This window comes from Rutidosis leptorrhynchoides, chromosome 3, assembly GCF_046630445.1.
Source record: "Rutidosis leptorrhynchoides isolate AG116_Rl617_1_P2 chromosome 3, CSIRO_AGI_Rlap_v1, whole genome shotgun sequence".
Classification (NCBI taxonomy): domain Eukaryota; kingdom Viridiplantae; phylum Streptophyta; class Magnoliopsida; order Asterales; family Asteraceae; genus Rutidosis; species Rutidosis leptorrhynchoides.
The window spans coordinates 30,297,902-30,369,990 of record NC_092335.1 but is presented as its reverse complement, the minus strand read 5'-3'; the positions used below and the strand labels follow the sequence as shown (position 1 = coordinate 30,369,990).

The 72,089-nt window shown below is 36.6% G+C and overlaps 2 protein-coding genes across 2 annotated transcripts; both read right to left on the bottom strand.

The window, feature by feature from the left end:
* Nucleotides 1–15,280: 15,280 nt before the first annotated feature.
* On the bottom strand, nucleotides 15,281–18,482 carry LOC139895910 (nuclear transcription factor Y subunit B-1-like). Its single transcript, XM_071878455.1, has 7 exons — nucleotides 18,311–18,482; nucleotides 17,917–18,146; nucleotides 17,687–17,816; nucleotides 16,506–16,511; nucleotides 16,305–16,388; nucleotides 16,110–16,174; nucleotides 15,281–15,623 (listed from the first exon to the last, which is right to left on the bottom strand). Exons 2-6 carry the CDS (start codon nucleotides 18,132–18,134, stop codon nucleotides 16,118–16,120), a joined length of 495 nt encoding a protein of 164 aa, XP_071734556.1. The 5' UTR covers nucleotides 18,135–18,146; nucleotides 18,311–18,482; the 3' UTR covers nucleotides 15,281–15,623; nucleotides 16,110–16,117.
* A 1,812-nt stretch (nucleotides 18,483–20,294) lies between these two features.
* On the bottom strand, nucleotides 20,295–59,969 carry LOC139899830 (uncharacterized). Its single transcript, XM_071882660.1, has 5 exons — nucleotides 59,949–59,969; nucleotides 59,779–59,867; nucleotides 21,934–22,012; nucleotides 21,138–21,353; nucleotides 20,295–20,498 (listed from the first exon to the last, which is right to left on the bottom strand). The coding sequence occupies exons 1-5, from the start codon at nucleotides 59,967–59,969 to the stop codon at nucleotides 20,295–20,297; spliced, it is 609 nt and encodes a 202-aa protein (XP_071738761.1).
* Nucleotides 59,970–72,089: the final 12,120 nt, after the last annotated feature.

The window sequence follows — 72,089 nt, the reverse complement described above, 5'->3', positions numbered from 1 at the left end:
AATTCAAATCTCGTTGATTAAAGATATGTTTCAAACTCTTATGATCAGAATAAATCGTACACTTGACACCATACAAGTAATGGCGCCAAATTTTCAACGCATGCACTACCGCCGCCAACTCAAGATCATGAGTCGGATACCTCGTTTCATGTTCCTTTAATTGTCGAGAGGCATAAGCGATGACTTTACCTCTTTGCATTAGAACACACCCGAGACCATTTAAGGAAGCATCACAATAAACCACCATGTCTTCAACACCTTCCGGTAACACTAACACCGGAGCTTGACACAACTTCCCTTTTAACAATTGAAAAGCAATTTCTTGCTCGTTCTCCCAAACAAACCTCGCATTCTTCCTTGTCAATTTCGTCAACGAAGAAGCGATCTTAGAAAAATCTTGGATAAACCGACGATAATAACCGGCCAATCCGAGAAAACTTCGGATTTCCGTAGGCGTAGTCGGTCGTCCCCAACTCTTCACCGTCTCGATCTTCCCCGGATCTACTTGAATACCGTTTTCGTTCACAATATGACCAAGGAATTGAACTTCCCTTAGCCAAAATTCACATTTGGAGAACTTTGCATACAACTTCTCCTTTCGTAGCGTCTTCAATACTTCACGCAAATGATGTTCATGTTCGTTCATACTTTTCGAGTAGACTAGTATGTCGTCAATGAACACTATTACCGACTTGTCCAACATAGGTTGGCACACTCGGTTCATAAGATCCATGAATGCCGCCGGTGCATTCGTAAGACCGAAAGGCATCACAACAAACTCAAAATACCCATAACGAGTTCGAAAGGCCGTTTTCTCAATGTCTTCCTCACGGACCCGCATTTGGTGATAGCCGGACCGTAGGTCGATCTTAGAGAAATACGTTGCACCCTGAAGTTGATCAAATAAATCGTCAATCCTAGGTAATGGATAACGATTCTTGATCGTCACTTTATTCAACTCACGGTAATCAATGCACATACGCATACTACCATCTTTCTTCTTCATAAATAACACCGGAGCTCCCCATGGCGAAGCACTCGGTCGAATAAAACCCTTCTCAAGCAACTCTTGGGTTTGATTTAACAACTCTTGCATCTCCGTTGGTGCTAAACGATAAAGAGTTTTAGCAATGGGAGTAGCTCCCGGAACCAACTCAATACGAAACTCAACTTGTCTTTCCGCCGGAACACCCGGTAATTCGTCCGGAAAAACGTCTTCGAATTCACTAACAACCGGAATTTCACGAATAGGTGGTGGCTCATTGCGAGTATCAACAACATGAGCAAGGAAAGCCATGCCACCGGTAACAACAAAACGACGTGCCCGTGCAAAAGTGCATATCGGCACCGGTCTTCTTCGCTTATCACCATGAATAATTAACTCTCCCCCACTTAGGGTCTTCACACGAATAAACTTATCATGGCATGCAATATCAGCTCTATAACGATCGAGCCAATCCATACCAACGACAATATCAAAGTCGCCTAAGGTCATTGGAATAAGATCAATTTTAAAGGTTTCGGCACCAAAAACAACATCACAATTTTCACACACATCAACCACTAGCACCGTCTTGCCGTCCGCTATTTCGACTTCTATCTGACGACTTAACTTAGCTAACGGTCTATTAAGTTTAGGCACAAATTTAGGAGACACAAATGATAAATTTGCACCGCTATCGAAAAGAATCCTCGCCGGATTAGAATTAACCATGAAAGTACCTAAGACAACTTCGTTCGATTGTTTGGCTTCATCATTAGTCATCAAGTAGTTGCGACCCCTAGCCGTACCCGCCGCCTTCTCTAACCGCTTCACATTGTCGTTTCGCAAGTCGGGACACTCCGGCTTCTTATGCCCTTCTTTGCCGCAATTAAAACAAGTGACTTTGTTTCCGGAAGATGGTTTCGGACACTCACGAGCCATATGACCCGGTTGCCCACAATTGTAGCACGTATAAGAACACGAGCCATATGACCCGGTTGACCACAATTGTAGCACGTATAAGAAAACCCACCGGTAGTGCCCTTCTTTGCACTATTGACACTTTCGGCCCCCCTCTTGCTCTTGCACTTCTTGCTTGAGGCGTTAGAGTAACTAAAACCTTCAAACTTTCTTTTGGAAAACATGAAATCACTCTTTCTTGGAACATCCGGCTCAAAACCCCGAGCCAATTCAAACAATTCATCAAAAGTCTTAGCCATACCCCGACTTATCTTCCCCTTGTACTCATCATTCAAAGTACGGTAGAAATCCTTCATGAGCTTATGATAATCACCAACATATTCCGGGCAAAAACGAGTCTTTGCCAAGAATGTAGACTTGAGGGTAACCAAATCCATGGAACCTTTTTGCAAATGGTGCAACTCATCCTGGATTCTATCGAGGTCGGAAGAAGTTCGGTATTCTTTGAAAAACTCTTTCTTGAAGTCTTCCCAAGTCAAACCCATACATTGTTCTTCACCATACAAGTTGATTTTATCGTCCCACCACAACTTAGCTTCTTAGCGTAACATGCTAGAACCATACCTCGTCTTCTTTTCGGGAGGACATTCCGCGGTACGGAATGCTCCCTCAATATCGGAGATCCAACATGTACTTTTCAAGGGATCTCGCACCCCATTAAACATCGGGGGTTGAGCATCCTTGAAGTTCTTGTAGTGGAAGTCCCGCCTTCCTTCACCCCCTTCACCACGAGGATAGATATTCCTAGCATCAAGGGCCTCTTCGATAGTGGCCTTCATTCGTTCATTTATCAAATCGGTCACTTGCCCATCGACCGAATCTTGGAAGACTTTTCGGACGTCCGTAAGAAAATCCGCTTTTAACTTTTTAAAGACGGCTTCAACCTTGGCCGAAAAATCGGCGTCCTCGCTTGTACTTCCGTTATCATGATCGGGACCGTTTCTCGTCTTCATTCTATAAAACGAAATAGGTTAAACCACAAAAATGAAAGGACAATTACATGTGTATATACATATATGCCACACTATTCCATCTCGCTCAACAATCGTCGTACATTGCTTGTTTAACCCGATTTGCACTCGTAGTAATGGTAGCTAGTCATTACTACGCGAGCACGTCACGCTAACTCGCTAGTACAACGTCCATCTCGCTTGATGATTGCTAAACACAACACAAACAAATAGCGCATGATTAGTTCACATAAACCTATGCACTAACCAATCCCGATCCGACCGAAAGTCCTGCAAGTCCCGCAAAACGCACACACAAAAATTCTAAGTCTAGGCGCCTATCTCAAGTCACCTAAATCCCTTAGACCATGCTCTGATACCACTTGTAACAACCCAACCCGATAACCGACCATAAACAGTCCCAAAAAAAAATTTAAAAGCTGCTGGACAGGGGAGTGCGCGGCGCGCATCCCCTGTAGTGCGCGGCGCGCACAGAGCATTCCAGCTTCTGTCCGAACTGTTTTTTTACACACAAAAAGATGGACCACTTCCCGACATTTTTAGATTGAACGCTTTTCACAACAAACTTATATATGTAAAACTAACACGAATCAAACATAAAAATGATGTTTTACAAGCGGGGCCCACAAGACCCAAAATACATGTTTAATACAAGTTTAGAGTTTCGACCACCAAAAAGTTTAAGTTCCAAACTACACAATGAGCATGGCGTTTGGGATTAAACTACCTAACTACCGGTCAAACTCCAAGAGCTACTAAAGCCAAAAGCGTCCCCTAGCATCAAGCGGGATCTCTAGTCCAATACGATGCCCTTACCCTTGTCCAAAACCGAACCTATAAAATGGTAAACAACGAGAGGGTAAGCAAAGCTTAGTGAATGCAATAATTATACGAATACATATATAATTATACCTACTTGCATACACTTACACAAACCGCAAATATGCTAGCAACACAATTAGCTTATCGTCACATTAACAAGCTATAATCTCCAATACCACAAGCTAGCAACAACCGCATAATAATATAACTCGAAATGATATAATATGCTTACAACACAAGTAACCATGGTCGACCAATAGTACAAGGGAACGGCGCTCGCGAAAACGCCATCGGTGTTCATAACATCCATTAGGGCACTTAACACCTCGCACCACTAACCCCTAGGGTGGCACCTTAACACCTCGGCACATCACCCCGAGTGGCATCTTAACACCTCGATGCAACACTCATTATTTTACGGAGTGGTGTCTTAACACCTCGACACTACACTCCTAGGTGGCATCTTAACACCTCGATGCTACACCCGAGTGGCATCTTAACACCTCAATGCTACACCCTTCACGTGAAACGTGGTGTCTTAACACCTCGACACTACACCTTTCACGCTACAACAAATAGATACATTATATACATACGCATATAATTATTCCACTCACCTTAACAATTAGATGACGATTTCAACCTCCACAAGCTTCAAAGCAAAGTACCTAATATAATAAGTACTTGATCAACACACAAGCTAAGTGGACTCAATACTAACACTTACACATGAGCATTTAATGACTTAATGTATTAAATCGCCCATTTATACCAAAACCGCCTAATTAAAGTCAAGACCACCACTAATCACTTAAAAGCTAGTGATTAAGGTCCAACAACACCAACTAATACATAATTAGGGTAATTCATACCCATCTTTCCAAACTAGGTCAATTTATTACCCAAATAACCATTTTAAGACAACACACCCATTTCGGGTCATCCACTAACTAACCAACACCCATTTACTAAATAACTAGGTGTGTTAGCAATTAACTCACCAATTAGGGTTCATAAACATCATTTAATACTTTGAAACCCTAGACTAGTCACCAATTAGTATTCAAGACTCAATTTTACCCAAGAACACCCAAAATCACCAATAATGGGTTTTGTGTTCATCATTTACTCAAACCCTAACCCTTACACTAAATCAAAGTAAGGAAAATAAAATTAGAACATACCACAACTACCACAACGAAGCTAGAGATAAGATGAACGACTTTAATGCTTGAACTTTAACCCAAAACAAGCTCCTTCCTCTTGGATTTAAGCTTTCTCTCTCAAAAATCACAATCTCTCTCTAGAATTAAAGTTAAAGTGATAAGGTTGTTGATAATGGAGTAATGGTGCTCCACAAACTGACCTATCTGTCTTTAACCCGTCCATAAGTGAATTTACCAAAATGCCCATCAAAATATCTGATTTAAAAAGCTGGAACCCGGCTACAGTAAGGGTGCGCGGCGCGCTCCCTTTAGTGTGCGCGGCGCGCACTAGGCTCAGCTCACTCAGTGACTTCTGTTTAACTGCACAATATCACCCACACTCTATGTAACATATTTACACTGCTGTACAAACTGATTAGGGTCTTACATACATATATATATATATATGTATATATATATATGTATATTTGTATATATATATATATATATATATATATATATATATATATATATATATATATGTGATTTCAAATTATTTAGTAAACGATAGTAACTTTCGATTATTGATTCGATTGATATTTAGATAAGTTAACTAAAACGTTTAAGATGAACCAGTAAAACACTAATTTGCTACAGTATTTTTGAGTTGCAACAGTACCCGAAAAGCTACAGTGTTTTTGAAAATCACTATTTGCTACAGTAAAAAAAACTTTACTACAGCAACTTTGCTACAGTAAAACACTATTTCAAAATGAAAATGTATATATGTATATACTACGATACGATGATTTATAGAAGCAAATAACCAGCACACTTAATTTATTAAAGCTACACTTCGAGTGACATAGTTTATCAATGATTAAGTTTAATTTTTGATAAATGTACACGTCGCGTAATGAAAAGTACTAGTTTTCTAAGCATACGAAAATGCATTCGAGAAACCGGAACCGGGACATAAGTCAAGTGAAAACGTACGAGTCAACGGACCAAAAATTACAAATCAACTATGCACGTGAACTTAATATAATATATAATTAATTATATAAATTAAATATATTATATTTATATTATAAAAACATGTCGACAAACAAAACGTTAAAACAATGTGAGCTGTAAATCTTCCCCATGCGATCACATGGGAAAGGTGCTAGAAGGCCATGCGATCGCATGGCAGTCTGGTACTGGAAATGTCCTATAAATTCAATCGATTTCAGTTTGTGAGAAGCATACATCCTTCTATCTATCTCTCTGTAAACATATATAATTATATATATTATAATTAAAATTATTATATGATTATTATTATAAAGATTATTATTAATCTTAGTATTATTATTAAGTTGTATTATTATTATTATTAGTATATTACATAAAATACTACGACGAGGTCTTGATTGAGTTATTTCAAAACGGGTTTTATGAGCGGGATAGAGCTAAGAAAATTATGGGTTATAGCTATGAAGGTTATAGGTATGGTTCGTGGGTTTTGCTCGTGAATCAAACTAGTGTTTATCATTCCCGTTGCGTCTACGTGCTTTCCTGCAATATTGAATCACAATATTGATATGTGAGCATTCATATCTTATCTTTTATATATTAATTGTGTATCATTGTCTAGTGCTCGAGTATATATATTTATGCATGCTTGTATGCTAAATTTCTTCGTTAAACAGTTTATGATGAATCACGAATTAAATATATATATTACTGATAAAAGGTATATGATATGCATGTTTTTAGAAAGCTGGCGAAAAATTAATAACTTTTCATTTAGAAATCGCGTAATTTCGATGAACGAATTAAAAGATATGGTCAACTGAATTATGATTGACGTTAATTGGAATTGCTTTTGAATATGCAATTAATATTTAAACAACCTGTTTACGAGATTGATAAATTGGGTTTTTGAATACTACTAGCCGAGTAAATGGATTCTTAAATAAGGCATGTCTCGTTTTGATTGACAATTGTCAAAATTGATTGTTTTATCATATTTTAAAGCCTTATAAAAATCATAGTTTAATTTTACAAGAATTGGAAAAATATGTGAAATGTTAAAATGTTTCGATTGTCATGATCATTCAACTATAGTATTGAGTCAGATTGACTTTTTGAAATGACTTTTGATAACTTTTGTATGTCGATCTCGAGCATTAGGATTGTGATACACTATGACCTGACCTAGCTTGATAGACATTTATTGACCAACATATGTTCTCTAGGTTGAGATCTACGGTTATTTGGTATTCCGAGTTTCGGTCACATTCCGGTGAACGACTTTATGTGCTGCTAAGGTGAGTTTTATTTGCTCCCTTTTTAATTGCTTTTGCATTCTATATTTTTGGGCTGAGAATACATGCACTTTATTTTAAACGCAATGGATACAAGTACATACTAAATTCTACACCGAGTTTGAACCAAAAATCCCTTAGCTTTGGTAACTAGTAACTGCCGATTATAAGAACTGGTGGGCGCGAATAGTTGTATATGGATCCATAGGGCTTGATATCCCCGTCCGAGCAAGAGCACTAGCCTTTTAACGGACGTATGCTAGTTGAGAAGCGTACACGTTGGTTTGCGTGTATTATTAAGATGATTATACAAAGGGTATAAATTATATATTCGTTAAGTTTAGTTACCAGGGTGCTCAATCTTGTAGAATATTTTGATAAACGTTTCTGGATGAAACAACTGAAATCTTGTGATCCACCTTTACGTACAGATTATGCAAAACATTAAAACTATGAACTCACCAACCTTTCTGTTGACACTTGTTAGCATGTTTATTCTCAGGTTCCCTAGAAGTCTTCCGCTGTTTGCTTATATGTTAGTCAAGCTATGTGCATGGAGTCTTACATGGCATATTTTTCAAGGAAACGTTGCATTCACCAAATCATCACCATGTATCTTATTTTGACTACATTGTCAACGGAAGTACTATTGTAAACTATTATTTACGGTGATTGTCTATATGTAGAAATCATCAGATGTCGAAAACCTTTGATTTAAATATTCATTTATGGTGTGCCTTTTCAAAAGAATGCAATGTTTACAAAACGTATCATATAGAGGTCAAATACCTCGCAATGAAATCGATGAATGACATGTTCGTCCATATGGATTTGGAGCGATCGTCACATATAGTTAGTTAATCACTTCTATTCCAAGCTTGTGCTTACCGAGGATACGAATAAGATATCGGATAAAAGACATTATGGAATGAATTGAAGCTCTATGACATCATAGAAGAATGTTGATTTTGTGACCCGTATGAAAAAGGTATTACATAATTTACACAAAAGGCGGCATATATATTATAGTTAAACTGTATAATAATATTTTTTAGAAGCATGTTGTATTGTCTTTCTTAATAGGCATCTACTATATGATGATTGTAGTTTCGTTGTATTGTCTTTGTTATTATCATGTACTTTATGATGATAGTTTCAAGTTCTTGCATATATGTATGGCATATTTGAAATCATTTACTGCAAGTGTTGGTAATGAAAACCTTGTGAATCTGTGCATCTGTAGTTTATTTCAAGTTAGCATCTGTTTAGCACTAGATTTGATGCTTTCTGCGAATTGCCGGCGAGGGGAAGTTGTACATATATGCGAAGTGTAAACCATGAATGAGGTACTGTTTAAAAGAGTATGGTAACTACAAGTTGCATATTTGTGGAAAAGCCTTAGTTCTTGAGACGTCCAATAAATATCAAATTTAATTGGGTATGCTTGGTCAAGTCGTTAGTTGTTAGTTAATTGTTCTTCGTATCTTGCTATACTGATTGCTAACAGTTGACAAACTGTCTATTACTTTTCAAAACATTCACTTTTTGCCTATTAAATGTCGGTGAGGGCTTCAACGTTCCTATCTTGATGTAAGTTAAATTATTTTGATTTGGTTTGGTTTTTCATATACACCTTATATGATAAAATAGTGACATGATTAAGAACTATCGCTTAAATTTGTGTGTCATGCTTTCTTTAATGACAAAAACTGCATATGTATATTCAAAGTTTCAGGCTATGTTGCGTTTTGGACTCGAAATTGGGGTTTCAACCCCAAAGGTATGTAGTTGTTCTTACTCAAATATATGTGCAGCCATTAATTACCCATGTTTTTTAATTTGTCATTAATTGAAAAATCTAACAATTCTTTAGCAAATACTAGGGTGACAAATAGTTCCTTTGTATACAAATTATTATCATTGTAATATGAAAGGTACTATTGGTGTTACTTTTGTTCAATGAACATGGGCTCATTTTCTTTGATTTGAGCATCAATATGAAGAAAATTTTACAAAACAAGTCCAATTTAAGTTGCACATTTTTATGTTGATGCTAAATTTGCCAAAACTACTGCCTAAGGACAACCATGCCATGATTTTTATGGTAGTTGAAGGTAAAGATAAGTGTTAATTTGCATTTTTGCAATTCTTTAGAGGTATATGGATTATAGATACCCTTTATACTCATAAATCTGCATGTAGGTTTTTGGATTTACTACTAGTGACATCAGTGGATAGTGTAAATTTGTTTTAGTGACACCATTGAAATAGGCATCTAGTAGAATTTTTTTTGAGGTTTCAACCAGTGACTACCAATTCTAGATCCACCACTTGGTGGTGTAATGGTTGAGGGTCCATCCTTCCATAGTGGAGGTCATGAGTTCGATTCTAGACAGCTACAGTTATTCCCTCTTGGCCACGGAGGTTCGCCTGCAATGACTCAGGGTTGCTCGTAAAGTGGGTAGTCGCTCTAGGATTAGACAATTCGTAAAAATAGGTTAGATGCCCAGGTTAATATGCTTCCGACGTGTAACTATAAAAACCTAACGCCTTCGAAAGGTGTAGCTTTTGTAAGAGTACATTAATGACTCATCAAAATGTCTTAATAGAATTTGGATGGAACTATTAATGGGAATAGGACAATTTTTAGGACTGTGATGTTGATAACTCGACACGAGTCACACGAGCCACATCATTTGGTTATACATGTTATAGATGATTTTATACGTAGGTTACGAACGTAAGTTTAAAAATGACTTTCGTGAAACTTGATATTGGATATAAATATACTTATCGTAAATCCGATACGTCATTATAGTTCTAACAGATATTGTTCGATCACTTCAGGATACGTCGTGATACACGAGTGAGTTATGCAATGGGCTCATACATCAAGTCATCAAAACAACGTCCACTAGTTGAGGTCCCGCTATAAGGTGCATTTATGTTTTTTGAACACATTAGGTGCCATTATTATGTGCCACTATAAGAATTAGAATAATTTTAAATGCAGGTAATTTAGTTTATTTTCGACTTAATAAACTTCATCCTATTTATTTATTTACTAGTTAAAGACTCGCGCATTCGCATGTTTTATTTAAAAAAACAATATAATATAACAACAATAAAAAAAATTTGTTTGTAGATTCAAATGTTGCATATAAAATAAGGTGAAAGGATGTTAACATAAAAACAAAATGTTGTTGAGATTATGTATAAGTAACGATAATATAAATAAATACTCTAAAGAAAAATAAACATTATTTAAGGCTGACTCCACCTTCTTCTGCGCTCTTACGTAGCATCATTCGTTTATGGCAAGCATTAGGGCTAGCTCTAAGATATATAAAAGCATCTGGAATAAGTCCCGGTAAAGATGAGACAACCGGGTCAACCCATGAGTCATATATGCTGATTTCCATCATGTTCATCCACTTTGGTGTATGGACAGCTCTCACAAAAACCTTTAACAAGATAAAATGCAAGAAAAAAAATCAGTCAATACCATCCTATCACTAAAAATATATCTGGCAATCAAGGCCCATACACCAAAAATTGGATCCATTGGGTTAACCATTTAGGTCCATTGGGTCTTGAGGAAAAAAAAAAAGAATGGGTACAGTATGGACCCATCTTTAGTCTGTTAATCTATTAGAAGGTGCATCTAGACCCGTTGAAACCCATTTTCAACCCATTTCAATATGAAAAAAAAAAAAAAAAAAAACGTCAATAAAAAATTAGAAAAATAAAGAAGTAAAAATAAGAATTAAACATATTTTTTTATTTGTGTTTAGAAAAGTATATAAAAAAATAATAGAAACAATACAAAAAAATATTTAAAAGAAATATAATTTTTTAAAAATTATTTTTTTAAGAAAACATTTTATAAGAGAACATGTATCTCGACCCGACCCAACCCGTCTGGAACTGACGCGTTCAACCCATAACCAGTTTTACCCAAACCCATTTGGGTCTCAACCCAACCCGACCCGTTTGCCAAACTTACTAAAAACACGTGAGCATTTTCATTTGGAATAAATGAAAAGATTGTGATACTCACACAATAATAGAACAAAAGAAGAAGCAAATAGAGTAATACATACCATCCTATCACTAAAAACACTTCTCTCCATTAATTTGAGAGGTTTAATTCCACCAGATGACTTTTTCTCCTGCATAACTCTTGTCACGAATACGTAGTCTTGAAAAGTGTAAGCATACCTTTCCTCGTCCCTGAACTCTACATCAACTTTGACTCCCGGTCCTTTTTCTTTTTTTGTGCATTCCGAGTCCCTAAACTATGAAAAGAGTACATCCCTCGTCCCTCCGTCTACTTTCTGTCAAAACATGCCGTTACCCCTTATCATGTGCATGTCATGTGAATGTATTTTTGTCATTGTTTTTTCTTCTTATATCATAAAAACCCCAAAATCTTCACAGCTCACTCTTTATTCCTCGTCCCCAAATTTATTAGGGTTCGTGAACTTAACTTTTTCATTAGACTGCATGTGAAGCTCGTATTCGATGGATTACACAATTCGACCTAAAGATCCTGATTACGATCTTAGATTTATTTATGGTGAGTGTCTGTGTATCTTAATTGCATTTTTTGTTCTGTAATTTCACACTCGATATCCTTATAAACCCTAATTTTGTCTATTTTATTTTGTCTTTTATTTTTAACAAGATGTGATGATTTACTATTTACACTAAAGATTCATCATGGTGGAGAGTTTACTGATGCTCCAGGAAGGGAATATGTGAATGGGAAAGTAAGTTACATTGATTTTATTGACATGGATATGTTTTCAATACATGAGCTTGACCATCTCATTCAGGACCTGGGATATGATGGTTTTAAGGTGATAGTATATCACTTTCTTAGGCCTGATAGTGACCTTGATTTTGGTTTAGAACCATTAGGTTCAGATGATGATGTTAGAAATATGCTTAAATATGTCAAAGAAAGTAGGACCTGCACATCTGTATCTTTCTAAAATTCAACCTGCACAATGGGCAAGAAGTCATTTTACAGGTAAAATTGGTCTTTACTTCATTTAGATTTAAAGTTTGGTACCATTTACAGTTGCATTTTAAGAATGTTTTATATATTCTGTTCCATAGGCCGTGCACATTCAGACATATTGTTAAACAATCATTGTGAAGTGCTAAATAGATGGCTATGTGAGGCTAGAGATAAGCCAATCATTACTGCTTTGGAGTATATCAGAACATATATGATGAAAAGAATTGCTAATGTTAGAACAACAATCTCAAAGTCTAAAGGGCCACTTACACCAGCTGCCACTAAGATGTTTGACAACATTAAGAAAGAAGTAATGAAATGTGATGTTATTTGGAATGGGGATGATAAGTATCAGGTGAATGGTCATCATAATGACCAATGTGTGGTTGACATGACTTTGAGAACTTGCAGCTGTAGAAAATGGGAGCTTACAGGCATGCCTTGTAAGCATGCAGTAGCTGTAATGTTGAACATGTCTGTTTATAGTCAAGATGTTGTTTTAGAGTCAAATGTTCATCATGTTTATTGGTTATCTACTTGGGAAAAAACTTATTCTCATACCATTAACCCCGTGAAAGGCAAATCTGAGTGGGTCAAGTCTCCAGTGCCAACAACTTTGGTATGTCCAAAAAAAAATTCCAACTGCAGGTCGTCCTAAGAAGAACAGGAGGAAATCCCTTGAAGAAAAAGATGACATGGTTAATAAAGGAAAGTTGTCAAAGAAGGGTACAAGTATTAAATGTTCAAGGTGTGGAATATATGGTCATAATGTAAGGGGTTGCCCTAATGGAGGTGAAGGGTTGAAAAGAAAGCAAGCAAGTGGTAAAGGTGCCAACAAGCAATCAAGTGGTAAAGGTAGCAAGAAGAAAGCAAAAACTGGAAATGGTGGTCCTTGAATGTGTTTGTGTTTATTGTCTTTTGGTTTGTGTTAATTGTCTTTAGAACAATGTTATTTGGTATTTGGTGTTAGTATAATGAACAATCTAGTGTACTGTCTTTTGGTTATTTGGTACTTGTGTAATGAACAATGAATTGCTTTATTTAGTACTTGTCTTTTGATAATTTGGTACTTGTTATGTGGTACTTGTCATTAGCTAAATTAGATGTTATTTCTCTTGCTAATTGATGTTATTTTGCAAACACAATAAGAAAGAATCAAAACATTGATGTTTATTGATGTTAAAACACAACATTGGCACATACATTACTTCAGCATACATTACCAACATTTTACAATCACAAACAACACCATTGACAACTTAAAATACAATAAAGTACAATATAATTCCAACCCAATGAAGAAAAATAATCCACTTTAGTCTTCTTGTTTTTTGCTTTTCCAATTGAAGCAAATCTTGTTATGGCTCATCCCTGATAGCGTCAACCCTCGTAGGTGGATCAATCCAACAAAAGAAACCACAATCTGAAAACTGCAAATATAACAGATTACAAAGCATTTAATCAAACCTCATTTCTGGATTCGACATCAGAAATAAAATTAAAATAAAATTAGTCAGAAAGAAGAACCTGATTTCGACATCTGAAGAAACGCCTATCTGGATTCTTTCGTGTTGTTGACGTTCGTTGAGCTGCAAGTATACCACAATTACAATAAACCATCGTTATTTGATGTGTTTGTTGACGACTTGCGTGCTCGATTTTTAGAAAGATGGAACCCTAATAAATTTGGGGACGAGGAATAAAGAGTGAGCTGTGAAGATTTGGGGGTTTTTATGATATAAGAAGAAAAAACAATGACAAAAATACCCTCACATGACATGCACGTGATAAGGGGTAACGGCATGTTTTGACAGAAAATAGACGGGGGGACGCAAGATGTACTCTTTTCATAGTTTAGGGACTCGGAATGCACAAAAAAAAGAAAAAAGACCGGGAGTCAAAGTCGATGTAGAGTTCAGGGACGAGGAATGAAATTTTGTCAAATATTAAATGGGAATCTTAATCTTGGTTTTATAGTACTCTTTATGGTCTTTATTGTGGGATTATAAAAACTAATCTTAGCTTTATAGAAATGGGTGTTCGAAGTGGAATCTTTATAATTAATTCACACAATACGTCATACAACATTAATCGGATGTGAGTCTATATTAATAATATATGAATATTACTTTGACTCTAATTGAAAAGTAGAACTAGATAAAACAAATTGAAAAGTAGAACTAGATAAAACAAAGAGAAATGCCATGTTCATATAAATTAAATTTACAAATAAAAATTTACTAAATAATGTGGATCATAAGAGGAACCAATCAAAGACATTACCTATTCAACATACTTCATACTTTTATTTGAAACTGTGTGTCTGTATATGACATCTTAGATTCATCGTAATTGTATCATACATCAATTCGGTCTCAATTCGGTCTCAATTCGAACGTTTACAAATATTATTTTATAAAGCTGCCGTGCAACGCACGGGCTCTTAAATCTAGTTTCATACTCTATATTACGTACATAAGTAATTTAAAAAGATAAAAACTTACTATACAAATGTTATAAACTTTTGATATAAGGTGTCTTTTAAATCTTATGCAACGTTAAAATGACAATCAAAAAGGTTAGTCATTGGTGTCAGCTCCAAATCAGTTTTAAGATTATAGATAATACATATAAACAAGATAATAAAATATCTAATCGACATCCTTGTGTTTTTTTTTATTAGCAAGGAAACCACGGAACGAGCACATTGGCTCTCCCATAGATAGTAAACCACGGGTAATTAAGCCCCTCGAGCGCGAGACCTGGTACCAGTTGAATTGCGCATACGCGCACCCTCTTGTCACACTTCCTTTCTGAACGATTTGGCATAGCCAGGAATCGAACCCCGTGGAATGTCTTCATTGAGCAACGGTAAGCCTGAGTGGTTAACATCCTTATGTTATGAAGAGCAGCAGATTATGTTAGGAAAATGTTCATTTCCGATATAAAGAAAAACATAACTTGTAAAGAAGTAATATACAGACTTGAACATACTTACTTAAACATAATAGATATTGTAATAGATAATAGATACTCGTATATATAATTAAAGTTAATACATCAATCAATTACTCCGTAACATATTAGACAACCATCATTTGGACAATGACATCATTAATGAGGGCAACTTAAAATTTCAAACAACATAAACATACCAGTGAATAAATAGCAACCACTACATAACTTATTCCCGCCCCATGAAAAAAACACGGGAGATAAACATCATCATGTTATCATGTTGTAGTATATATAAGCCTAATATAGAAACCTATATAAACAACACAAGAGATGATTACATTGAACATGTTTACTGACCACTTAACAGCAAATGAATGAATCAGTAAACAAGAAACTCAAACTTCACACGTGGCCATGTCCCCTCGCCTGCAAAATATAATACACAACGATTATAGTCCAGCCATATGCCATTCTTTACGTGTATCATTACTTTTTTCAGGCAGGACACAACTACATGATCTAGAGAAAACATATAAGCCATTTGTGATTTGAAAAACATAAGCTTGGTAAACACTAAACAGTAATGCAATATGTCTATACTACGGAGTATCTATTATCCTTCAATGATGATAAGGGCCAACATGCATTTTGTATTGACTAAATAATCATAAAATATATCACATTAAAAGATCAAAAAAATGGTAATGTTATACTTGATGTAAATGTTTGCAGGAAATTATATGTATATATTGATATAATGAGCTAACCACCTCATATTATAAAGAGTATTAGGCCTAGACAATAAAAAAAAATGAACTTACATAAGATACTTACATCATCCTAGTTTCCAAATGCAATGAGACATTTAGTTGGAATAAAATAAGTTGATTTGGGAATAAAAAAATATCTTACCTGGAAGATCAGACATGCGAATTCAAGAAATTCATGCCTTGTGTATAAGATCCTTGATGAGTGTACTGCAAATTGATACACCGAAGCGAAATCAAAGCGAGAAGCACCAAACAGTATACAACATGTAAACTGAATTACAAATTGAACAGGGTAAAACTTGAACTTAAATATAAAAAACACAATCCTTTCACACACCTGAGCATTTGGAACAAGCTGGGGTCCAACTGTATCTTTTTTGCCAGATCCATCTCCACCCCTTGCAGATCCCTTTGTATCACCCTAAGTAAAAAATATATATCTCGGTGTTAGCTATTTTTATCACTTCATAAACAGCTCCATAAATCATAATTAGATTAGAGTCACGTCACTTATAAACGTGTCAAGAAAAGCCCATACCTCTAACTGTGTAGATCAATATCCCACGTAAGCATCCAACAGCAATGGAAAAAAAAATAGAGAAACTTATGTTAAAAGATTAGAAAATAAACTGAAAAAGGAAATGTTAATATACCAACAGGAACCTTACAAAATAGAAGTAACATTATCAATGACACCAATATTAAACCATGTTCTTCTCTTATCTTACGAGTTTTATGTTCACAGCATGATAAACTATATTTTATGCCTCTAGACATAATAATAACATATCAATTCCGAATCAAATTGTGTTAAATACTGGTCTGAATTGATGTATAGCTGCTGAATCTAACAAAAGCTACGAGTATGTAACTCCTTTATAGAGATTGTTAAAAGCATTAAAGAATAGGATGTTGTATACTACTATGACACGACCTCATCTTAAAACATCAAAATTTGAGAAGGAAAGTAAGTTCACACGAGCATATACCTCAGATTAGCAATCAAAACACTATACGACAAGAGTAAGATCCTTCATCCCATACAACTCCATTACACTTATATATGAAATAAAAGTGTCATAATTACATTACAATTAGATAAGGTTAGTTCCACCGAAATATATACTTGCATTTTTGTCATTATACACACCACAACTTCCTTTTTACTTTTTTTGGGCGCAAAACGAGAACTATTATAACAAAGGGAATCATTCAACAAAAAGGCCCCAAACACATACAAACAAAGGAAAACTAAAACCAAACCTCCTCAAAACTAAACACACCAAAACGAGGAGATAAACCAGCATCCTAAACCTCAAAACAAGCAAATAAATAACTAATAGGAACAAGAAAAGTATCAAAAACATAAGAGAACAAAGCAAACAAGAGAGCTCTCAAACAACTAGAACACATTGACTTTTTAAATCAATATACTTTTTACCATTGTATGCAACAAATTGACTTTTAAACCGGTATAAAACGTTGTTACATAAAGTAGTAATTTAAACTTTTTGTCATACTATTGACTTGTTAAACCAATATGCTCGGTATATCTTTGTTGCATACAGTGGCAATAACTTCTAAGTATGTTAGCTATACTGGCAACAAAAATAGTACTGTAAATTACATAAAACAACTAAAAAGTTGAAATTATGTGACATTTTGCACAGATTTGTTATAAAACACACAACTTTGTAACAATAAATAAATAAATTATACCTCTCTATATCTAGACAAGTACGCCTTAAGAGGATCAATATAATCTTCAAAACCTAAAGTAGCCATCGCCCACAGCAAATCATCACCGTTAATTGTCTTCCTCTTCTCTTTCTGACACTTATCACTTGCCCTAATCTCACCAACACACACATAAATAAATAACAAATTATTATTATTTATAATTTACCATACAACAATAAAAAAAATAATAGACGTAATTTGATACGTACTCGCTAGTAACAAAACTGATGAACTCGGAAACACATTCCTGAACTGTATCTTTAGCATCTTTAGCTATCTTTCCGTTTGCAGGTAATCCTTTTTTCATAATCCGGCTTATGTTAGCAATTGGAAGAAACCTATCTTGTTCTCTGATGTTTGAGTGAGGACTTTGTTCGCCGCCGCTGTCGTGGCTCCCGCCGGCCGGACTCCCCGGTCCATCCGCCATTAATTATAAACCCTAATTTCATCAACATCAGTTATTAACAGTTTAAACACCGACGATTTAACACTAAATCAAAGCATAAATCATGTAACGAAAATATAATTAGAAACATAAACACGGTAATTTGATGTGTAACAGAAAGTTTGGTAAATATTAGGGTAATTGAAATATTGAGATACCTGAAGAAAATAAAGGGAGAGAGTGATTAAATATATATATTTGGCGCGCAAATAGATCTGATTGGAGTATCGATTTGATGCAGAAGATCGGACGCTGGAGAATTTGTGATTGATTTTTAGATTGTTTTGGGGATTTTTAATGAGAGAGAAACAAAGGTTGGATGATGATACATACATCTTTTTATTATTTTATTTTATTTCGAATTAAAATTAAAATTGGAATTGGAACATTGCTTTTTGTTGGACCACCAACGATCTTTCTATTCATATGAGCCCATGACCCAAGACTTTTAAAGAGACTTTGGCCCAATTATAGACGTGATTATATTAATATTGGTCATTGTACGACGACGACGACGACGATGACAATAATAATAAGCCTTTTTAATGGCCCATTAAGCAAACTTTGATTCCAAATTTTAAGTATACCGTAGTGATTTTAACAATCAAAATCAAATGTTGGAGTCATGCTCACATACTTATAAAGTAACACTATGATGAACGTGTAAATCCATTCGAGATCATAATTGATCGAGGATGGTTAAAGGGATTGTTCGTCACCGATATGTTTGGAAGATAAGTACGACCGTATGAGGTGCTTGTTCAGATAGATTGGATAGATATCCAAGCTAGCAGAGTAGTTGAAATTAATATGGAACACTAGTAGGCTCTGGAGCATCGATGATTATGGCATCATGTTGATGGTCCTTAACTGTCTACTTATACTTTTCTAAAGGTCAGAAGGTTATGTCATGATCAGTGTCCCTCATAGCTAGTAAAGGTGTGCAATAATGGTATGAGAGAATTATGGGTTAATTAATTATAGATTTGTAGAACCAAGGGGGTGGTGGTGTCAGGGGCTGATGTAGTTTAGTCCCCGTATGTTGCACGGGAAATCACTGAAATACGCGATGTAGTGGAAAATTGTTTGGATTTACTACTAGTGACATCAGTGGATAGTGTAAATTTTTTTTTTAGTGACACCATTGAAATAGGCATCTAGTAGAATTTTTTTTGAGGTTTCAACCAGTGACTACCAATTCTAGATCCACCACTTGGTGGTGTAATGGTTGAGGGTCCATCCTTCCATAGTGGAGGTCATGAGTTCGATTCTAGACAGCTACAGTTATTCCCTCTTGGCCACGGAGGTTCGCCTGCAATGACTCAGGGTTGCTCGTAAAGAGGGTAGTCGCTCTAGGATTAGACAATTCGTAAAAATAGGTTGGATGCCCAGGTTAATATGCTTCCGACGTGTAACTATAAAAACCTAACGCCTTCGAAAGGTGTAGCTTTTGTAAGAGTACATTAATGACTCATCAAAATGTCTTAATAGAATTTGGATGGAACTATTAATGGGAATAAGACAATTTTTAGGACTGTGATGTTGATAACTCGACACGAGTCACACGAGCCACATCATTTGGTTATACATGTTATAGATGATTTTATACGTAGGTTACGAACGTAAGTTTAAAAATGACTTTCGTGAAACTTGATATTGGATATAAATATACTTATCGTAAATCCGATACGTCATTATAGTTCTAACAGATATTGTTCGATCACTTCAGGATACGTCGTGATACACGAGTGAGTTATGCAATGGGCTCATACATCAAGTCATCAAAACAACGTCCACTAGTTGAGGTCCCGCTATAAGGTGCATTTATGTTTTTTGAACACATTAGGTGCCATTATTATGTGCCACTATAAGAATTAGAATAATTTTAAATGCAGGTAATTTAGTTTATTTTCGACTTAATAAACTTCATCCTATTTATTTATTTACTAGTTAAAGACTCGCGCATTAGCAGGTTTTATTTAAAAAATCAATATAATATAACAACAATAAAAAAAATTTGTTTGTAGATTCAAATGTTGCATATAAAATAAGGTGAAAGGATGTTAACATAAAAACAAAATGTTGTTGAGATTATGTATAAGTAACGATAATATAAATAAATACTTTAAAGAAAAATAAACATTATTTAAGGCTGACTCCACCTTCTTCTGCGCTCTTACGTAGCATCATTCGTTTATGGCAAGCATTAGGGCTAGCTCTAAGATATATAAAAGCATCTGGAATAAGTCCCGGTAAAGATGAGACAACCGGGTCAACCCATGAGTCATATATGCTGATTTCCATCATGTTCATCCACTTTGGTGTATGGACAGCTCTCACAAAAACCTTTAACAAGATAAAATGCAAGAAAAAAATCAGTACCATCCTATCACTAAAAATATATCTGGCAATCAAGGCCCATACACCAAAAATTGGATCCATTGGGTTAACCATTTAGGTCCATTGGGTCTTGAGAAAAAAAAAAGGAATGGGTACAGTATGGACCCATCTTTAGTCCGTTAATCTATTAGAAGGTGCATCTAGACCCGTTGAAACCCATTTTCAACCCATTTCAATATGAAAAAAAAAAAAAAAAAAAACGTCAATAAAAAATTAGAAAAATAAAGAAGTAAAAATAAGAATTAAACATATTTTTTTTATTTGTGTTTAGAAAAGTATACAAAAAAATAATAGAAACAATACAAAAAAATATTTAAAAGAAATATAATTTTTTAAAAATTATTTTTTTAAGAAAACATTTTATAAGAGAACATGTATCTCGACCCGACCCAACCCGTTTGGAACTGACGCGTTCAACCCATAACCAGTTTTACCCAAACCTATTTGGGTCTCAACCCAACCCAACCCGACCCGTTTGCCAAACTTACTAAAAACACGTGAGCATTTTCATTTGGAATAAATGAAAAGATTGTGATACTCACACAATAATAGAACAAAAGAAGAAGCAAATAGAGTAATACATACCATCCTATCACTAAAAACACTTCTCTCCATTAATCTGAGAGGTTTAATTCCACCAGATGACTTTTTCTCCTGCATAACTCTTGTCACGAACACGTAGTCTTGAAAAGTGTAAGCATACCTTTCCGGTTCAGCATAATCAGCATCTAATATGTTAAAGTGATGAGGTCCAATATCATGCCACTTGTCAATAGGTTCAGGAACAATCTCAAGAAGATCCTAAAGCTCATTTGTAAAGTTGATGAAAACCTCTGCATTTGACAGGTTATCCGAGAAATTAAAACCTATAAAATGAAAAGCATACTTATTTGATAGGGAGAAGGTTAAAGCGAAGAGACCCTTAAATATATAGACAAAAATAGAACATAGAAGCATAGGGAGAAGGTTACTTATCCTCTACGTAGATCGATATCCTTGAACTGGATCAGCATTGTGCCTGAAAAAAAGACTATTGTTGCTTTAACCCATCAACAAAAACGAAACTCAGCTTCAAATTACAAATATCAAAATCTAAATTTTTCTTAGAACTAATATAAAATTCCCCTGCCATTTAAAGCAATAAGAGTTACAAAACAAGAAATTAGATTACTTACACTCTTCATATTAGCCATATACTTACTCAATACATCTTGTGATTACGGGTTGGGTCAACCCAACCCAATTTTTACACAAAAAATCAGATTACTTATTCAATAGATTTCGTGAATGAAAAAACATTAATCATAAACTTTACTACATTGTGGTTATATGTTGGGTCAGCCCAGCCCATTTTGACTCATATGAAAAAATCTTAACTCACCTTGAAGAGTAGACGGTTTTTACCAGAATGGTGTGTGTGTTTTCTACGTGCAGGAAGTTGTTTACCATGATTAAAACATCTGTCAATAAACAATTGAATTGAATACGATAACTACTTCAAAAAAACTTATATATTTAATTCAATGATTTTATAAAAGGGTGATATGGCCGAAAAGGACGATTTTATTTATGCGGTGTCGTTAGGTCGCAACACGTCAGAATCAACCACCAAGAGGGTGTAGCGACCCCGACAAATCGTCAAATGACGGCGTCATCTACGTATGGTCCCATTACATGGTCGTAAGTCTTTATAACAAAGTTTGACCGAAAAGTATGTCGCATTCATTTCATAAATAAGGGTGTTTCAAAGTTTACAAAAGTAGTTTCCATAACAAGTACATAACAATGTTTAAAGTTTGTATGAAACACGTGCGACACAATTAAAAGTAGTCAAAAAGACGCTCCACGTATGCAAGTATACTAGACATCCAATGCAAGTATCAAAAAGTATGAGCGGAAGCATATATCACCTAAGTTCAGGGACCTGAGAAAAACATAGAGAATCTGTCAACGAAAACGTTGGTGAAATCATAGGTTTAAATAAGTAAGTGAGTAATAGTAAGTTGAACCACAAGATTTGCAACATCGATAAAGCCATAGTACATTCTAAAAGTTAATATTCACGAGCACTCAATTATCAAAGCTTAACATTCCGTCCGTTGAACCCCGTAATAATAGTGTTAGAACATACACTGTTTCCCGAAAATATATTTCACCCGTAGACGGTAGCGAACCGTCCGAAGTGAGGGTTTGTCAAACCCATATGGCCATATAACATAAGTTCTCGCTTACACCATCTGATGTAACTAATGATAATCGAATTGAGGATTTGTGTTCAAACTCGTATGTAGAATGTTTGTTTTCCCTGTACTTGTGTTCACGTAGTTTAAAAGAACGTTTATGTTTTCTCATCCCAAAAGTAAGTTCAAAAAGAGTAAAAGTGGGACTATGATCTCACCTTGTATGCACGAACCAAAAAGTACTTCGACAAGTAACGTGTGCAAAGAACAATGCTAGTCTTGACCTAAACAAATAGGTTGTATCAATAACGATAGTCACGAAGGGTCAAAGATGTTCAATTAGTCCTATGGCTCGTTACGACTCGATTATATTAACATGTGAATCAACTAGTCAAGTTTCATGCAAGTTACAAGTAAATAATCATATTAGAAAGGTTGCATAAGTATTTGGTTAAGTTTGACAAAAAGTCAAACTTGGTCGGGTCAAAGTCAACGGAAAAGTCAACATGTTCGGGTCGGGTCTCGGACAAATTTTCTATGCTAGTTATTCATATATAAGCATGTTAAAACAAGTTGCAAGTGAATTGGAGGTCTAGAACATCCCAAACATTTTTCGTCAAATGACAACCCAAACAGCCAGTTTTAGTACAATGGGACGGCGTCCCAAATGGCTAGACGGCGTCCCAAAATGAAGGGTGGGATGGCGTCCTGATATCCTAGACGGCGTCCAGGTTCAAAAGGTGGGACGGCGTCCCCAGTATCTGGACGGCGTCCTGATCGGTTTCCAGGCCCTGTTTGCTGTATTTCCTAAGTGCACGAACCAAAACACAAACCAACACATTTCATGACCCGCAAACACTTAGAACATGTATCATATATCATCGGAAAGGTAATTTGACGAGGAAAACACCTAGACACATTTCATCAAGCAATTCAACACTTACAACAACCAAAAACCGTATTAAGCATTCATAATCAAAGTTTCAAGTTCTAAAACGCATTTCATGATTCAGGAAACCAATTTACATGTATGATATGCGGTTTCGAAGGTAATCAAACACACATTGCAACAAAACTCTTATCTACAATATTTCATAGCATTTGGTGCATCAAAGTTCATATAAAGCTTATCAAACCCTAGTCAAGCATCACAAAAACAATAATCATGTTAATGAAGTTTCTTTAATCAACCTATACTTCAACATGAAGCTAATGATGCTAGTAACACTTTTAAAACATGCACTTTAACAATCTAACAACATTTGATCATCCAAAATCAAGGATTTAGCAAGCAATTTTTATAATGAACTAGTTACACCAAAAACAACAAATCGAGCATACAAATTACATACACGACATCACAATGAGCCATAGACACTAATTAACATACTTTTAAGTCAAGAACACGAATTTAAAGAAATCTAGTGTTTTAGAAATGTTACCCAAAAGTGATGAAGTTGGTATCAAATCGAAGAGGATGAAGAGAGGATCACGAATATGTATTTTGTTTTGTTGCTAGCTCCTTATTCCGGATTTAGATGATGAATTTGTGTTTGAATGTTGAGAGGATTTGAAAGTAGTAAAAAGAGGAAGAGGAGGTGAAATGAATGGATGAAAAGGGGTTGACTCTTTGACCTAGTCAAATGTTTCAACCTTTGGCAAGTTTGGTCCCTCAACTTTAAACCGGGTGCGGGAATTACCTAAACGAGATAATTCAACGCATATTAACGGGATGTGTTATAAACATATAACGGAACTTAAATAGTTAAACGGAAAAGTAAACGGAAAAAGGCGGGATGTTACATTACCTACACCTTAAAAGAAATTTCGTCCCGAAATTTAGGTAGGCGTAGTAGTCGTTGTTTCTTCCTCGGAATCTGACGTTTCAGGGACCGGGAATAGATGAGGGTGTTTCTTTCGCATTTGATCTTCTCTTTCCCAAGTAAACTCGGGTCCCCTTTTGGCGTTCCAACGGACCTTAACAATCGGGATCCGGCTTTGTTTTAATTCCTTCTCGACGTAGTCCACAATTTCAACCGGTTCCTCCACAAAATGGAGTTTGTCATTAATAGTAAGTTCCTCGAGAGGGACGACGATATCGGGCTCGGCGAGACACTTCTTCAAGTTAGATACATGAAAAGTAGGATGGACAGAGCTTAGTTGAGGCGGAAGGTTTAAACGATAAGCAACGGTTCCAATACGCTCTAAGATTTCGAAAGGACCAACGTACCGCGGATTTAGTTTTCCACGTTTCCCAAAACGGATGACACCTTTCCAAGGTGCGACTTTTAACATGACGCGGTCACCGACTTGAAATTCGAGGTCTTTGCGTCTTTTGTCGGTATAGCATTTTTGACGACTCCGGGCCGTCCGAAGCCTATCTCGGATTTGAAGAATCTTTTCGGTTGTTTCGTGAATGAGTTCGGGCCCGGAAATTTGCACGTCACCCACTTCGGCCCAACAAAGAGGAGAGCGACATTTTCGACCATATAACGCTTCAAAAGGTGCGGCCTTAATACTCGCGTGATAACTATTATTGTAAGAGAATTCGGCGAGAGGTAAGTGATTGTCCCAAGCTTTTCCAAAATCAACAACGCAGGCTCGTAACATATCCTCTAAGGTTTGTATTGTACGTTCACTTTGCCCATCGGTTTGGGGATGATATGCGGTGCTCATGTCCAAACGCGTTCCCAACGCTTCTTGTAACGTACGCCAAAATCTAGAAACGAAACGACCATCTCGGTCGGAGATAATCGATAACGGTACTCCGTGTCGGGCTACAATCTCTTTAATGTAAAGTCGTGCAAGTTTCTCCATTTTGTCGGTTTCTTTCATGGCGAGAAAGTGCGCGGATTTGGTGAGACGGTCAACAATGACCCAAATTGTATCATAACCGCCCGACGTTTTCGGTAGTTTGGTGATAAAATCCATCGTGATCCTTTCCCACTTCCATTGCAGGATCTCGGGTTGTTGAAGTAACCCGGACGGTCTTTGGTGTTTGGCTTTGACTTTAGCGCAAGTCAAACAATTGGCGACGTATCTAGCAACCTCCTTTTTGATGTTCGGCCACCAATATTGTTCTTTAAGGCCATGGTACATCTTATTGGCGCCGGGATGAATCGAGTATCGCGATTTGTGGGCTTCGTCCAGGATGAGGTTTCGTAGATCGCCATATCTAGGCACCCAAATTTTTTCGGCGTAATATCGAAGTCCGGTCTCCTTAACTTCGAATCGGGAGACGAGAATGTTTAAAAGTTCGCGTGCGATGTTGTTGTCCTTAAGAGCTTCATCTTGGGCTACCCGAATTTGGCTATTAAGGTTGGAGTGGATGGTGATATTCAAAGCTCGGACACGAAGAGGCACCGCTCTTTCCTTTCGACTTAAGGCGTCGGCCACTACATTTGCCTTCCCGGGGTGGTAACGAAGCTCGCAATTATAATCGTTCAAGGTCTCAATCCACCTTCGTTGTCTCATGTTTAGTTGCTTTTGATCGAAGATATGTTGGAGACTTTTGTGATCGGTAAAGATAGTACTCTTGGTACCAAGAAGATGATGTCTCCATAGCTTAAGTGCAAAGATGACAGCACCGAGTTCAAGATCATGTGTCGTGTAGTGTCGTTCGTGGACTTTGAGTTGTCGAGAGGCATAAGCAATGACTTTCTTTCGTTGCATTAATACGCATCCATAACCGTTTTTCGAGGCATCACAATATACAACAAAATCATCATTGCCTTCAGGAAGTGACAAGATAGGAGCGGTGGTTAGTTTAGTTTTCAAGATTTGGAAAGCGGTTTCTTGTTCGGATGTCCAAACGAATTTTCGTTCCTTGTGAGTTAACGCGGTTAAAGGACGAGCGATTAGGGAGAAATCCTTGATGAATTTACGATAGTATCCGGCGAGACCCAAGAATTGACGAATTTGAGTAGGAGTAGTAGGAGTCTCCCATTTACTAATGGCTTCAATTTTTGCGGGATCGACTTTAATGCCTTGATCACTTACAACATGACCGAGGAATTGAACTTCCTTCAACCAAAATTCACACTTGGAGAACTTGGCATAGAGTTGTTCTTTTCTCAAGAGTTCAAGCACGAGTCGGAGATGTTCTCTGTGTTCCTCTTCGCTTTTAGAATAGACCAAAATATCATCGATGAACACGATAACGAATTTGTCGAGGTAAGGTTTGCACACGCGGTTCATGAGATCCATGAACACCGCCGGTGCGTTAGTGAGACCGAAAGGCATGACAAGGAATTCATAACTACCATAACGAGTCCGGAAAGCGGTTTTGGAGATATCTTCCCCCTTAACCCTTAGTTGATGATAACCCGAACGGAGATCGATTTTTGAATATACACGAGAACCTTGTAGTTGATCAAAGAGATCATCGATGCGAGGAAGGGGATATCGGTTCTTAACCGTCAATTTGTTTAGTTCACGATAATCAATGCACATTCGTAGGGATCCGTCTTTCTTCTTGACGAATAAAATCGGAGCGCCCCATGGTGAAAGGCTAGGTTGAATGAAACCACGGTCAAGTAGTTCTTGGATTTGACTTTGCAATTCTTGCATTTCGGATGGAGCGAGTCTATATGGTGCACGTGCTACGGGTGCGGCTCCCGGAATAAGATCGATTTGGAATTCAACCGGTCGATGAGGTGGAAGACCCGGTAATTCATCAGGAAATACATCGGAAAGGTCACTAACAATTGGCACATCTTCGATGCTCTTTTCGTCGGCCTCGACTTTCTTAACGTGAGCAAGAATCGCGAAACAACCCTTGCGAAGTAGCTTTCGAACTTTAAGGCACGAAACGAGATTGAGTCCGGTGCAATTTTTGTCGCCATAGACAATCAATGGTTCACCATTCTCGATAGGAATTCGGATTGCGTGAAGATCGCAAAGAATGTGAGATTTATTTTTGACCATCCAATTCATACCGATTATTACATCAAAACTCCCTAGTTCCATGGGTATCAAGTCAATTTCAAATTCATTACCCAAAATGTTTAAAGTACACCCCCGGTAATATGTGTCGGCACTTAAGAGTTTTCCGTCGGCCACTTCGATGGAATAAGTAGTATCTAAGGGGTGTGGTGGAGTGCAAAGAGTAGGAGCCAAAGTCTTAGACACAAAACATTTATCGGCACCCGAATCGAATAAGCAAGTAACATAAGTGTTGTTGAGAAGAAACGTACCCGTGACTAGTTCATTGTCATCTCGGGCTCCCTCGGTGTTGATGTTAAAGGCTCGGCCTCGGTTGTTGGGGTTGGTTTTCTTTTTCGGGCATTCGTTCTTATAATGGCCCGTTTGGCCACATTCGTAACAAGTGACCGTTTTTGGAGGATTGGGCCCCTTTCGAGCAACGGGGGCGGCGCTTGTGCAATTGTTGGCCCTATGACCAACACCTTGGCAACGGTGACAAACTAGCTTGTTACATTCACCGTGATGATGCTTGTGGCATTTGTTGCAAAAAGGTAAGTTTCCGACATAACCCTTCTTGCCGTCGTTGTTGAAAGGCTTTTTGGTGAAGGTGTTGTTGTTGTAGTTGGTTGATGGAGTGGCTTCCCATTTCCTTTTGTTGCCACCCGACTTGTCCTCGGCCTTAGGAGCCGGCACTATGATTTCGTCAACCGTTTCAATTAGTTGGCGAGCCATGTTCATAGCGGCTTGATGAGTAGTGGGTTTGGATGACATCACCCCTTGTTTGATGCTCTTTGGAAGACCGAGCATGTAGAGCTCAATCCTTTGAGATTCGGGGTTAACAAGATTAGGACACATCAAGGATAGTTCGGCGAAGCGTTGATTATAAGCTTTAAGATCGTTTCCGACCGCTTTCAAAGCTCTTAGTTCTTCCTCAAGCTTTCGGGTTTCTTCGCGCGGAAAATATTCAACAATCATCTTTTCCCTTAGATCGGCCCAAGAGAGGGCATGAGCTTCATCGGTACCCACCGATTGAACATAGGTGTTCCACCATGTTAGAGCAATTCCGGAGAAAGTGTGGGTGGAGTATTTGACCTTATCTTGATCCCGACAACCGCTTATGCTAAAGACGGCCTCGGTTTGTTCAAACCAACGAGTAAGCACAACCGGTCCCCCGGTTCCATCATAAGTGTGAGGTTTGCACCCCATGAAAGCTTTGTAGGAGCACCCTTCGCTAGAGTTACTGGCTCCTTGGTTATTGTTGTTGTGGTTGGTGTTATTGTTGTTGTTAGACGAGTGACCGGCCATGGCCGCATCCACGGCGGTGGCTATCATGCGTTGTAAGGCTTGTTCGGGAGTTTCATTGCGTCGTACACGGCGAGGAGGCATTGTTCCTTCAAAACAAAAGAATACCGTTGGTTAGTATTCTAAATAATACTAACCGTGATATGGAATAAAGATAGAGAGAAAATTATCCTTGACCCGCCTTAAATTCTTTATGTCATAATGTCGGTATGTTCATATGAGTCACCGTAATATAATTTCCGGGAATTATATTACCCTAATTCATATGTGCATTCGACATTACATCATATAGTCAAGGTGGCGTGTCAATTAAATTATATGACGCAAGATTTAGATAGAATAAGAGTAGATATGAGTAGAAGAGTTAGAGTATAAATGCACAATTTGTCAAGTAATTCCTATGTCAAGTCTATATGCCGGTTGTAGTCTAGACTCACCAATGTACCCTATGACTCGGGGTTGACACCAATGAACTCTAAATCCCTACAACCAAGGCTCTGATACCACTTGTAGCGACCCCGACAAATCGTCAAATGACGGCGTCATCTACGTATGGTCCCATTACATGGTCGTAAGTCTTTATAACAAAGTTTGACCGAAAAGTATGTCGCATTCATTTCATAAATAAGGGTGTTTCAAAGTTTACAAAAGTAGTTTCCATAACAAGTACATAACAATGTTTAAAGTTTGTATGAAACACGTGCGACACAATTAAAAGTAGTCAAAAAGACGCTCCACGTATGCAAGTATACTCGACATCCAATGCAAGTATCAAAAAGTATGAGCGGAAGCATATATCACCTAAGTTCAGGGACCTGAGAAAAACATAGAGAATCTGTCAATGAAAACGTTGGTGAAATCATAGGTTTAAATAAGTAAGTGAGTAATAGTAAGTTGAACCACAAGATTTGCAACATCGATAAAGCCATAGTACATTCTAAAAGTTAATATTCACGAGCACTCAATTATCAAAGCTTAACATTCCGTCCGTTGAACCCCGTAATAATAGTGTTAGAACATACACTGTTTCCCGAAAATATATTTCACCCGTAGACGGTAGCGAACCGTCCGAAGTGAGGGTTTGTCAAACCCATATGGCCATATAACATAAGTTCTCGCTTACACCATCTGATGTAACTAATGATAATCGAATTGAGGATTTGTGTTCAAACTCGTATGTAGAATGTTTGTTTTCCCTGTACTTGTGTTCACGTAGTTTAAAAGAACGTTTATGTTTTCTCATCCCAAAAGTAAGTTCAAAAAGAGTAAAAGTGGGACTATGATCTCACCTTGTATGCACGAACCAAAAAGTACTTCGACAAGTAACGTGTGCAAAGAACAATGCTAGTCTTGACCTAAACAAATAGGTTGTATCAATAACGATAGTCACGAAGGGTCAAAGATGTTCAATTAGTCCTATGGCTCGTTACGACTCGATTATATTAACATGTGAATCAACTAGTCAAGTTTCATGCAAGTTACAAGTAAATAATCATATTAGAAAGGTTGCATAAGTATTTGGTTAAGTTTGACAAAAAGTCAAACTTGGTCGGGTCAAAGTCAACGGAAAAGTCAACATGTTCGGGTCGGGTCTCGGACAAATTTTCTATGCTAGTTATTCATATATAAGCATTTTAAAACAAGTTGCAAGTGAATTGGAGGTCTAGAACATCCCAAACATTTTTCGTCAAATGACAACCCAAACAGCCAGTTTTAGTACAATGGGACGGCGTCCCAAATGGCTAGACGGCGTCCCAAAATGAAGGGTGGGACGGCGTCCTGATATCCTAGACGGCGTCCAGGTTCAAAAGGTGGGACGGCGTCCCCAGTATCTGGACGGCGTCCTGATCGGTTTCCAGGCCCTGTTTGCTGTATTTCCTAAGTGCACGAACCAAAACACAAACCAACACATTTCATGACCCGCAAACACTTAGAACATGTATCATATATCATCGGAAAGGTAATTTGACGAGGAAAACACCTAGACACATTTCATCAAGCAATTCAACACTTACAACAACCAAAAACCGTATTAAGCATTCATAATCAAAGTTTCAAGTTCTAAAACGCATTTCATGATTCAGGAAACCAATTTACATGTATGATATGCGGTTTCGAAGGTAATCAAACACACATTGCAACAAAACTCTTATCTACAATATTTCATAGCATTTGGTGCATCAAAGTTCATATAAAGCTTATCAAACCCTAGTCAAGCATCACAAAAACAATAATCATGTTAATGAAGTTTCTTTAATCAACCTATACTTCAACATGAAGCTAATGATGCTAGTAACACTTTTAAAACATGCACTTTAACAATCTAACAACATTTGATCATCCAAAATCAAGGATTTAGCAAGCAATTTTCATAATGAACTAGTTACACCAAAAACAACAAATCGAGCATACAAATTACATACACGACATCACAATGAGCCATAGACACTAATTAACATACTTTTAAGTCAAGAACACGAATTTAAAGAAATCTAGTGTTTTAGAAATGTTACCCAAAAGTGATGAAGTTGGCATCAAATCGAAGAGGATGAAGAGAGGATCACGAATATGTATTTTGTTTTGTTGCTAGCTCCTTATTCCGGATTTAGATGATGAATTTATGTTTGAATGTTGAGAGGATTTGAAAGTAGTAAAAAGAGGAAGAGGAGGTGAAATGAATGGATGAAAAGGGGTTGACTCTTTGACCTAGTCAAATGTTTCAACCTTTGGCAAGTTTGGTCCCTCAACTTTAAACCGGGTGCGGGAATTACCTAAACGAGATAATTCAACGCATATTAACGGGATGTGTTATAAACATATAACGGAACTTAAATAGTTAAACGGAAAAGTAAACGGAAAAAGGCGGGATGTTACAGAGGGGGTACTTTTTTAAATTTATATTTAGCGGGGCCTAAATCGTACTACTCCTTATTATGAGTATGGGAAGTATGATCTAGAGTCGTATTTTTAAGATATCAGTAGAATTGAACCTATATTAAAGCTTAAGATAGTTATGAAGGAGTAGTGGTTACCTAATTTTGGGCTTTCTAGTTTATAAGACAGGTAAAGTAAATGCGATAAAATTCGTAATTCAGATAAGGTTAAAGCAAGTGCATACTATGATTTCATCAGTTATTCTGCCGAGATTATGGAATGCTGGCTCATGAATAGGCAGAGGTCTTGTATTCATTACACTGGTCCTAAACGCCCCTGTCGTAAGACATGTCACTGGGTAATGCGATAGGCTTGAAGATTCTGAATAGACAGCAACGTCCCTTACCCCCGACGCCCGTGCAGTCTGACTACATGCATACACATTCAGACAGCTCATCCAATTGAGCGACTCGGTTGGGTGACGTATTAACATTCCACAAAGGTCTAAACTTTCTTAAGCATAATAGAATACAGGGTTTACCATATCCGAGAGACGTGATGTGTTTCAATGCTTTCGTTAATGATTGGTTTTAAAAGATAGTTAGGCCCTTAAAAAGAGTTCAACCATAAAGAACACCATGGCCAAGTCAGGTTGACTTCCATGAACACGTTCGGTTATCCTAACGGTCCAATTCTTTATGTGTTTAAACAAACAGTTCCTTAATTAACTAAGGATCCGTCAACCAGGGTGCAATGCTTAAGACCACGTTATGGTGCAGTGCACTAATCAACACTGACCGTGTTCCATGGCCTTACTTAGCAGAGGTACAGCTTACAACAACCGTTGTGCTTCAGCATGCACGTATGAAGTTCATATGCTTGGTGACTACACTAGCATGGTCTGGGACCGACAATGTACTAAAGGTCTAGTCAGATGTTTCACTACAAAAGAGTCCTCAGTCGGAATCCAAAGCTTGATAACTTACTACAACCGGTGTGCCTCAGTCAATCTTACGTTGTATCTGATAGACTTCTCTTACCAAGGGGTGACACAGATAGTGTACTCTGAATTGGGGTTCGCGACTTCCCAATAACAGAGCCAATAACTACGTTCTATTAGTTGGAAAAGCGATTGAGTTTAAAGCATAATAGGAAAGCATTTCCACAACATACACAAACCATAACATTATTTCGGCATTATAACTGCTTACATCATAGCATACACTAAAGATAACTACTCGCTAATCATAGCAACACCATCACATAACATAATGATAGAAGACATTATATAAAGATAAAGGATAGAGGTACTAGCAGATTAAACGAGTTTCGAATACAAAAGTGACAACTTCAAACTCCAGACCACTCCTAATACAATCTTCGGCGTTCTTCTTCGGGTACTAGGTTTCCAGCACGGAGTCGAAGACCTTGAAAGTATGACTAGTATTGTACAAGAGAGAGAAAGAAGTGAATTGAAGTGTGTGTTGGAATGAATGACAAAGACCCTTTAAATAAGCAAGAATTTTGCTTGCAAACGGCCTAGGGCCGTTTGCCAAGCCAAGCCGTTTGAAAGGGCCGTTTATCCTGGGCATTTGGCAGGCCGTTTGTGAGCCAGTCAAGCTGTTTGTCAGGCTGTTTGGCTTGCCTGGTCAGCTGAAATTCCTGGATCGTAACTTGATTTCTTGTCTTTCACGATTTTCGCTCTAGAATCTTCGTTTTGGCTCCGATTCTCTTGATTCTTTTTGCACCGTCTTCGTAATTACTTGTTCTTCAATTCTAACCGACGAAGTGGGTATTTTGCTGATAAAGTTCGAATCTTTCTTGTTTTTGGGCCTTAATACCGGGGTGAAAATGTGACTTTTTAGCCGATATCAAATATTCCACACTTAGACTTTGCTTGTCCTCAAGTAAACTCTCATTTTACCTTAAGAAATCTTTTCGGAATTTCTTTTCGAATAGCCTAAGCGGTTTGCCTTTTATTATAAGAGCGAAAGATAAGGTGAGTTATCTACGTTATTGTGACGCCCCGTACAAAATCATCGTGTACGGATCTTCAACAACATGATCATTACAAGGTCAAACACGATATGCTGTTTAAAAACCAGTTTTGCATTCATGAAAAGATAACATCAAAAATTTTACAAAAGATAACGTGCTTCTACGAATAGAAAGCATAAACATAAGTACGTGACTCAAAGGTCATTACAAAGCCATTATTAAAAATAACATAAGTTGTGAATGCAAGATAAAAGTTCCATGATTGAGACATCTCTAAACAATGCAGCGGAAGTCTAACACAGCAGTCTATTACAGCTGAAGCAAGCGTCTTAGTTACATGAGAATAAAACATGCTAAAAAGTCAACACGAATGTTGGTGAGCTATAGTTTTTGTAATTAACGAGATTTCGTTTTCAAAACACGATTTCATTTTCAAAACAGTATGAAAAGTATATGCTTATCCATGGGCACCCGGTAACTAACTTAACGTAAAAATAATATATTACTCCCTAAAAGTACACTTGGGGAGTGCATATGTTCTCGAAGTATTAAACACCAGTTAAATGCTAGTCGACTAGCCCGAGTGGGGATGTCAAACCCTATGGATCCATATTTAAGATTCGCGTACACCGGTTCAAAACCAATAGTTAAACGTTACCGTGCTAAGGGGAAAGTTTATGCCGTTATATAACCCACACATATATAAAGTTTAAGTACTCGATTCAAGTAAGTAAAACATAAAAAGTGCATGTATTCTCAGTCCCAAAAATAGTAAAGTAGATTGGGAGCTATAACTCACAATGATAAATGCGGTAAAAGTCGATATGAAAAGTATGCAAGTAGTAAGTCGTTTCGAAAGGTCCTCAACCTAAGTCAAAGGTTACTAAGTCAGTATATTGTCCCAAAAGGTTTTAAAGTAAATAAATTAAGTCTTAAGTATGATCATCATCATCATTCGTAAAAGATAAAGTAAGTTTTCAACAAGAATAGAGATCGAAACAAAAGGCTGACTTCGTACAGATGTTACGACCTCTATACAAACTGAAAGGACACGTGATCAGTGGCCAAGGCTCCGTATGTGAGTCCTCGTACTTCTATCCAATTTTCAAATCCTAACTCATTGTTGTTTGACCGTGGCGACGGTTCAAGCGCGAGTAGGTCAGAATTTTCAGCACGTCGTTACAAAGGCGTAGTGATTTTAGGAAGGCTATAAACCCTAAACCGTATATCGGATTTAGGCGAGTCTTAAACGAAAAGTCATCTACTCGAAACGAACTATCTGAAAATTAACTTTCCAGAAGTCCCAGGTGTCTGATCAGACCTCTAAAAACAGTAAACAAGTGCTCCGGTGGGTTTCTTGGTGCTTGATGCTCATCACGGTTCTCATCCTTGATGCGTGTAAGCTTCAAGTGTATAACTCTTTTATGTTTTAGCATCACTTTGACCAAGTTTCAACCATCAACACATAATGTCAAGACTAAGAAGTAATACAACTCACTTAAGAGTTTTAGATGGATGATGAACCAAGGTTACATCATGTTCTTAGTCTTAACACAAATACAAGTTCTATTCAAGATTAAAGCTACAAACTTTGATTCAATCAAACAAGCAAGACTAAATTTGATAAATCAACGTAATAGGACCCTAAGCTAGAGAGCTTGGATCGCTTAACAAATAATTATGAGATTTCAAAGCTAGAAAGCTTGAATCTTTTTTGTTCTTGAAGATCTTTAAAGCAAGAAGCTAGATCTTCAAGTTTCATGAAGATCATAAACACAAGTTTTGATCTTTTAGCAAAAACAAAGTGATCTTAAGCTATAAAGCTTAGATCCATCAAAGTAATGAAGATTCAAAGCTAGAAAGCTTGAATCTTTTATGTTCTTGAAGATCCTTAAAGCAAAAGGCTAGATCTTCAAGTTTCATGGAGATCATAAACACAAGTTTTGATCTTTTAAATAAAATAAAGAGATCATAAGCTAGAAAACTTCGATCCAACAAAGTAATGAAGATTCAAAACTAGAAAGCTTGAATCTTTCATGTTCTTGAAGGATTCAAATCAAAGTTTGAATCTACAAGATATAACAAGATCAAAAAACTAGAAAGCTTGATCTTTCCATGATGATGATGTCGTGATTATGAGAAGAAGAAGAAGAAGAAGAAGAAGAAAATTTAAAACTTACAATTTATAGTGTGAGAAAGACTAGATAGAAAATTAGAGAGCAAGTGTGTGTTAAATGTGAATGAGATCAAGTGTAAAATGGGCGAAATAAGTTTGGTATTTATAATGGTGGTGAGGCCTCATGACCGTGGGTTTCATGGGGGTACAAGAGGACAACTTTTTGCTTTTTGCTTAGTGGTGGTCTAATGGTGGTGGTTATTGTTGGGATCCCATGCAACATTTGTAGTAATGGTTAACAAAAATGCTAGTATGTTGGCTCATCTTAATGGGTTTTTATCCTACATCTTAATGGGTCATTAATCCATTTAATTTGGGCTAACTTAAGAGTCCACTAGCTAGAGTAGGGTGGGCTCAAGTCCAATAAGGTAGAAAGTCCACTAAGACTAACTAGTGTGCATTAGTAAGTTACTAAGCGTAATTAAGCAACCAATAAGCCAAGTAATTGTCATTAGAAAATAACAATTAGTATTACGTAGTCATAATATTCCAATTATGACAAAAGTTAAACGTGTACCAAAATACATAGCTCGTTCTAAACGTCAAGTGACACTAACGGTCATAAAAGCATTCGAGGATCAAGTTAAGTAACTACGTACTTAATAGCACGTTCTAAAATACAAACGAAAGTAATCAACATGAAATAATATCCCAGAATATAATCTAACACGGTATGCACAAATACGCAGTTTCGTGAAAATATAAAGCACAAATATAAGTCGAAAAAGTCGGGTCGTTACAGTTATGATTGAAACTATCTCCGCAAGCATGCGAGGAGGTTACATGACATAGGCTAGCTTTCACGGGTCACTCAAATCACACAAGTGTTTAGGGTTCCCTATAGATCTAAGAAATAAGTTCACTCATAGCCTGTCATGCTGCACCCATCGTCATAGGCTTGATAAAGGCTCAAATCATTGCTACTAAAGTGAGAACGGTAGTAATCTTAGCTTCTAGGTCATTTGTCAATGATGGAAAGGAATTTTTGGAGTGGTAGTGAAGTTGTTTCTTGAGGGATGAGAAAAAGGGTGATATAGTCCTTATGCAGACTTTTATTCGGATAGATAGGAGTGCTGAAATTTTGAGAAGCACTTTTGAACTTTTCCTCCTTTAATAATCATTTTCGGTCAAGTTTTTTCTTCGGCGTTTCTCTTTATAAGTTCTGCTCTTTTTTTTCAGAACTTTGAATTTTTTTTTTTTTTGAGATTTCATCTTGAGAAACTTTTTGCCGGTAAACTTTTTCAAGACCTTTGCCATGATACTTGAGAGTTTTATAACATCGGGTTTTCGAAAGGAATCTCATTTTCTGGATTTTCGAGTGATAGTAAAGATGATGTAAGTGTGGTGGTGAAGTGAAGTAGAAGTAGTGGAGGTGCGAAAGGTTTATATTTGACAAATGGAAGTTCTGATTCTGAGCACAGACATCGGCACTCTCAAAGGAAAACAATGAAGCATTAAACATGAATGCTGGTCTTATTTGGGTGCCTTACCATAATCAATTTAGGTCGATAATGTCTTAGTCATGCAATGCTCTATTAGAGATTTGGTTCAATCTAACAAGATTTCCACCCTACTTAAGCCTTACTTTTATTTACAAACATTTCAGGTTTTCAAAAATACTTTTTCTGAAAGGCTTTCTCTTGTTAAAAATTTTGAAATTTGGCTTAAGAACTTGGGATCTTCGTAATGGGTTATTTTAATACAACATAAAAAGATTATACCAACATTCCACACTTAGAAGAACATTGTTCTCAATGTTCCTAGTGTATCCCACACTTAGGAGTTTTAGTTGAAGATTTGGGAATATTTTTCTAGTGTTTAATTGGGTTGGGATCCCACACTTAGTTATAAGTTAGGATGTGGCATAATTTAAAGTTTGAGCTAGTAGCGGGAAGAAAGAAGTACCCCTCGCAGATGTTTCTTGTGATGATACTGGCTGGCTTTCAATCCTTACGTCCTTTATTGATCGGCTCATTTGTCATCCTTTATTCTTCTACTCTACTTTATTGCACGGGTTGCCTCCCGAGAAGCGCTTTTGTTTAAGGTCGTTGGCTCGACCGTAGTGATGCCTTAGAAAGCAAACATTCCTCGCTGATGGTTGTAATCTTGGTCTTCTCGAGGGAATGTGAGTCGTGGTGGGTAAATTCTGAGAAAGTGTCGGACCAATAGTGGTAGAAGATCCAGTACTTCTCTTGAAGATCTTCTGAAAGATAAGTAGTGCACAGTTTTGGCTCGTGATAAATCTTAAAGTCCGATGAGAATATGATCCACGGCTCTGCTGGTGGACCCATGAATGTCAATCATAGAAGCAGTGCTGGTGGTGATTATCTCTCTGATGGGATGCTGATTTCGGAGGTCTTCAAACAATGTTAGAAACTGTATCTTTAGTATCTTGAAATCTTTGGAATGGTGATCTCCACAGTAAGAGTCTGTAGCTTTTTTATAGATTAGTTAAAAGACGAAGCTGAAAAGAAGTGAGTTTCAATCCTGACCCGAGCATCAACGTCACCGTCTTTGAGTATATCTCCCTATATCCAGCTTTAAATGTGAAACTTGGATCGGTGGATTCGTGGAAGATACGTGATATATGCTTTATAAAGTAGGTTGCGATTTTGACTTGATCTGGTTCAAGATGAGAGAACGGATTGTTGCGCCTTACTTCCTCTGTGACTGCGTCTCGTAACTCTTTGATAACCAGATCAGCATGGTGATCAATTGTCACTAGCATGTCTGGTGTGCTTTCGAAATTATCTCTTTCCAAGAGAGCGAAAAAGCTGTGAATAGCCTCGATCATTTGCAAACCAGAGTGATAAGTCGGGCGTCCGGTGGAAAGATCCATGTGCTTCCGGATGAGAGTCAGTAGTGATCGTTGGTTTGCTGAGAACGGAAGTGCAGATCCGGCTACGGCGTTGTAAACCTTAGAGTAAATGATCTTCTGATCTCGACAGAATCTTGTCTCCAGAATAGTGCGAACCACTGAATTGTGCTCTCGTTGCCTTTCTTCGTGGTAGATATGATCGTGAAGGGTATTGATAAAGTCTTGAATGCGTTCTTCTAAAATTTCAACATCATTGTCTTCTCTCTGGAGATAGAGGTTTTATTCTTCTCGGATAGCCAAAATTCGTTCTGTTAAGCGTAGCGTGAAATCAATTATTGATTTACGGATGGCTTCGAGAATATCTTCAAATTCATCGGTATCATTGATGAAGGTTATCATGTCTGCGTGTGTAGATAGGACTGGAATCTAATCTGAAGAAGAGTCCGGCTCCCCTAGATCTGGTTCGGTTGGAGAGTGTGAGTTATCCAGAATGTCTTCATGTTGCTCTTCCTCGTCATCATCGGTATAATGTTCTTCTGGGGATTCGTCCGATAAATGGGTTTCTTCAGTATTCTGATTCTCCACTTTGATACTTGCAGGTTCAATTTCTATATCTTTAACCTCAACCTTGTCAGTCTTCTTCTTGAAACGAATGATTAAACTGTGATCTTCCGTCTCAAGCCTCATTAATTCTTCATGACGCTTAATGCTTAGAGAGGGTATTATCGCAGTTTCTTTTACGTCTTCCATTTCCTCTTCCTCTTCAGATTCCTCCTCTTCCTCTATTTCTTCGCTGAGATCCTCTTCTTCCATTTCTGGGTCGTCTGCAGATTGTGATTCGACACCCATCCCTATATCATTGGCTGGTGGTGAAGACTCGTCATCGGTAGTGATCCATCTGGTGGAAATAGCAAACATCTCTGCCTGTCCAGAAAGATCGGTGGGTCGGTCAATTTTGAAAGTAACGCTCTCGCCATATGATTGCAAGATCGAGGTTTGATTGTACACATCAATGATAGTCCTAGCCGTATTCATGAAAGGTCTTCCTAACACTACTGGTGTGTGTAGGTCTTCCTTAATGTCCATTACTACGAAATCCATAGGATATAAGAATTTGTCGACTTTCACCATGACGTTCTCAACTATGCCCTTAGGATATCGAATTATGTGATCGGCAAGTTGGATTGTCATTTTATTTGGTGACAAGTCTCCTAACTCTAATCTCTTATAAAGAGAGTAGGGGATTAGGTTGATACTTGCTCCTAAATCTACTAGTGCATGAATGGTTCCGAATTGGTAGATCGAACACGGGAAAATGAATCGGCCCGTATCTCCTAGCTTTGGTGGTAGAGAGTTTCTGAGTAATGCTGAGCATTCTTCATTCAGTGGAATTTTGTTAGAATCTGGTATCCTCTCCTTTGTAGAAAGAAGCCTTCGGATGTATCTTTTCTGGTTGGGAACTTTGGACATGGTGCCCAGAAATCTTCCATCAAGCTTGAAGGAATCAAGCTTGAAGGAATCAAGCTTGGATGGTTCCTCCTGTAGCCTTCCAGGATAGGGTACATGAACTGGAGTTGCAGGGGTCAGCTTCTGAGTATATATCGATTTGTTCTTGAGCCTAGCTGACCTTCTCCGTGGTTCTTCCTCTTGAATTACGGAATCCATTTGCTTAGCTTCCTCTATGTGGGGATTTTGGATAATATTACTCGGTAACCTTCCCTGTGGTCGGGTTTCAAGGCGTTGTGATAACTGTCCGAGCTGCGTCTCCAGACTTTTAAGCAGAGCCAATTGATTTCTCTGTATCTCTGTCTGATCTTGTCTGGCTGCAGTTCTCTAATTTAGCTATTGTTGTCCTTGAATGAACTGAGTCAACTGATCATCAGCTCCGAGAGTGGGGTTAGTTAATTTTGTAATCTGGGTGGTAGGGGAATTTTTCTCAACTGGTGGACCAGTGAGTGGAAGTGTTTGATCATAGGACAATTGAGATTGTTGGGCTGGATAAGGTGGGTAGCGATAGCGAAAAGGCTGGTTGCTTCGTTGAAATTGATTAACCCTAGGTTGTTGATTGAATCCGGGATTTGGTGGACGAGCTGGGTATTGAACGTAACAGACTCAACCGTCAGGATTTTCGTACTCAACTTGATATTCTTCAGTGGGTTGTGGGTTGGTACAATTAACACAAGCCAGAGCTTGGTTGACCTGCTGCGGCTGCGTCTTCAATTCTACGAGTTGTTTAGCGAGAGATTCCATCTTATCCGTGAGGGATTTGATGGCCTCTGTTTGATTGTTAAGTGTAGATAGTGGGGCAGATGATGAAGTTGTTACTCCACTGTTCCAGTCATGATGATGCATTGTCATATTCTCGAGCAATTCCCATGCTTCGTCTGCGGTTTGGCTCATCAGATTTCCTTGAGCTGCTGCATCGATCTTCGTCCTATGATTTACCGTAAGACCATTGTAGAAGGTACAGATTTGAGATGACCATTCTAGTTCGTGATCAGGGCACTTCTTCAGCAAGGTTTTGAATCGCTCCCATGCAGTGTAAAGAGATTCATCATAACTTTGTTTGAAATTGATGATGTCATTCTTTAGTTTGGTTTGCTTAGAAGGAGGGAAATATTTGGTTAGGAATTTAGTAGCCATCTCCGTCCATGACGTGATGGAATTTTTTTTCAGTCCTTCGAACCATGTTTGAGCATGAAGAGTGAGAGACTAGTGAAATAAGTATAGCCGGACTATATCTTGTCCTATCCCTGGCTGTTTGTAGGAGTTCAAAAGAGATATGAATTTATCAAGGTGAGAATTAGGATCGTCATTCGGTAATCCATGAAACTGACTGCTATTTTGGATGAGCTGGATGATGTGATGTTTTAACTTGAACGAGTGTCCTTGAATCTCTGGAAATCTGATTGGTCCTCCTCGACCTTCAATCGAGGGTTTGGTATTTTCTGCTAAAGTAACGCATAACGCCATTTGATTTATAATTCGTGCTTCCTTGCGTGCTTTAGAGATTATTGCGTCTGGATCAGGTACGAATAACAACGGCCCTGGTCTAGATCGGGTTTGGGTCATACACTGGGTATGCCTTTTTGTTTTTTAATTTTAAGCAGATAAACTAAACTTCTAAGGTAATCTAAGGTAATTCTAATGTAATCTAAGGTAATCTTAATCTTGGGTAGTCTAAAGTAATCTAATTTAGTCTAAGATAAACTAACTATCCAAAGGTTGAATATGTTTTTGGTTCTGGCTACTGATTCCCTGGTATTTTGATAACAAATCTTCGCACAAACTATTCAACAAATCCAGTGGCCAGGCCGACTACGGAGAGGCATGATCCTTTTGGTCCCAATATAATTGGAGACTATTCGGAAAATCCAACAACCAAGTCCGTGTATAATTGTCTTTCTTAGACACCACTAAATGCTTGTGAATAAGTTTGATAGAGAGCAATATTGTCTGATACCAGTTCCCCGGCAGCGGCGCCAAAAACTAGCTTCCCTCTTGATACGGCCGAAACGGACGGTTTTATTTGTGCAGTGTCGTTAGGTCGCAACACGTCAGAATCAACCACCAAGAGGGGGGGGGGGGGTACTGTTTTGAATTTATATTTAACGGGGCCTAAATCGTACTACTCCTTATTATGAGTAAGGGAAGTATGACCGAGAGTCGTATTTTTAGGATATCAGTAGAATCGAACCTATATTAAAGCTTATGATAGTTATGAAGGAGTAGTGGTTACCTAATTTTGGGCTTTTCTACTTTATAAGACAGGTAAAGTAAATGCGATAAAACTCGTAATTCATATAAGGTTAAAGCAAGTGCATACTATGATTTCATTAGTTATTCTGTCGAGATTATGGATTGCTGGCTCATGAATAGGCAGAGACCTTGTATTCATTACACTGGTCCTAAACGCCCCAGTCATAAGACAAGTCACTGGGTAATGCGATAGGCTTGAAGATTCTGAATAGACAGCAACGTCCCTTACCCCTGACGCCCGTGCAGTCTGACTACATGCATACACGTTCAGACGAATCATCCAATTGAGCGGCTCGGTTGGGTGACGTATTAACATTCCACAAAGGTCTAAACTTTCTTAAGCATAATAGAATACAGGGTTTACCATATCCGAGAGACGTGATGTGTTTCAATGCTTTCGTTAATGATTGGTTTTAAAGGATAGTTAGGCCCTTAAAAAGAGTTCAACCATAAAGAACAACATGGCCAAGTCAGGCTGACTTCCATGAACACGTTCAGTTATCCTAACGGTCCAATCCTTTATGTATTTAAACAAACAGTTTCTTAATTAACTAAGAATCCCTCAAGCAGGGTGCAATGCTTGAGACCGCGTTATGGTGCAGTGTACTAATCAACACTGACCGTGTTCCATGGCCTTACTTAGCAGAGATACAGCTTACAACAACCGTTGTGCTTCAGCATGCACGTTCGAAGTTTATATGCTTGGTGACTATAAAGTATATGTTTAACCATGGGCACTCGGTAACTAACTTAACGTTTATAACCCCCTAAAAGTACACTTGGCGAGTGCGTATGTTTACGAAGTATTAAACACTCGTTGACTACTAGCGCGACTAGCCCGAGTGGGGATGTCAAACCCCATGGATCCATATCTAAGATTCGCGTTCACCGGTTCAAAAACCAATGACTAAACGTTACCGAGCTAAAGGGAATGTTTATGCCGTTGTATAACCCACACATATATAAGTTTAAGTACTCGTGCCTAGTATGTAAAACATAAAATGCGCATGTATTCTCAGTTCCCAAAATAGTTAAAGTAAAAGGGAATGCTATAACTCACAATGATAAAGTAGCGGTAAAGTATGACTCGGAAAGTAAGCAAGTAATGAAGGTTGTCCAAAAGGGTCCTTAACCTAAGTCAAATAGTACTAAGTCAGTAAATTGTCCGAATAGGTTTAAAAGTATGTAAATAAGGTCTTAAGGGTCATCATCATTCATCATTAAACAAAAGGTGTAAAGTAAGTTTCGTTCATGAAAAGAGTTTAAAACAAAGGCTGAGTTCGGTCAGTCACCACGGCCTCTATACCTACTGAAATAAGGTGAGACCAGTGGCCATGGCTCCGTATATGAGTCCTTTAGTTGTGGTAAAAATCCCAGGAGCAAAATCATCTTCGTTTGACCGTGGCGAGGGTCTAAGTGCGAGTAGGTCAGAATTTTCAGCACAACGTTAAAAGGACATAGGGACGATCGGAGGGCCATAAATCCTAAACCGTAACTCGGATTAAGACGAGTCCTAAATGAAAAGTTATCTACTCGAACAGAGCTATCTGAAAATCATCTTTGCAGTAGCCCAGGTCGTACGAGTCAGACACAGAAACAGTAAAACAGTAGGGTCAGTAGGTTCCGGTGGTTCTTGGTGCTCGATGCTTATCATGGTTCTCATCCGCATATAGCTTCAAGTGTACAACTTGTTGATGTGTTTGCATCATATTCACCAAGGTTTGACCATCATAACCCAAGTGTAAGTCTAAGACATGAAGCACAACTCATTTAAGTGTTGCAAGTGTTTTGATGAACCAAAGTTACATCAAAGTCTTAGATTTAACACATACATGAAATGTAAAAGTAATATTGAACTACAAACTTGAAAGTAAACTAACTAATCAAGATCTTAAGTTATAGAACATAGTTCTTAGTTAGATCTTGAAGATCCTAGACCCAAAAGTCTAGATCTAACATAAGTGTACCAAGTTATAATTAAAGAAAGCTTACTTACATATTCTTGAACTTTTAAATTTAATTTTTAGTTCAAGAAAGTATGAGATCAAAGTTAACTTGTAACACTTGACCATTAAAACCGACAAACATGAAATTAAAGTGCATAATATAAAGAAACAAGCTAAGTAAACAAGTAACTAGTTCATGGGTTGTTCATACTTTAAAGATTCAAACCAAAGTTTGATCTTTAAGAATGTAAACTTTAAGTTTACAATCATGAATCACAAGTATGATTTTACAACATGAATTTTTAGTCTTGAAAACACTTAAATATAGAACTACAAACTAACAAGTTTGAGTTCTTGTTCTTGGTTCTTCAACAACAAAAGAAGTGAAGAAAAATAAGATTAATGGAAATGCAAACTAATAAGTTTGATCTCTAACACAAATAACAATAGTCAAGTAACAAGTAAATCAACAAACAAATGATGATATTGTAGCCATATGCTACGGTTTCTAGAGGAGAAAAGGAAGAAGAATTAAAGGTTTTCTTACTTACAAACTAGAGAGAGTATGTGTGATGACCCGAAAAATTTCGACTAATTTAAACCAATTCTCTTTATGATTTAATATTATGTAAATATACATATATGTATGTATATATATATATATATATTATAAGATGTACAAGCAAAAACGACTTTCCTACAGTAAAACATTAATTGCTACAGTAAAAATGACTTTGCTACAGTAAAATACTATTTGCTACAGTGAAACCGTATTTTGCTACAGTGCTACAGTGAAAACGACTTTGCTACAGTGATTTGCTACAGTAAAACACTATTTGCTACAGTGAAACACTATTTGCTACAGTAAAATACTATTTGCTACAGTAAAACACTATTTGCTACAGTAAATACTATTTGATGTCGACGAACTAGCAAACAAAAACAGAAAAGGTGGCCATGCGATCGCATGCCAAAAACACTGAAAACTCATGCGATCGCATGAGCTACAGTAAATCGAAAAGTAATATAAATACGCAGCTTGTTCGACGTAAAATTTCACTTAAACTGTAAACAATATTTATATTTATAATTATAATTATAATTTAAGTTTAATAATAATAAGGTATATTCGAGGGTGTTTTAATTCGGGTTTCAAACCGCTTTAAGCTAAGGAAATATTGGGTATTATTCGGGGTATTGTTCTTGAATCCAAGGCCAACCATACAGTCATCTACCATCATTACGTCTACGCAATTTGCCTACAATATTGAATCGCAATATTGAACTGTGAGTTTATAGTCTCCCTTTTTAAATACTTTAAATATTTTTGGGCTGAGAATACATGCAATTTATTTTAAACGCAATAAGACACAAGTACATACAAAATTCTACACTGAGTTAAACCGAAAATCCCTTAGCTTTGGTAACTAGTAGCTGCCAGTACATAGGATATGGACTGGTGGGCGCGAATAATTGTATATGGATCCATAGGGCTTGACATCCCCGTCCGAGCTAGAGCGCTAGCCTTTTAACGGACGTATGTTATTTGAGTTTAAGACACGTTGGTTTGCGTGTATTAAAACGAATGGGGTAATTATCATTATAGCGTTAAGTTTAGTTACCAGGGTGCTCTGTTACGTAGAATCTATTGATAAACTTTTAATGAAATCTTGTGGTCTATCTTTATACATGTTTATGACTCGAGCAATTAAACCTATAACTCACCAACATTCGTGTTGACTTTTTAGCATGTTTTATTCTCAGGTCCTTAGAATGCTTCCGCTGTGATGTGCTTGTTGCCTGCATGGAGTCTCTCATGCTTTGTACAAAGTTTATTGCATTCAAAATAAAACTGCGTTGTGTAATAAATAATTGGACTGTGATGTCAACCTGTAAATTAAAGACTTATGTATTTCGGGGTTTTGCTTATACCTAAGCACTCGCCCACATGTTTATAACTTTCTATGTTTAGAAAGTCACTTATTTTAATGAATGCAATATTTTATCAAAACGTATCATATAGAGGTCGAAACCTCACTGTGGAATCAATGATTAACGTGCCGCGTCAATAGCGATTTTGACGGGTCGTTACAGTATGAGAGAAAGTTGAAGTGTAAGTGTTGTGTTGTGAAATGAAGTTGTGAAATACAAGTAATATGTAACAAGTAAATGAAAAAAAAAAAAAAAAGAATCCTTCCATTAGCAAAGGAGGCTGTTGGTTAGGGGACCAAGAGAGGGTAGAAAAATGTCCACTAGATCTTCATGTGTTTGGCTCCAAAAAGGTGGTTATTAAGGGTGTTTACATGGGAAGTAACATGTAACAAGATTCCATGACTAGTTAATCCATCTAGTTTAATCTTAATGTGATACTTACATGTGTAATGGGCTAATAAGTCCATTAAGGTGTGTAGAGTGGGCTCTTAAGTCCAATAACACTAATGAAAGCCCAAGTTCAAGTAATTAACAATTTAATCCAATAAAAGCCCAAGTAATTAACTATAACCTTAGTTAATTAAAATGATTAATAAAATCAATCATGAATGTAAATAATATTCTAAAAAATATTATTCGTGAAAGTTTCGTGTGTCACAAAGACGTTTCGGGCACTCAAAAGTCATTCGCGGTAACAAGTAAATGTATATAAACAATACATTCATTAAAACACAAGTATTAATAATAATAATAATTATTAATTAAACGTTGGAAAATTCAGGGTCGTTACATGAAATGTCCCGTTCATATTGATTATAAACGTTCCATATTAATTGATTTCGTCGCGAGGTTTTGACCTCTATATGAGACATTTTTCAAAGACTGCATTCATTTTTTAAAACAAGCATAACCTTTATTTTATCGATAAAGGTTTAAAAAGCATTACGTAGGTTATCAAATAATGATAATCTAAAATATACTGTTTACACACGACCATTATATAATGGTTTACAATAAGAATATATTACATCAAAAATAAGTTTTTTGAATGCAGTTTTTACACAATATCATACAAGCATGGACTCCAAATCTTTTCCTTATTTTAGTATGCAACAGCGGAAGCTCTTAATAATCACCTGAGAATAAACATGTTTAAAACGTCAACAAAAATGTTGGTGAGTTATAGGTTTAACCTATATATTTATCAAATCGCAATAATAGACCACAAGATTTCATATTTCAATATACATCCCATACATAGAGATAAAAATCATTCATATGGTGAACACCTGGTAACCGACATTAACAAGATGCATATAAGAATATCCCCTATCATTCCGGGAAATCCTTCGGACATGATATAAACGAATTCGAAGTACTAAAGCATCCGGTACTTTGGATGGGGTTCGTTAGGCCCAATAGATCTATCTTTAGGATTCGCATCAATTAGTAGATCAGTTTACTAATTCTTAGGTTACCAAGCAAAAGGGGCATATTCGGCTTCGATCATTCACCCATATAATGTAGTTTCAATTACTTGTGTCTATTTCGTAAAACATTTATAAAACTGCATGTATTCTCATCCCAAAATATTAGATTTTAAAAGTGGGACTATAACTCACTTTCACAGATTTTTACTTCGTTGGGAAGTAAGACTTGGCCACTGGTCGATTCACGAACCTATACAAATATGTACATATATATCAAAGTATGCTCAAAATATATTTACAACATTTTTTTAATACGTTATAATGTTTTAAGCTTATTAAGTCAGCTGTCCTCGTTAATAACCTACAACTAGTTGTCCATAGTTAGATGTACAGAAATAAATATAAATTATCTTTGATCAATCCACGACCCAGTGTATACAAGCCTCAGGCTAGATCACAACTCAAACTATATATATTATTTTGGAATCAACCTCAACCCTGTATAGCTAACTCCAACATTACTGCATATAGAGTGTCTATGGTTGTTCCAAAATATATTATATAGATGGGTCGATATGATATGTCAAAACATTGTATACGTGTCTATGGTATCCCAAGATTACATAATATATATTAGAATACATGAATAATACAATATAAGTTTGTTAAGTTATGATTTGTATAGAATTGTTACAATATTTCCCGTAGCTACAACAATCAAAAAATATCCAATCTTGTTTTACCCATAACTTCTTCGTTTTAAATCCGTTTTGAGTGAATCAAATTGCTATGGTTTCATATTGAACTCTATTTTATGAATCTATACAGAAAAAGTATAGGTTTATAGTCGTAAATATAAGTTACAAGCCATTTTTGTAAGAGGTAGTCATTTCAGTCGAAAGAACGACGTCTTGATGACCATTTTGAAAAACATACTTCCACTTTGAGTTTAACCATGATTTTTGGATATAGTTTCATGTTCATATGAAAAATCATTTTCCCAGAAGAACAACTTTTAAATCAAAGTTTATCATAGTTTTTAATTATCAAACCCAAAACAGCCCGCGGTGTTACTACGACGGCTTATGTCCGGTTTTACGGTGTTTTTCGTGTTTCCAGGTTTTAAATCATTAAGTTAGCATATCATATAGATATAGAACATGTGTTTAGTTGATTTTAAAAGTCAAGTTAGAAGGATTAACTTTATTTGCGAACAAGTTTAGAATTAACTAAACTATGTTCTAGTGATTACAAGTTTAAATCTTCGAATAAGATAGTTTTATATGTATGAATCGAATGATGTTATGAACATCATTACTACCTTAAGTTTAGTAGGTAAACCTACTGGAAGTGACAAGAAATGATCTAGCTTCAAAGGATCTTGGATGGCTTGAAAGTTCTTGAAGTAGGATCATGACACAAAAACAAGTTCAAGTAAGATTTTTACTCGAATTAAGATAGTTTATAGTTATAGAAATTGAATCAAAGTTTGAATATGATTATTACCTTGAATAAGAAAGATAACCTACTATAAATAACAAAGGTTTCTTGATCTTAGATGATTACTTGGAATGGATTAGAAAGCTTGGATGTAAACTAGTAAACTTGAAAGGATTTTCGAAGTGTTCTTGAAGTGTTCTTCCTAAGATGATTATAGCTTGATTCTTGAAGTAATTTTTGATGAATATGATGATTAGCTACTGGAAAAATTCATTCATAAGTGTGTGTGTGTGTGTGTTGAGAGAGAATTAAAAAGAGAATTGGAAGTGAAATAGAGTGAATGATGAGTGGTAAGTGGTGAGTGGTGAGTGGGGTTAAAAGGAGTTCTAGTTAGTTGACTAGTTCATGGTAGAAGTTAAAATTGATTAGTCATACATGACATAATCAAGAGTGGAATCCCATGCTAGTTTCTATTGGTATATACCCACAGTAAGTACGTCTAGAAGCTGTGTATAATACGGGTATGAATAAGACTAGAATTCTTGATGAAAAAAGAATGGGAATGTAACTGTACCCATTTTTGTTAAGTATTAGTGTTTTGATATATGTCTTGAAGTCTTCCAAAAGTATATTAATACATCTAAATACACTACATGTATATACATTTTAACTGAGTCGTTAAGTCATCGTTAGTCGTTACATATAGGTGCTGTTTTGAAACCTTTAAGTTAACAATCTCATTTGATGTTGTTAACCCATTGTTTATTATATCTAATGAGATGTTAAATTATTATCTTATCATGATATTATGATATATTAATATATCTTAATATGATATATATACATTTAAATGTCGTTACAACGATAATCGTTACATATATGTCTCGTTTCGAAATCCTTAAGTTAGTAGTCTTGTTTTTATGTATATAACTCATTGTTAATATACTTATGGAGATACTCACTTATCATAATCTCATGTTAACTATATGTATATCCATATATATATATATCGTCATGTCATTTTTACAAGTTTTAACGTTCGTGAATCGCCGGTCAACTTAGGTGGTCAATTGTCTACATGAAACTCATTTCAAATAATCAAGTCTTAACAAGTTTGATTGCTTAACATGTTGGAAACATTTAATCATGTAAAAATCAATTTCATTTAATATATATAACCATGGAAAAGTTCGGGTCACTACACCAGGCAAGCCGTTTGGCAGGCCATTTGGCTTGCCTGTTCAGCTGAAATTCCTGGATCGTAACTTGGTTTCTTGTCTTTCACCGTTTTCGCTCTAGAATCTTCGTTTTGGCTCCAATTCTCTTGATTCTTTTTGCACCGTCTTCGTAATTACTTGTTCTTCAATTCTAACCTACGAAGTGGGTATTTTGCTGATAAAGTTCGAATCTTTCTTTTTTTTTGGGCCTTAATACCGGGGTAAAAACGTGACTTTGTTTTTTTGAACGGCAAGATTGCATCAGTCCGGACCGAAGCCTAGTCATCATTTGCACACACACACACGTTCGGGCAGGAAACCCGAACCACGATCACAGGGATCCGAACCCTTAAACCATCCCGAGGGGCAGGCGGGCCGGATGTAACAACCCAAACCAAACCACGACAATTCCCGTTAAATTTTACAACAAAAAAAAAATTTCTGGTGCAGTTCATCCGCGCGGCGCGCCAGGTGGGCGCGCGGCGCGCCAAATCACCTGGACAGCCCGCTGTCCCCGGAAGTCAATTTAACGAAAATGTTTGACTAGTTCCCGACACATTTAGCCAAAACGATTTTAACCGTACATTAATATATGTAAAACTAGCACATAACTAAGGTTTGAGCGAGTTTTACAAAGTGGGGCCCACACGTGCCCAAATTACCCCTTAAGTATAAAAATACAATTTTAAACCATAAGACTCTTAATACAAAACAAAGCCGAGCATGGCGATTGGGGATACACTACCCAATCCTAATAAATCCAAAAGCAAGCCTTCTACGCAAACTATGCAATTCCTCAAATCCTCGCGCTTACCCGAGCCACCATCCGCATGCAATCTATAAAAAGAGTCAACAACGAGAGGGTAAGCTAACGCTTAGTGAATGATAATATACTACATACATATATATGTATAAAATGAATACGCCACACAAACAAATACCGCATACCGTAGCATCCAAATATAAAGCAACTACACTAAGCATACCGTACAATCTCTAAGCATCAAGCTAAAGGTACAACAACAAATATGAGTCCACCAACGACAAAGTGAACATCTCCAAATGGCTACACCCGGAGGGTTAGCTACAACACAACAATACATTAATATATATAACAATATAAACGAACAAGGTTAACACCTTAACCCAATACCGAGAACCAAATGCCACAATGAAGATTGGCCGAACTACACGAGCCTTAGTAATCCGAAACCACACGAGATTACTATCTTCACAACATCGAGGTTGGCCGAACTACACGAGCCTTAGTAATCCGAAACCACACGAGATTACTACCTCAATAGGATGACCGAACTACACGAGTCACCATGAATCCGAACTACACGAGATTCATTTGATAAGATGACCGAAACCACACGCGTCATCGTGAATCCGAAACCACACGCGATTCACTTCTCCAACTCAAACCCACGGTCACGGGATTATATAATCCACCACATCGGGGCCACAACATCCAAATCACAATCACGTGTGATAATGTACACACGAACGTGTACTTCGCCAAATATGGTCAACCAAAACGCACAACCGTGCCAATTGGACTTATACAAAAGTCCATCAAGTCCACCTACATGTGAAGTGAGCTCTATAGCCGAGAATCACTTCACCCGACCCGCACCCATCCTACACATACATATGTACATAGGATAATATCACTCACCTTGAAGTCTTGAAGAAAGCTTCCAAGTAATCCGCAACTCGCCAATGGAAAATACCTATTCCATTATCACAATTACAACAATACAATTAGGATGGATTTACAAACCAACCCAATTCAACACTTAGTGCAATTTCGACCCAATTGCACTTCCAAGCACAAACCGTGCCCGAACTAACCAATAATCACTAACACAAATGAGAATGGTCCTAATAAGCCAATTAAACCCGAACTCAAGTGTCAAACACGTGTCATACCCATTTAGACACTTAAACCCTAATTTTGACCCATAAAGGTCAAAATCTCGTCCTTTATAAGTTTTGACACCAAAACACATTTAACACGGTTTAATATTCCAACTTAATCCATTTTAAGTTCATAAACCTCATTAAGTCACCAAATGGGTCATAATCACCACCAAACCCTAATTTGACCCAAAGTCAAAGTTAGTCAATCAAATAACCCTAAATAGGTTTCAACACTTCCATAATCACTAATCCAAGTGATTAAACTCATAATCAAAGCCTAATCAAGGCCAAACCGTCATCCAACCCAAAACCCGCCAAGTGACAAGAATAACTAGTCACCATAAACCCAGTTCATCACCTAAGTGGGTTACTCAACAAATTAACTCAAAACCCTAAATTGAATATCAAGTCACAAGAATGAAATTCGGAGTTTGAGCTTACCAATACTATCACCGTGTAGCCGAGAACGAAGGGAACAACTTTAAAACCCGAGACTTTGAACGATTCGAGCTTCTTCCTCACCAAAACCTCCAATCTCTCTCTAAACTCTTACTCTCTCTCAAAAATGGATGAAGATGATGAGTGGATGTGAATGGGATCCAAAACTGATCCAAACTAGCTCATAAGCCTCACAAATCCGGCCTCAAGTGAAATTACCCATTTGCCCTTCATTTAAACCAATTAAGAAAACAAGGGATTCTGTCAGCAGCAAACGGCGCGGCGCGCCGAATCCCCGCGCGGCGCGCGACCTAACTGAAACAGATTCTTTTGCATTTTAAACTTTATATAAATAATCCGCGAAACCCAATCCCAAACGTCTTAATACACAAACAAGCAAGATAAATATTCGGGTCTTACAACTCTCCCCCACTTAAACTCGATCACGTCCTCGTGATCCTCATCACTTAACCAAGTGGACCTCACCCTACGGTCCTCGACATAAGTCCCAATCCGACTTTCCTAAGCAATTCCTTCCCAACGAATCGCCTTCCACAACTAAATCGTCACCCGCGATTTATTCAAATCACCATCCGAGCACTAAAACCATGCTCATTCCCTAACATCGGGAAAACTCAACCAATCTCATACCGAGATATCAATCCCTTAGCGTACTATTACCGAGTACAACGCTAAAAGCAACCAAGTCTCAACCTAAGGTCAACAACCAGAAACGATGAAGAACGAACCAAACGAATCCTTACGGACAACACCAACCACTAACATCCCTTGTAGTGCGCAATACGACCAAAGCGCAACTACCGTAACATCATAACAAACGGCTAAAACCGATAACGTCCAAAACGATGATGGCAACGCTAAACCAAGGTGTACAAAATCGACTTTCGTCACACCCGTAACAACATGTGAGCGAAACACGGCTATCGCATCACTAATCACACAACATGGTCCTCACGACCCCACCATCGGTGTATAAAACAACCGACAGATCACACAACACGAAGGCTGGCTGAAAACACACGCGCCTTAGTGAATCCGAACTACACGCGACTCACTACCTTCACCACAACAACAATCGGGAATGGCCGAACTACACGCGCCATAGTGAATCCGAACTACACGAGAGTCACTATCCCGGAGGAATGACCGAACTACACGAGTCATTTGTGAATCCGAACTACACGAGACTCACTCCTCAATACAATGACCGAAACCACACGAGTCATTTGTGAATCCGAACTACACGAGATTCACTTCCACAACATCGAGGTTGGCCGAACTACACGAGCCTTAGTAATCCGAAACCACACGAGATTACTACCTCAATAAGATGACCGAACTACACGAGTCACCATGAATCCGAACTACACGAGATTCATTCGATAAGATGACCGAAACTACACGCGTCATCGTGAATCCGAAACCACACGCGATTCACAACCATGATGAAGTCAGCGGACCCGAAGATCATGCTTCACCAATCTCAACACCGGATGAAGTCAGCGGACCCGAAGATCATGCTTCACCGATCTCAACACCACGATGAAGTCAGCGGACCCGAAGATCATGCTCCACCGATCAACCATACCATAATGAAGTCAGCGGACCCTAAAGATCATGCTTCATTAATCGTCAACAGCACGATGAAGTCAGCGGACCCGAAGATCATGCTCCATCGATCACATACGCACTTTCGGCCTCAAACAACGAGTAATGCAACATCGCGCTCTGCTACACTATAGTGAACCCTAGCGGAACACTAACCATCCATAATCAAGCATGAATCACCTATACCAAACATAGGTACCAAACAATAATTCTCCACAAGAGAACCCGACACACACCTCCCTTAACCGGAGGATCTCACCTTGCTCGTCAAACACGTCCATTATCTCTCCACGAGATTTACCACGTTACCACCTCGGTGATGATTCAAATCCAAACCATAAGTACAATTTATCCGAAATTGTACTCTACCACAAATCGACCCAACCAGGTCTCGACAACATTTTCCGGATCTACCAATAGCATCATCCGAAATCTCACACTAAAACTTCCTCGTGCGGGAGTGTAACTCCCCCACTTAGAATTACGTTCCATAACCGCATCTCGTACACTCGTACAATGCTACCAAAGGTAGACTTTACCAATAATTGGGTTCGCACGACCCATTACTACACCTTGCTCCAACCTTGAGCATACGAAGGATTTCAAACAATCCTTAAACATTTCGAACGAAAAGTGTACCACGCATTACACAAACTACACCCTCGCAATCATCCAATTACTATAGTTGTCAATTTCACCGAGTCACTCGTGTACTTAAGGGTTCCTCCCGGTACCCTAAGTACAATGTAACTACAACACAATCGGAGTCGACACCACGCTAGTAGGTATAAAAGAGGCACCTAATGTCGCGTCATAAAGACTCCATTACCAACACACATCGAGATTTTAAACACTCGATCTCAAAGGTTCCAATCACCCGACGAACCTCGTGGTTCATCAACTTCAACACGCAAGCGAACACGCGCTTAACAATCGAACACCAAAACCATTTCCATGGCTTGGTAGAAACATATCTCAAATACTAAGGAATGCTTGGTTGCACCAAGTCTTACGCCCTTCGCCCGACAATCAAACATCACCTTAGGGTACTTCCATTAGGAACGTCACCCATAGCATAACATGCACAACAAAGGCATACAACTCAAACTCAACCGGCATTTTATAAATAATCAAAAGACCTATTTATTAAAATGAAACGTACCTTAACGTCTCCTCGCCGCACCCGTCCCCGCTAACTTGGGACATTCCGACTTACGATGTCCTTCCTTTTGGCAATTGAAGCACACCATACTACCACCCTTTGGTACCGAACATTCCCAAGACTTGTGACCCCTTACGCCACAATTGTAACACCTAGCCGCACTAGAATCCGATATACCCGTTCGCGTACCACCCGTGCTCACACTCGGACCCTTAGTCCTCTTACTCGGAGCACCATAAGAAACAACTCTTCTCTCACTTGAAGATTCACCCCTCTTCGATCGTGAATACGACTCGAAACCTCTAGCCAAGTCGAATAATTCCGAAAACGATTTCGCTTGACCCCGACTAATCTTACCCTTCAAGTCATCATTCAAGGTCCGATAGAAATCCCCCATTAACAAACGATCATTTCCCAAATACTCCGGACAAAAACGAGCCTTCGCCATAAAGGTCGTCTTAAGAGTACTCAAATCCATAGATCCTTGTCGCAAATTTCGCAACTCATTACGCAATTCCCACAAATCGGCCGAAGTCCGGAACTCCTCAAAGAATTCTTCCTTAAACTCGTCCCATGATAAGGCCATAAACGTCTCACCACCGACAAGATCAATCTTACCATCCAACCAATCCCTTGCCCTACCCCGCAACAAACTCGTAGCGAGTCTTGTCTTCCTCTCGGGAGGGCAATCAATAGTACGAAAACACCCTTCGACATCCGAAATCCATGTTGTGCTCACCAAAGGATCCGGTTTCCCGTCATACATCGGGGGTTTAGTCCTCATGAAGCTCTTAAGATAACGCTCCATTTCACCACTACTTTGAAGTTCGGAATACTTCCTTTCCATTCTTTCTTCCAACGCACCCATTTGCTCCGCAACGGCGGCCGCAACTCTAGCGTTAACCTCCGCGTTGTTCGTATCGATCCCACTTCCCGTCGCCATTCTAAGGAATGCAAAGCGATTAGATCACGAACGTATAAGTAAACACGCACAACCCCGACCCATCTTGCTAAGCACTCGTCGTACATCACTCGTTAGACACGATTTGCACCCGTAATAAGGTCTGCAAGTTCTTATTACGCACACACGCCGCATCGACTTGTTAGTACAACGACCGCCTCGCTCGATGATATAAACAAACACAACCAAAATTCTACGCGGTACAAACACACGCGAGTATTATTATCACAACACAACAACATATTAATAATATCCGCATTACTAATATAAACGTTAGTCAACCTATAGCCAAGGCACTAACCAAACCCATTCCGACCCGTAATCCTACAAGTCCCGCAACAATTTAAGCACACACAAAAGTCTAAGTCTAGGCACCTATCTCAAGTCACCTAAATCCCTTAGACCATGCTCTGATACCACTTGTAACAACCCAAACCAAACCACGACAATTCCCGTTAAATTTTACAACAAAAAAAAAATTTCTGGTGCAGTTCATCCGCGCGGCGCGCCAGGTGGGCGCGCGGCGCGCCAAATCACCTGGACAGCCCGCTGTCCCCGGAAGTCAATTTAACGAAAATGTTTGACTAGTTCCCGACACATTTAGCCAAAACGATTTTAACCGTACATTAATATATGTAAAACTAGCACATAACTAAGGTTTGAGCGAGTTTTACAAAGTGGGGCCCACACGTGCCCAAATTACCCCTTAAGTATAAAAATACAATTTTAAACCATAAGACTCTTAATACAAAACAAAGCCGAGCATGGCGATTGGGGATACACTACCCAATCCTAATAAATCCAAAAGCAAGCCTTCTACGCAAACTATGCAATTCCTCAAATCCTCGCGCTTACCCGAGCCACCATCCGCATGCAATCTATAAAAAGAGTCAACAACGAGAGGGTAAGCTAACGCTTAGTGAATGATAATATACTACATACATATATATGTATAAAATGAATACGCCACACAAACAAATACCGCATACCGTAGCATCCAAATATAAAGCAACTACACTAAGCATACCGTACAATCTCTAAGCATCAAGCTAAAGGTACAACAACAAATATGAGTCCACCAACGACAAAGTGAACATCTCCAAATGGCTACACCCGGAGGGTTAGCTACAACACAACAATACATTAATATATATAACAATATAAACGAACAAGGTTAACACCTTAACCCAATACCGAGAACCAAATGCCACAATGAAGATTGGCCGAACTACACGAGCCTTAGTAATCCGAAACCACACGAGATTACTATCTTCACAACATCGAGGTTGGCCGAACTACACGAGCCTTAGTAATCCGAAACCACACGAGATTACTACCTCAATAGGATGACCGAACTACACGAGTCACCATGAATCCGAACTACACGAGATTCATTTGATAAGATGACCGAAACCACACGCGTCATCGTGAATCCGAAACCACACGCGATTCACTTCTCCAACTCAAACCCACGGTCACGGGATTATATAATCCACCACATCGGGGCCACAACATCCAAATCACAATCACGTGTGATAATGTACACACGAACGTGTACTTCGCCAAATATGGTCAACCAAAACGCACAACCGTGCCAATTGGACTTATACAAAAGTCCATCAAGTCCACCTACATGTGAAGTGAGCTCTATAGCCGAGAATCACTTCACCCGACCCGCACCCATCCTACACATACATATGTACATAGGATAATATCACTCACCTTGAAGTCTTGAAGAAAGCTTCCAAGTAATCCGCAACTCGCCAATGGAAAATACCTATTCCATTATCACAATTACAACAATACAATTAGGATGGATTTACAAACCAACCCAATTCAACACTTAGTGCAATTTCGACCCAATTGCACTTCCAAGCACAAACCGTGCCCGAACTAACCAATAATCACTAACACAAATGAGAATGGTCCTAATAAGCCAATTAAACCCGAACTCAAGTGTCAAACACGTGTCATACCCATTTAGACACTTAAACCCTAATTTTGACCCATAAAGGTCAAAATCTCGTCCTTTATAAGTTTTGACACCAAAACACATTTAACACGGTTTAATATTCCAACTTAATCCATTTTAAGTTCATAAACCTCATTAAGTCACCAAATGGGTCATAATCACCACCAAACCCTAATTTGACCCAAAGTCAAAGTTAGTCAATCAAATAACCCTAAATAGGTTTCAACACTTCCATAATCACTAATCCAAGTGATTAAACTCATAATCAAAGCCTAATCAAGGCCAAACCGTCATCCAACCCAAAACCCGCCAAGTGACAAGAATAACTAGTCACCATAAACCCAGTTCATCACCTAAGTGGGTTACTCAACAAATTAACTCAAAACCCTAAATTGAATATCAAGTCACAAGAATGAAATTCGGAGTTTGAGCTTACCAATACTATCACCGTGTAGCCGAGAACGAAGGGAACAACTTTAAAACCCGAGACTTTGAACGATTCGAGCTTCTTCCTCACCAAAACCTCCAATCTCTCTCTAAACTCTTACTCTCTCTCAAAAATGGATGAAGATGATGAGTGGATGTGAATGGGATCCAAAACTGATCCAAACTAGCTCATAAGCCTCACAAATCCGGCCTCAAGTGAAATTACCCATTTGCCCTTCATTTAAACCAATTAAGAAAACAAGGGATTCTGTCAGCAGCAAACGGCGCGGCGCGCCGAATCCCCGCGCGGCGCGCGACCTAACTGAAACAGATTCTTTTGCATTTTAAACTTTATATAAATAATCCGCGAAACCCAATCCCAAACGTCTTAATACACAAACAAGCAAGATAAATATTCGGGTCTTACACCGGACCTTAGTCCCGGATCGGGTCGGTAAAACCTTCCCTTTGGGCTGACCTCAATGGAGCCTATTTCAGTCCATGTTTAATTTGGTCATTCAGAAGCCAGGTTCGAACCCTGGACCTCTTACCCGGCGAGGGTGTTAAACACCACCGCATACCACTCAGGCAAATGCCTCGGTGGTAAAAAAAAAACGTGACTTTTTTGCCGATATCAAAGGGCATAATTACTATAATTTGAACATGGCTACATTTTGTTGTAGTGGTTGCAAGAGCACCAATACCAGCTAATATTACTTCATTGCAGCTTCATTGCAGCATGTGCACACGTAATGCTGCCAAACAATCATAAACTTTTCCTTCATATTCATATATTCTTCACCAAGCTGTGGCATGAAATTGAGCAAAACAAAAACAAATTAATCATTGTCAATGATTTATATTTATATTAATTATAATAAACTTACCAGTTCTACTATCAACGCCATCTAAACGCTTAAAACTCGGATAATCATCATTGGTCAGCTAATTCGGAAACGCATAAAACAAAAGTTAGATAGCAGGGTGCAAAGGTTATCAATTAAACGCAGTATTAATCGTTTATTTCATTCATTCATATATCATCCGTGCCTTAATATATAACCTTAATTTTTTGAAATCATAACCCTAATTCTTTGAAATAATAACCTTGATTTTACTTCAATACCTACTCCAGCGAAGCATTCTAGATTTCATCTACAAATTCAGAGACGGAATTACGGCAATGATATGCCATAAATGTTAAAAATGGGTATAATCAAATAAAATCTTTAAACCCTAATAAGAAGTGTTGAACGCTGATAAAAATTGTTAGATACAATATCAATAATAAAAATACATACAGCAAGAACCCTAAGATGATGTTGAAGATGACTATTTACGTACCGAGAAAAGATACACCGATTACTTGTGCCAATTCTTCATAATACAGTTATTTCCAGTTTGCATTGTAGATGATTCCTCAATCTGTTAGATTTCAGAAGACAATCTTATCCTGAAAATGATTTCATAGAGGTAAGGGTTTCATCGTGAATTTATTCAATTTGGGTATGAGCGTCATAAAATTTTGTTTTAATTGTCTAATGAAGCGTATATGATTTTGGATTAGGGTTATTAGTTTATATTAAAATATTGGCGATATTTAGGATTTGAAAGGTTTGACCCTGTTTAAAACTGAATGTGTTTCCTAATTTGTTGCTAATTTAGAATTAATTACGTATTAAAAGGTTGTATTGAAAGGGGTATCTTAGTAATCTGGTGAAAAAATGAATTTTGTATTATGTCATAATCATTTGATATTATGATCCAGTGATTGAAATTAAATGATTTAGAAAAATGAATGATCAAGATCTTCTTATTGAAATAATTATTACTCAATTTAGCTTTTCTTATAATAACAAGAGGGATTTTTTTGCCTAAAACAACGATAACACACATCCTAACCTTAAAGTGTTGGCGTATTGATGATTACATGATTTCTCATATGAGATATCAGAAGTTTGATCCTTATGAACTGCAAAATATTACCATTGAGGTTACTTGTCCATTTCATGGGCCTCGGAAGTTATGAAAGTATTGCGTTCAAGCTAGAGGGCACGCGATGCCCGTTTGAATTCGTCGTGGATATTTCCTCTTGATGGGCGGTAGGACTGTAATAATCTTCCCAGTAAATGATCTTGTGGGTGAGTTCTCACATCGAGTTCAGACCCTTATCAGTGATTCTTAATTGTCGTTAAAAATACCACACACGTATCTTAGTGAAAGAATTCAAACAAATGTAAATTTCCAATTAAATCATGAGTTTTAAAACTTAGCATTGAGTTTTAAAACTTATCATTAAATTATTCAGACACTTGTATGAAGAAGTAAAACAAACTGATAATTATTTATTAATCTCTTATGACTATATACTAATCTTGATGAGTTTTGGCACAATTCATGATAGCAAACCTGTAATTACCCCAAACTATGGGGGGATTTTGGTAATTCATTTTATTTATAAACGTTTTTTCATTTTATTTTTTTACAACCGATTTTCACTTCCTTTTTCACTTTCATTTTTCATTCATTTATATATTAAACATTTAATTAACCAACCGTTAACCTTTTTGTAACGTTAAAGTAACCCACCAAAACACCATATAACGAAGTTATTTTTTTACAACATTTTTCACTTCCTTTTTCTCCTTTCTTTTTTTTCACTTCCTTTTTCATTCCCGTATCTTTTAAACTCTTAATTAACGGGTCGTTAACGGTTTTTTTTTACTTTAAAATTAACAGGCAGTTAAATAACCAAAACCACCTCGCAACAAAGTTAATTATTTTCAACTATTTTCACTTTCTTTTTTCCAATTCCTTTTTCACTTCTTTATTTTTTATTAATTAAATGACAAGTTACGGTTTTTCAAACATTCAATTAACCGACCGTAAAACTGATCAAAATGAAACAACCCAACCCGAAATCAACCGGATAATTTTTTTTTTATAATTAATATAAACCATTTCATACATCCCATTAAACTTACAACGAGTTTAATGTTTACAAAAAGGCACGAAGGCCATTAATCAAATGTAATACAAAATCGACCCATTAAAATGATAGTTTTAATCCAAACTACACCCGAGCATGGTTTGGGGCTAAACTACCCAAGACACTAGGTCGTTTTCCAAAAGCTTCAACTAGCAATCATCATGGTAATCTAATGCCCAATAACCCCTTTTCCTTTCTCCGCGTTCGCACCTAAAAAATGTAAACAACGAGAGGGGTAAGCAAAACGCTTAGTGAGTGCAACAATTATACATACACATATATAACTGATAAGGCTAAAAAGGAACATATATTTCATAGCAATATCCCTCCTAAATAATAGGTTTTCATATGTAATTGTATTATATTTTCATTGTAATTGTTTAAATAAATAAGTGCGAAGACAAAAGGCGAAAACGAAGATTTGAAGACGCAAACGTCCAAAAAGCTCAAACGTACAAGTTACACTCCAAGTGGTTCAATATATTGATGAGAAACGTCTCAAAATTACAAAAGTACAAGCCGCAAAATGCAAAGTACAAGATATTAAATTGTACGCAAGGACGTTCGAAAATTCGGAACCGAGACATGAACCAACTTTCAACGCTCGACGCAACGGAGCTAAAATTACAAGTTAACTATGCTCAAGAATATAATATAATATTTAAATAATTCATAATAAGAATAATAATAAATAATAAAAAGTTGTTAATTGAGCATAGTTAAGGGGTCATAAGTGAAAATTTCAAATCAACATTTGCCTATAAAATGGAATTCACGTAGTAATGAAAAAATACACCTTTCTTCATATTTCTTTCTCTCTTCTGTAATATGTAATATATATTTATATTATAGTTTTAATATAAGTTAATTTTAATAATAAAGTTATGGTTTAGTTGGGTTATTGTAAGAAATATTTTACGGGTTTTAAGTCGAAATTCTGTCCGTGCAACGCTACGCGATTAATCACCACTGTAAGCTATGTTCTTCCTTTTTAATTTAATGTCTCGTAACTAAGTTATTATTATGCTTATTTGAGCCGAAGTAATCGTGATGTTGGGCTAAAATATTAAGACGGGGTTATTGGATTTTGTACCATAATTAAGGTTTGGGCAAAAGACCGACACTTGTAGAAATTGGACTATTGACTATTAATAGATGGGGGTATTGTCTAATTGAGTGACAACTCATTGGAGTCTGTCGAACCTATCTTCAAATTAATTATCCTAATAATTAATGATGATTATGGTTGTCCTATTTAGTGACGTTCATATGGAATCTATTATAATCATTTAATTAATTATTCGGGTTGGGTAATTGATTATTCAAACTGATCAAGTGGGTAAATTAATATTCATATCTAATCAAAACAGGGGTGGATTACATACAGTGATAACTGGTGTAATTGTTGACAGAAGTGATAACTGCGTCACAGTTTAAATCCTTAATTAGTTGGAATATTTGACTTCGGGTATAAGGGTAATTTGACGGGGACACTCGCACTTTATATTTATGATCGATGGACTATTATGGATAAAAACCAGATAGGTATCAAATAAACCATGACAAAGGACAATTAACCCGAGTAACAATTAATTAAAATCAAAACGTCAAACATCATGATTACGGAAGTTTAAATAAGCATAATCCTTTTATTTCATATTCTATCGCAATTTTATTTATTGTTATTTTATTTATCGTCATTTATTTATTTTACGCACTTTAATTATTGTCATTTATCTTTACGCTTAAAAATATAAAATCGACAAACCGGTCATTAAACGGTAAAAAACCCCCTTTTATAATAATATTACTACTTATATATATATATATATATATATTTATATAAATATAGTTTTATAAAAATATAGTACGTAATCACTAGCTCCCTGTGGAACGAACCGGACTTACTAAAAACTACACTACTCTACGATTAGGTACACTGCCTATAGTGTTGTAGCAAGGTTTAGGTATATCCCATCCGTAAATTAATAAAACTTGTGTCATATTTTGTAGTATTTCCTAGTAAAAATAATACTATTTCGTACCCTCACGCTACCACATCAAGTTTTTGGCGCCGCTGCCGGGGAGCGCTAAAACGCTATATTTTTAATTATAATAATATTGAAATAAAATATAATAATATAATAATATTGAAATAGAATATAATAATATAATAATATTGAAATAGAATATAATAATATAATAATATTTTAGAATGATACGTAAAGTTTTAAAAAGTCGTATTTATTAAATACTTCAGGGGTATATTATGTAACTTATAATTAATAATTTCTATCATGTCGCTTTCATTTGAATAGTAAATTAATTAATTTATTTTCATTTACTATTCATGAATAGTAAATGAATTAAAAAAAAAGTTTTGAAAAAAAAATTATAATTATAAAAAAATTATTAATTTATAAAAAAAAAATCGTTTTTTAAAAAAAAAAAAAAAAAAATCGTTTTTTTTAAGAAAAAAAAATTTCGTTTTTAAAAAAAAAAAAAAAATTGTAAAAAAAAATCGTTTTTTAAAAAAAAAAAATTTTTTTTTTAAAAAAAAAAAGTTTTAAAAAAAAATTTATATAAAAAAAAAAATTTTTTTTTTAAAAAAAAAAAATTTTAAAATCCTTAAAAAACGAAATATATAAAAAAAAAAATTAAAAAAAAAAAGTTTTTTTTTTATTACTTTTAGATTTTTTGACTCTAGTTACAATTTTTAGTATTAAGTTTAGTTTTGCCATAGTTATTTTTATTTCTAGAATTTTTAGGTTTGCCGTAAAATCCCTTAAGTGCTTATTCCTTAGACTAAGATTTATGTGTTTTAGAATTTTGCGACGCCGTTTTTCGCGCTACTTTCTTATTTTTATTTTTCGACGCCTATTTTTCGACCTTTTATTTTTCGACCTTTTTCGACGCGTTTTTTTTTCTTTCTTATTTCTCGCTATTCTAGTTTCAGGATAAGATTTTTATTCTACTTCTTATCTAAATTTCTTAAAATTACGAAAATTTATTTTAAGTGGTTAAATTGATAGACATCAAAATTTTCTGGTTCGTAGTAATAGTTGGATTTGTACGTGGACCGGGTTATTGGAGCCAAACAGTACTCAATTATATTGAGACCAAACGAATCCTGCCCCTCTGCTGCATCTTTTGGCTATTCGAAACATGGGCAAAATCAGAAAAGTCTATTAATTGGATAACTTATATAATTTTTCTTTCCTTTTAAAAACTAATAGGATATTCAGTGAATGCACCGAGTAAAACGTTCACCACCTTTCATACGTTCACCACCTATAACTCGATCAAGACATCTAGCCAATATTTTTCTTTAGAATCATCATCTAGTCGACCAAGAACTCCAACTCAAATTTCCGATAATCCATCTTTTGAACCCGACCTCACAATTGAGAATCCGGAGAATATTCAGGGACAATTCCAAGATCCAGAACCACTAATCATTCCTCCTGAACCACAAACCATTAAATCAGAATCTTCTAGTGATTCGTATTCAACAAATTCAATTATGGAAAATCTGGAACCTCTAAGTATGGAAGACCGAATGAGAGCCACACGCACGGGCCAAGGTCACGCCATTATTAAGCCAGACATTAATGCGCCAGATTATGAAATCAAAGGACAAATCCTACACATGGTAACTAATCAGTGCCAATATAGTGGTGCGCCAAAGGAAGATCCAAACGAACATCTTCGTACGTTTAATAGGATCTGTACACTATTCAAAATCCGAGAAGTTGAGGATGAACAGATCTATCTCATGTTGTTTCCCTGGACTTTAAAGGGAGAAGCCAAAGATTGGTTAGAATCGTTACCTGAAGGGGCGATTGACACATGGGATGTTTTAGTTGAGAAATTTCTTAAAAGATTCTTTCCGGCATCTAAAGCCGTGAGACTTCAAGGAGAAATTGTTACGTTCACACAAAAGTCAAATGAAACTCTATATGAGGCGTGGACAAGATTTGGAAAGTTGTTGAGAGGATGTCCTCAACACGGTTTAGACACTTATCAAATAGTACAAATATTCTACCAAGGTGTCAACGTTGCTACACGAAAAGACATCGACATAACAGCTGGTGGTTCCATTATGAAGAAAACCGCAACTGAAGCTTACAAAATTATTGATAACACAGCCTCCCACTCTCATGAGTGGCACCAAGAGAAAGATATATATCTCTCATCTAAAGCGGCTAGAGCCGATTCTAGCCATAACTTTGATTCCGTTTCCGCAAAAATAGATGCTTTCGAGAGACGAATGGAAAAGATGAATAAAGATATTCACGCAATACGAATCAGTTGTGAGCAATGCGGTGGACCACACTTAATGAAAGACTGTCACATTGAACAAACGATGGAACAACGTGAGAATGTTGTCTACATGAACCAAAGGCTGGAAAATAGTTATCAGAATAATTATCAACCGCCAAGGCCAAACTTCAATCGAAATCAAAACATTCTTTACAATCCAAAAGGACCCGACAATAACTCGTATAACCAACAAGGTCCGAATAACCAACCAACTCAAAACAACACTTTCAATCAACAAAGACCTGGCTTGTATAAATGAGACGACCCGACCCAATCCATAGGGACGAATACAATAACATATGATAACATTGCGAGGTACTTGACCTCTATATGATACATTTTACAAACGTTGCATTTATTCTTAAAAGGCAAACTATCATTACATCAATATTTGACATTTTCGTCTAACATTTCATAATATCCAAATGACCTAATCTGTCATTTACTTATTTATATTCTCTATTGAACTCCAATGACTCGAATGCAACGTCTTTGTATCATGGCTTAAAAGGTCCCAAGTAGTATCCTTAACATGAGCTAATGCACAGCGGAAGACTTAATTCATACCTGAGAATAACATGCTTTAAAACGTCAACATAAAGTTGGTGAGATATATAGGTTTGATGCTAGCAGCGTTATAACAATGGAACACAAGATTTCATATATAAACATTTTAATAAAAATATTCTAAGTGGTTGAGCACTTGGTAACCATACTTAACATTTAATCACGTCGCATATTCCCTTTATTATGAAATCTTACTACACCGTACCAAGGTGTAGTCACGAAACGAAGTACTGTGCAACCGTTGAATACTGGTCGTCCAGTCCGGTTGGGGTTGTCAGGCCCGATAGATCTATCAACAGGATTCGCGTTTACAATACCGCTGTAAATATTAGTTACCAAGCTACAGGGAAGTATGCCAGTGGTACAACTCAACGTAGAATATATTTTTCAGTTACTTGTGTCCATAGCGTAAAACATAAAATACATGTATTCTCATCCCGAAATATTTAGAGTTTAAAAGTGGGACTATATACTCACTTTTGTCTTGAAGATATGTAATTTCGACTTGGTCTCCGATTGATATCACGAACCTATCCATATATAATATATCAATACCTTTTCTTTTTAAACAATCGTCACATATATATACTTATAATACTTTTAATACTTTTAATAATTCCTTAGTCCGTAGTTAGCAGTCCGATGTTAGTAATTCAATTTTAATGGTTCATATTTAGTTGTTTAATAAACCCCCAATGAAATAAATAAAACCCCCATCGTATATGTATTGGTCGAGATTAATCTTGACCCATGGTACCGATGTTGTCAAATGACGTGTTGCGTACATAAAGTACCGGTGTTGTCAAATGACGTGTTGCGTACAATCATGGGATCTTATGATTAATCTTCTCGTATTGTTTACGGGTGATCCTGAACCATATAAAATTAAATTATGAGTACATATGTATAAAATATCATGTTACTTTAGGAAGATGTGATTTATTTAATTTTCTCCAATTATTTTCGTGGCTAAACTAGTCTTGGATATCCGATTTTGTTTTGGTCATAATTTCTTCGTTACAACTCCGTTTTCGTTGATTCAACTTTCCACTTCCTTGGATCGAGTCCCTCTTTAAGAATATGAACTGTAAATACCTTAGTTTGTATTCGAAATCATAGGTCATAGGTCAAATTTTGGTGAAACTTATGAAGTTAATCATTTTTGTTACAAAAACATCATTTAATGACCATTTTTCTAAAAATACTTATACTATGAATTAAATCATGAAATTTTTATGTGTTAACATATTCATAAGAAATATCATTTTTCCAAAATATAAACCTCCAATTCAAAGTTTAAGATGGTTTTTAATTATCCAACCCAAAACAGCCCCCGGTTGCACTCCGACGTCATAAAAACAGTTTTTTAAGGTATTCTTTGAAAAACCAAGTTATACCTTGTTAAATTAGAATATATTTAAGTTATATTACAGGTCTTGAAGTATTTTAAAAGTTAAGTTAGAAGGATCTATTTAGTTTGCAAACAAGTTTGAAATCATTCAAACTATGTTTTTGTTGTTAAAATTGTATACCATACAATAAGATAGCTATATATATATAAATCGAATAAGGTTATGAACAAAGTTACTACCTCAAGTTACTTGGACAAGATTGCTGTAAAAGAGGAGTAAAAATCTAGAACCAAAAGAGTGATGAAATTGGATGAAAGATTGGAAGCAACTTAAGACATAAACTTGAATTGAAAGTTGTATTTTTGTAGTGTTTTTGTTGATCTTTTTATGGTGGTGTTTAAGGTGATTCTTGAGAGGATTTTTGCTGGAGTTCTTAGATAGACATGAGGCTAGTAAGTGTGTGTGTTTAGCTAGAGAAATGATGTTCCAAAAATTGAAAATGGATGCATGTATTTATGGTGGTGTAAAAGGTGTATAAATTTGTAATTTTGTGAAAAGATCTTTTAATCATGTGAAATTGTCATACTAAATAACAAAAGTAGTTACCTTATACATAAGGCATGAACAAGGGCTGGTTGGTGGTGATTTGATGTGTATATACCAATAGTAAATATGTATAGAGGCTAGGTATGATACGAGTACATATACTCTAGATATACGTATAGAAATCTTGTGAAAAATGGAATGAGGATTCAAATATAGCTATCTTTTGTGAATATACTTATATTGTTTTATGTATTTAAGTCTTTAAAAGTGATTAAATACATTATATATACGATATATGTATAAACATTATAGGTCGTAAGTATTTATGTCAAATAACGTTACGTATAGTTATCGTTTTGAAAGCTTAAGTTAGTAGTTTCAAAATATACTTATAACTTATTGTTATTAATACAAAATGAGATATTTAAACATCCTTAAATCATGTTAAATATGTATATATACATATATATACACAAACGTATAATTAACATATATTGTATAGTTCGTGATATCATCGGTCAAACTAGACGGTTAAACGTTATGTAAAACTCTTTTCAAAATCATAAATCTCAACAATTTAGATTGCTTATCATGTTGGTAAGTTTTAATTTATGTAAATATTAATCTTATAAGTGTAAAACGATCGGAAAAATCCGGGTCGTTACAGTACCCACCCGTTAAAGAAATTTCGTCCCGAAATTTGGTAGAAGTTGTCATAAATAACAATAGGAATGTTTTCATGATGAATATGAGGTATTAATAGAGTTTTATCATTATTGGAAGATATGGATAAAATGATTCGGTCATGTGAAGCGCACGAATGAAGCTATCACAAAAGAATGAAATGAGTGAGTATAGAATTGTTTTAACCGATGTCGAGATTAGGATTGATTTCCAGAATTTAAGGGATTTAAAGAAAATCTTATGTAATAAGATTTGGTTCTTCGATGATTTAGAAAACAGGATCTCCTTTGATTTAATGCGATAATCTGTTTCGATTTCTTTGTCGGATATTTCACTATAAATCCACCTCCTTCCCTTTCTTACTTCCATACCTCACATCTCTTACTCTTCCTCCTCTAATTCATACCTTAAGGTATCCTTTAAAATGCTTCATCCCGTTCTGATTTTTGTTATACTTCTAACTTTCATATCTTTCATTCTTCTCTTTCATCTACCGCTAGAAGAATCTATTCACTTTTATGATTTTCTTGGAATTATAATGTTTCTAATTCTCCCGTGTCTTTACGTCGCCATACGTATTGATACACACGGTTTGTAGTTTCTGGGTGGTTATTGGGTTTGATATCTTTCCTTATATTTCGATGCTCCTGCTTCTATTTTCCATAATCATTGTCATCCATAGTTAATACTCTCTCCTATTTGCTGTAATCTATACCCCAATTTCTATTTTGGGACTTTGTCCCTTCGTTTCTTCTTCCCGTCCTTGAGTCAAGCGATCAATAGTTCGAAATTCGTAGGTATAAAATTCGGAATGAACATAGCTAATGCTCTAAGAAAGGAATGGTAATGGCACGATTTTGATTTGTCAAATTACCAGAATATCCAGGAAAATAGAACTATCAAGATGATTTGTTCTTAATATGTTTCGGAATTGGATAGAATGTAAAAGTCGTGTAATATGGCACATGATGACGGTACTGTGAATCATCATATTCCATTAGAAACTTAACATGACTTACTGTAATATAATGAAGTTGATCAAGTTTCATTATATTATACTAGTTCATGCATCAGTTCCCAACACTGCTTCAGAACATTCCTATTTTAAACTTGAAGGATTTAGAAACTAACACAGTTTCCTTTATATTGTAACGCAGATATTACAGAGAGATAAATGATTTCAGATAAGGATAGTGGTGAAAATATCTTCAGAAATATTGAGGATATTTATAATGAAAGATATGATAATATCTTGGAATTTCTAATGTCGAAGGATGATGATGAAGATTGACCCGTAAGGGTTTAGATTCAGAAGCAAGGTGTTTGCTACAGAATCGTCATAATTCTTTATGTACAAGTTTAGTCCTTGTAACTTGTTCAGAGTCTCCTTCATGGTTTGTTCAATCCGGTTTTCAGTACCAATTTTCTATCGAGCGTTCCTAACACTTCCTTCTTTTATCATCAACATTTGGTCATTAAGACCTTCTACAACATGCTGCTTCATCAGTATTTTCAAAGTTATCGGATCTGGGTCATTGGTTATCAAACCAAGATGGTTTAAGGAGAATTGTATTTTTAGATGATTAAACGCTGATGGTAATATGATGGAATATAAAAGGTTCTCCGGTAACGATGGCGAAAGAACAACGTATATATATATATCGAGATTGTAATAAGAGTAGTCTTACTGAGATATCGAAGTGGAGCTGTGACAAAATTAGTTAATTGAAAAGGAATCGCGTGATTGTTTTTGCTAATGGATGATAAGGAATTCGATGCGGATACGTTTTAACTATAACTTCGAGTTCAAAAATTTTTAGGTGCATAACTGTATGCATAAATCTTTATTCCGTAGACGAGGTGCGGCTGGTTGAACTTCTCGATCGAGATGTTTTCAAGAATCATGAAAAGTTGTGAATGCGAATTGTAATCGTCAAGATACAAATGAGGTTTAAAATAGAATCAAGTGGCAAACTTGAAGGATTGTTTAGTTTCATATGTAATAATCATCATTTTAACTCATTTTTAATTGTCCAAAGTTAGCAGTCCAATAGTCCGATTGTCCAATGGTTCAATAAATTCATATATGAACTAAATATATAATATTCGAATTACTTAATACGTATCGTGACCCGTGTACTGGTCTCGGTGTCGATCACAACTCAAAGTATATATATATTTTGGAATCAACTCCGACCCTGTATAGCCAACTCCCACCTTCACATATAGAGTGTCTATGGTTGTTCCGAAATATATATATAGATGGATCAATATGATAAGTCGAAACCTTGTATACGTGTCCCGTTATTTAAAATGCGTAAAATAAATAAATATATATCATGACCCATTATACAACGTGTTGTCTCAGAATTAATCCGACGTGTTGTTGTACATGTGTCCCGACGGTATGTAAAGTACAGAAATTAAAATTGCAAGAATGTAAACTGCGATAAATTAAATATTAATCAGTTAGCTGGGAACAGTTAGCTGGAACAGTTAGCGTGTAATCCTATCACAATTTCAATTAATTAATTCATCTGTTTCTAACAATTTTTATTTTGCCAATG

Excerpts from the sequence above, each read along its gene's own strand:
- LOC139895910 (XM_071878455.1), bottom strand. The coding sequence starts at position 18,134 with ATGGCGGATGGACCGGGGAGTCCGGCCGGCGGGAGCCACGACAGCGGC. Across the intron at positions 17,817-17,916 it reads ATCAGTTTTGTTACTAGCGA|GGCAAGTGATAAGTGTCAGA; the intron begins GTACGTATCAAA and ends TGGTGAGATTAG. Across the intron at positions 16,175-16,304 it reads AGCTTGTTCCAAATGCTCAG|TACACTCATCAAGGATCTTA; the intron begins GTGTGTGAAAGG and ends ATCAATTTGCAG.
- LOC139899830 (XM_071882660.1), bottom strand. The coding sequence starts at position 59,969 with ATGGCGTTGATAGTAGAACTG. Across the intron at positions 21,354-21,933 it reads AAAACCGTCTACTCTTCAAG|GATCTTCTTGAGATTGTTCC; the intron begins GTGAGTTAAGAT and ends AATGAGCTTTAG. Across the intron at positions 20,499-21,137 it reads GTGTTTTTAGTGATAGGATG|GTTTTTGTGAGAGCTGTCCA; the intron begins GTATGTATTACT and ends ATCTTGTTAAAG.